The sequence below is a fragment of the Pinus tabuliformis genome, chromosome Q (assembly GCF_031772625.1).
Source record: "Pinus tabuliformis cultivar Carrire ecotype Pingquan chromosome Q, CPIR1, whole genome shotgun sequence".
In the NCBI taxonomy this organism is placed as follows: domain Eukaryota; kingdom Viridiplantae; phylum Streptophyta; class Pinopsida; order Pinales; family Pinaceae; genus Pinus; species Pinus tabuliformis.
The window spans coordinates 1110737950-1110810038 of record NC_142296.1 but is presented as its reverse complement, the minus strand read 5'-3'; positions in this window follow the sequence as shown (position 1 = coordinate 1110810038).

Genomic DNA, 72089 nt, shown 5'->3' with positions numbered 1-72089 from the left:
GTGTGGAATGAGTTGAGAAGGAATTGCATAGGGCATGGAGCATTTTGATGATGTAGTTGATTGGATTAGGTGGGTGGTTTTGATAGACAAGAAAGATGTTGAAAAGCTGGAAAAGAATATGGATGATATGTTTGTGCTACAAGATGTGGGAAAGTATCCATGTAACCATAAGATGAACCATTCCAAAGTTGTAGACAAGATTGGTGGGGGTTATATTGTGATTGCCATGGCTGCCCTAAGACATGAGTATTCCATAATGGATTATGCAAGTAAGAGAATAGAGAGGAAGTGTTTTGAACCATACATGTAGGCCAAGATTTCCATGGTTGTGAAATTGTAGCAACTTCTCCATCTATTTGATATGATGCTTCCATCCTAGATAAAAAAGAACAACTATCTATGGGATGCTCCTTTTGGCAATGAGGGAAGAACACTTCTTCAATTTCTTGATTTTTCTAAACCTACAAAACATCCAATTGTGAATTTAGAGAGCTAATAAAATCAATTTTAAATTGTTCAAATAAATCATCAATTTCAACTCCTATACCTCTTGTTATTGTAGTAGTTTTGGCAAGGAAAGAAGAAACTTCTCTAGAATTCTTATCAGCCTTGGAGATTCCTCTTGAATACCTTATGCATAATCCAAAAACATCATCATATGATAGCTGAAACAAATCACCTTTTCCTATCATATCTAAGAGTTCTAAAAATTCATCTTTGATTCCTTGGAGTAGGAGTGTTTTTAAGATCTCTTTTTTCAAATGTTTATGATTTGATTTTTGAAGGTTGTATCGAAATATCTCCACATAGTCCTCTAAGATTTCATCTTCCCCTTATCTTCATTGACCTTGTAATAGTCTTGGTACTTCTTCAAGAATACATTCTTCATGTCTTCCCATGTTTGGATGCAGTTCCCATCAAGGCTCATGAACCATCAGAGAATTGCTCCTTTTAGAGTAAGAGGAAACACTTTCAACCTTTGATCATTAGTACAATAATCATATCCTCTACAAAGTACTTCTAACTCAAATAAGAATGTATTTGGATCTTCATTTTCCAAACCATGAAAATTCGGTAATGAAGATGGGAGAATGATGTGCATTTGTGTCACTCCTCCTAGATCTTTGATAGGGAATTCAAAATTTGCAATGTGAGTCATTTCTTAACGAAACATAGGATTTTATTCATGTGCTACTTTGGGGATCCTTCTTCAAATGTTCCTATCAATTGGTTAGTGAAATGGGTGGTGCTTACATCACCACTTGAGTGGAATCATAAGATTTTTTTTCTTTTCAAAATTCTAGCTCTAAAATTCCTACTTCTATCAGTGCATGCTATATGACCTATGTCACTGGTTCCCTAGGATGCGAATGTAGGTTCTTACCTTTCCTCTTCAATATCCAGCTCTCATGAAGTCAGGTATGCATCTACAACCAGATATTAGTGTGGTAGTGAAATTTGACTTTCTCCTTGGTAGCATCTTTTTATTTCAAGGAAATCGGAAAAATATATGCATCACAAATACCAACAACTAACACTGGTTCTATATGATTGTGTTATATACTATCAAGCTCATTCAACAAGAAATAAAATGTGAGACTTGAATAATAAAACTAAAATTAAAAAGAAGAAATTAAATGGCAGGAAAAACAATTATGCTAATCACACAACTTAAATCATTGCTAAATTAAACCACACATTGCAGAATTGGAAATTTATTCTATTGCACCAAAAATAATTCAAATGCAAATCTAAAGTAGTAAATTAAATGAAATCTAGAAATTGCAGGAAACAACAAATCTGGAAAATGCAGCAGCCAACAAATTACTTTGAATAAAAGGCAATTTATTAGAGAAGAATGATTGAAATTCAAAGAAACAAGCACATAATTAAACTACTTTAGATGCTCAAGGAAACACCTCATCCAAGGTAGTGGGCTCAACTGCCCAAGACTCAATTCGACCTTGAGAAATAACTCAGATCATATTACAGATAACAAATGTAGAACTCAATGCATAGCTTCCTTGATTAAAACATATGATAAAAATAATTACATAAAATTGAAGTTCTTAGCTTTGCCTCCAATTCAAAAATTGTTCATCTCTTATATCTTCTCATACATCATATCTAATAATTGTCCATCTCCTATCTCCCAATTATCGCTCTATTATCCCTCTCTCTTTGATCTTTGTTTTCATTTAAATACATAGAGAGAAAAGGGAGGTTACAACAAATTTGATTACAAAATTATTTCCATTAAAAGTTTGGATTGATTACATAATATCAATAAATAATATTAAACCTGAAAGATCTTCCCATCATCATTCAATAGGAACAAGTTGAATCTGGTATTGCAATTGAAATAATTTGGAAAACAGTTGCAACAACAAATTTGAGAAAATCACCTTCGGAGAACCTTGCATTTCTCTCAATCCAAGATGAATTTTCTAAAATTTCTAACTCAAAAGCTGGTTTTGTCCATTTTCCACAAAACCCATGTCTCAGATTTTCCAGATGCATCTCCATTTGCCCGAAACGTCCAACGCAAAACTGTCACTTCTTATCCCAACGAATTTCTGAGTTGGAATATTTGATTATGAGCTGGAAATCAAATTTGGAATCTAGAAAAAAGCTTCGAGGCTAAAATCATGAGAGATGTTATAACAAATTCATTAATAAACCATCATTGGAGAAATAATGCATAATAATCTTCAATCTATTAAAAATAAAGGAGAAAAAATAGTATTTATCCATAAGAGCATAAATAACCATAAAATTGAATTATATGATAACTTATGATAAATGGTGTGATAAAGAATGGTAGAAATGGATGAAATAGACATTAAAAAGTGATCATAATAATGAAAAATTAGTGGCCCAACAGTTGCGTTTGCTGATTGAGTTCTTCCACTGCATTAAATATGAGGATGGGTTCCTGAGCGCTTCACCAGCCCTCTATGTGATCCTCCATGCTGAGAATTCAATCTGAGTCCACCTACACACTCCAGTGATACTCACCATTCTTTTTAAAGGCTCACAAGGCTTGAATCTACCAAAAAATGGCTTGTTTTCTTTTTTATTTAAGTTTATAATGCATGCACGAGAGAGCAGAGATGGATTTCTTCCAACATAAAAACATCCCAGCAATTCTTTCTCCTAGAATCGTGGTCCTCATTGCCTTGATCAAGCGATTGATGCAGTTCCCATACATGTCCACCATATAGCCACGTCATGCCAATGTAATCTATCATGTTAGTTCCCCAGGGCCAATCAACTTCCGCCATGTGTCGTATCAGAGGGGAGAGAAAGGGTTCCTTGGTCCTTTGGTTTTTCAATGAATTCCTTTGTAAACTATGTTTTCCACAATCTTGGTGCTTTCAAAAGAATCCATATACAAGGACTTATGAAACCCCAATTTTCTAAAATGCCTTCCTACTTCTGATATTTTGATATGCCATATTCTCCAAGGTTCAAATATTGGGTCCCAATGTTCTCCTATTCAGGTATCAGATCAAAAATTTTCTCAAATGGAATTATAAAGAAGTTACAGAATTATGATATGTCGATATTCTAATGCTTCTGATATCAAGTTCTAATATGTTTCCTTCCTCTAATATTTGAACTTCCAAGGTCCTGGACCTGCTTCCGATATTCGGCCGTCCAAAATTCTGGGTCTGAAATGCAACCTGCCTTGAACTTTAAGATCCTATCTTTGACAGTCACTAATTTTTTATCTAGGAGGCCATTTCTAGACTTACACATACCATTGGAAAGCTATTTCAGAGCACTTTGCAGTGGAGTAGGCTAGCTATAGGATTTGAGCCCATCTATTACCTAAAACATGGTTACAAATCTCTATGCCTCAATGTTAGGCTAGTTGACATCAATGCCAACATACCAAATGGCATAATCAAACAATGTCAACTGGACAATATTTGATTAGAATATTTAGAGAAGAATATGGTTTTAATGTATATTAGAAGAGAGATCAGGGTATCTAGAAAAACCAATGGAGGGGTCTAAGAAAGAACCTAAAAAGATCAACCCAATTTAAGTGACATGAACCATTCAATGTCCCTATTCAATAAGAGAGTGAAATTCAACATAAATCCATATAAAGGTGATATTGACACTTTGAAGTTAAATAATTGGTTTTAGTAGTTATAGGTTTATTTTAATTTTCATTTTGTAGAGGAAGAATAAAAGATTTCATGTTCTTGTTTGAAACTAGAGAGTCATGCCCTGATCTGTTGGGAAAGCCACATAGAGACTCTAAGGTTAGAGGGAGATCCTCTAGTGATTATGTGGGTGGATTTAAAAACACTCATAAAGTAATAGCTTTGTGCTATAAGTTATGTAGAGGATCGATGGATCTGATGGAATTATATCAGGGAGAAATAGGGGCGATGTGTACAATAGTACACCAAAAAAATTAGAAGGATGGCCATAACACAAGGTATCTCCCCAAAGAACCCATACATACTCATCAAGTATTTTGGGGTTGTAAATATGATTTGGATTGGGTTATATATGAGTTTCCATCCATCAAAATTATTTTAGATTGGAAAACGTGGAGGTATCAACTCACATGACTACATTTACTTGTAGGACCCAATTTTGAAAATTAGTGTCTAAAACCTTCTAATTGTAGTTTGAGGAATAAAATATTTTTTTCTGGGTGTAAAACTTTATTTCTTAAGAAAAACAATTATTTTCACTATTTACACACAAATGCCTTCCTAATGGTGTAAAAATCACCCCAATTAGAGTCCGTATTCAAACGTTATGCCATTTGGAAATTGACCCTCCTATTTTGACCACCAAAATTTAAGAGGATGCCATATCAACCCCCATTATTCCTGGAAAAGGGAATAAAGATGTGATCAAGTCAAATAATACCCCAGAAGAGTCCATATTGGAACTCTATTTAAGAGTTGAAGGAGATAATTCTAACCACTGGTAAGTTATTGGGCTACGTTATAACGAGGCCACCAATAGGAAAAATGTGTTCCATTCTATTTGAGGGCATTTTGTTTTTGAAGATGAGAAAGTAGCCAAGAGTGGATACTGAAAGAGAAAATGTAATGTTCTCTTCCACCATCTATATCAAAATAGCTTAGTGGAAGGTGTTAAATCTTTATTTAAATCGACTTCCATGGTCTTATTATGGAAAAAAGGTTATAAAATTTCTTCTTCTCCAAAACTTGTAGAATAGTAACTTTACAATGCACTAGCATACTCATCCAGTTGAGTGATTTTCAAAAAAACAATCTTGGTCAACCAAACACAGTCAATCATGACAAGATTACTAGAGATGATGCCAAACTAGTCAACTCAGCCCAACTAGCTGACTTACCACAAAAATTCGACATAACATGACTAGATAAGATCAGTAAAAAATTACCCAACCAATTGAATTACCTTGACTAGAAAAGATAAGTTGAAATTACCCAACCAATTGAATTAACTTGAATAGACAAGACTAGTTGAAATTACCCAACTATTCAACTTACCTTGACTAGACAAGAATAATTGAAATGACCCAACTAGTCGAATTACCTTGACTAGATAACACCAATCACCAATCGAACCGAATCAACTAGTTTACTTGTCACAACTAGATAAGACCCTAATTTAGGATTTCAACAATGAATATATTCCATTCTCTTTAGTGACCTCTTCCCTATGCCAATCACCTTCTACACATAAGTAACATCCAAGCTACTATCTCATTGGTTAGTAACCCTTAGATGAATTGGATACCCCAATAATCAAGGTCCTCTTGCAATGGCCCCACACTAGATACTGAGTGTTCATCATAGGAATTGAACACCTTTCTAACTATATGCAAGGGAAAACTCATTCGCTTGACTTGAATGTAAACCGACTGCAAAATTTGTGTATTCTTTGGTCAACTCAGGGTGAATCGACATTGGCTTTCCCCACCATTGAATTGTGCCTTAGAATATTTCTTCAAAATGTATAGTAGTGTAACAACCACTCTCTTTACCAAACATCGACTTAACCTTCTCATCAACCAGATTACGAGCTGATGGAATTCGTACACTATAACAACTTAGTTGTCCATATTTTGTACTCACACGGGACCATGTGAACATCTTTGCACTTCATGAATTTATTTGCTTAAAAAAGGACTTTAGGCCCCTTATAACCATCTGAATCCCATATTCATATAACACACCTCATCATAGATAGAAAGGAATAACATATTCATGCATTTACAGTACTAGTACATCTATATATCACATAGAAACCATGTTCATCTTTTTAATGCATCATGTATGTAAGTAAGAAACTTACCTTATTACCTTTAAATGAATGGAAACTAAGAGTGGGACTTCGACTCTCCATTGAACAATAGGACAACTACATTACAACATTTCTTGAAATCTACCACTCATGGGCTCGATTCAGAATTTGAGGAGGTAAGTTCCTAGGAATTCTCTTACCAACATTTAAGCAACTCGGTAAAAGGAAGAGTTTGTTTCTCAAGTGATCTCTTAACAACCACACTATTTAATTGTGCCTTAGAATATTTCCTTAAAATGTATAGTAGTGTAACAACCACCCTCTTGACCAAACTTCAACTTGGCCTTGTCATCAACCAAATTACGAGCTGATGAAATTTGTAAAGCATAACAACTTGGCTGTCCATATTCTGTAGTCACACAAGACCATGTGAACATCTTTGCACTTCATGAAGTTATTAGCTTAACAAAGGACTTTAGGCCCCCTATAACCACGTGAATTACATATTTATATAACACACCGCATCATAGATAGAACGGAATAACATATTCATCAATTTACAGTACTAGTACACGTATATATCACATAGAAACAATTTTCAGCATTTTAAGGCATCATGTATGTAAGTAAGAAACTTATATTATTACCTTTAAATGAATGGCAACTGAGAGTGGGACTTCGGCTCTCCACCCAACAATATGCCAACTGCATTACAATATTCCTTGCAGTCTACCACTCGTGGACTAGATTCACATTTTGAAGAGGTAAGTTCTTAGGAGTTCTCTCACCAACATCTAGTCAAATCGGTAAAAGGAAGATTTTATTTCTCAGGCGATTTATTAAAAACCCCAATTGCAACAGCACAAGGATTCTCAAATCAATGAAATTACTTCCACAAGGGTTTGACCAATGCATAGAGAGTCTCATCTCAGTTTCAGAGAATGATTGTAAGCACAATGAGAGGTTTATCAGCTGGATTAGCTACTACAACTGTCAAGGGCCCACTATATAGGTGGTTTATTAGCCTATTGAGTAAGCACACAGATGGTTTATCATCCCTAAGAAAATAACTTGGTGGTTTGTCAACTCCTTTTAGCAAGAATTTAGGTGTCTCAACCTAACAATAGTCTATCAACCCAACAACTACTAGTGGTGTATAACCCCAAGGCAGGCCATGACTCAGGTGTTTTATCAATAAGCAAGCCTTGATGGGTTTATCAACTCAAAAGTAACTGATTATCAGAACTCTACTAAGCTCTCTTTGGAAAAGAAACACATGACATATGGCCAAGTCTCAGTGAAAAAACACATAGGAAAAACATATGCCTTAGCAAAAACACATAAAATCCACCCATGAGTAGAGAAATTTTTTTTTCATAGGATTTGGCCCTTCCAGGTATACCACAATAGTTTCCAGACTCCACTCTACATCCCTTGATCCCTAATCCCACAAAATGGAAAAAAAACTTATTTTTCCTCCAATTCTCGCGACGATGAATAAATACTGATTCCCACTCATATCCCTCATGATATTTTTTCTTACCCAACTTTTCTCTTACGTGTTGACCGTCTCAACTCAATTCCAAAGAAAAAGTTATCTAACTTATCCTCCACCCAAGAGACCCATCTACCATTAAATGACTACATAACTATGTGATTAAACCAAAAGGGATTTAGGTGATGGAATAAATGCAAGGCTTGGGTTTACAAGCAATATCCACCTCTTGTATACCTATGAATATATATCCCACCTTAGCCATCTAATATGTTATAATTCCACATAATCTACATGAATTAAAATTCATAATTATATTCATAAGAGGTTTAACTACAAGGGCTATCACAATCCTCAAACCCTAAGAGGAACATTGTCCTTGGTGTTCTATACCTAAACATAGAATTTACAAGAGAAATATATACGTTTCCCTTTAAATTCATTTACATTACATTTATAGTTGATTATCTAACAAACAAAATGGGTAATGCTACCGTCATCTATTCAACTATCTCCTAGGTGCTTCATTTGGTCCAAAGTGCCTCCATTGCACCTTAACCTGTTCAATGATTCGATTCCAGAGCACAACCTACCTCCACTCCAGTATGCATAATGGATATGGATAGAATACTCCACTCGATTAGACATATATTATAGACCAATAAATAACAATATTAGCATCATGTACATGCTTTTTAGGTGTAGAAATATGAAAGACATAATGTTCCTTCAACGTGGGTGGAAATAAAAAGCTATAGGCTACTGGGCAGTATCTTTCCAAAATTTTGAATGGCCGACAAAAATGTGGTGCAAACTTGGCACAAGACCTAATTCTTAATGAGATTTTATTTGGTCTAATGTAGAGGTACACATGATATCCCTATTTAAATTCTTTCTGCACTCTACGCTGGTCTGCATAACTCTTTTTCTTGTCATTAGTGTTAGAAATTATTTTATTGCATTAATGGAAAGTGATGTTGTATTCCTATCCTTCGTCATCCCAAAAATTAAATACAAGAAAAAAGGTCATTGGTGAGGGTCATGCCTATGACAGACCTTTAAGGTCTATCACCAATGTTGCATATGGTGACGGTCTTTAAAAAAGCGTTGTTGTAAATGTATATAGTGATGACCCTTTAAGGTTTGTCACCAAAGCCATTTTCAATGACACTTTTGGTGAGGGTCGTTAAAGTCTCATCACTGATTCTCTCTTTGGTGAAACTTCTAGTGACGATCTTTTATTGACCGTCACCAATGATCTTTTTGGTTACTTTTGGTGATGGTCAATAAATGTTCGTCATCGTTGATCATTCTAATGAGTTCTTGATGATGCTTCATGCCTATGATAGACCTTTAAGGTCCATCACCAATGTCGGATATGATGATGGTCTTTAAACAATGATTTTTGTAAGTGTACATAATGTTGGTCCTTTAAGGTTTGTCACCAAAACCATTTTCAATGACACTTTGGTGAGGGTCATTAAAGGCCCTACACTAATTCTCTCTTTGGTAACACTTTCCTTTTGGTGAGGGTCATTAAAGGTCCATCACTAATTCTCTCTTTTGTGACACTTCTAGTGACGATATTTTATTGGCACTCACCATTACTCTTTTTGGTTACTTTTGGTGATGGTCAAAAAATGTTCATCATCATTGATCATTCCAATGAGTTTTTGATGACGCTATGTACCTGCTAATATATTTTTTGTCAAAAGATAATGATTTAAGACCATTTTTGTGGAGTATTTTTCATTATGTGTTCAAGGTCATAGTGGTTATAATATCTAGTCAATTTATTACAAAGTAATTAGTGTGTATCATTTCCCTGAAGTCATAATAATATAGTTTTCCTATGAGTCAACACATGATTCATCTCTATTAGGTTTACTATCTAGAAAATTTCCTTTAAATAAAGTTCCACTAGCGTGTGTAGGAACTATATTATCTAATACATAATCAAGCTCTATCAATTCTAATGAGAGAGACCTAGCACTTCTCAACACTCATGGCACACCTTAACATGATTTGGAATAGTACACTAACATTCCTTGTCACCCCGCATGTCTTGGAACATCTTTGTACATGGAAAATATTTGTACCTAGAACATCTTGCCATGAGTACGATGCCCAAGCACATGTTAGCATGCCCTATCATAGCATAGGACTCCCCTATCATGTGTTGTCATGCCCTGTAGTCCCTAGAATGCCCTGGAACACCTTGGCATAATATTGCATTGACAAACATTAGCACTTGTCACACATTGACACTTGGCATGTATTGGAACATATTATTAGTGTACCTAGCATGCCCCTTTTGAAAACGATAAAGCCCCAACTTATTAACCCTCTTATGTGTACATTTCCTTGCATTTTAGCTTGGTTATTCCTTTTGTTGCCTTGAAACTCCTTGTTGCATATTGGCATACTTTGGCACCTTGCACATCCTAGCATGTCTCAACACCTGGCATGCCTTGGCACTATTTGGCACGTGTTAGCACACCCAACAACTACCTAGCACACTCTAGCAATTCTTGACATTCCTTGATATTCCCTGGCATTCCTTACCCATGCTTAGCATACCTTGTCACTCCCTCCTTAGCATGACATCTAACACTCATTGACACTCCTCGATACACCGTCATATTCATTCACTTCCATGCGTTTTGACCTAGTGTTCCCTTGTGTTATCCTAGTACTCCCTGACACTCCTCAGCATGCATTGGAACTCTCTAGCACACCTTAGCACTCTTCAATATGCTATGCCACTTCATAGCATGCATCACACTCCCTGGCGCACATTAGCACTTGGCACATGTTGGAACTTGGCAAGACTTAGCATGTTGGGAATGTGTTGCGATGACTTGGTATGCTTTGGCATGGTTTAATATTAAAGTTATTTGAGATCAATTATTGGAAACTAGATGAGAATAAACAGAGGAAGATTTGGCACTTAGAATGCATTGAGACTTGGCACTTGGCACCTATTGGCAACTATTTTTGGTCTGCCTAGAATGCCCCTCATGGAAAAGGTAAATTGATGACTTAGTAACCCTATTATGTGGTAATTTCCTTGTAATTTAATGTTTTCCTCCCTTTTATTACCATGACAATCCTTGGCATGCATTGTCACACCCTTGTACATCTTGGCATGCCTTAGCACTTGGCACATCTTAGTTTGTTTGACATGTCTTCATACTATCTGGCACATGTTAACATGCCCTAGCATTCCCTAACACACCTTAGTATTCATGACCTCACAACTAGAATTACATTTTTCCATGACTTGGGAACCTTACATTCACTAGAACAACTTGGCACTCCCTAGTTGTCATGCCCTTTGTTATCATCCACAGTGTCCCGGGCTAATGAAGAGATTGTCGGAGGTAACCAAAAAATAAGCTTTTAGTTTGGTAGCTAGCCCTACCAAACCAGAGAGGGCTCTCTCTATGAAATCATAGTGAAGAGATGACTAGAATGTAAATGATTATAGGGGAGTTAAAAACAACTTCTACAATTAACTTTGGCTCCAACCTCTCTCACAAATGAAGTCAAATTTACATAAAAGCAACTTACAAAGAATGAACACACATTATTTACATTTAATTTTACCCTCACATTCATCTACTTCACCCTTTTTACTTTTACCAAAGTCAAACTAGGAATTACAGTAAATTACACAGTGAAAATTTTACAAAAATCTCAAAAATTTCCAGGTGTGCAGCGAGCTGTTGGAGGCCATTTTTGAGTGCCTTTCTGAATCCAGATTTGAAGCCTTTTCTGGAAATATGGGAGAGTGTATATGTCTTTAGAGTATTTTTGCACTCAAAATGATCCATTTTTGGCTGAGGTATGGCCATTCTGCCAAGGTGTCTCCAGGTGCATCGCGAAATGGAAAAAGAGGGGCAAAAAGGTGATTTTTGGCCTCTTTTTTACAAATTTCTCAAAAACTGAGCCCCAGACTAGGAAAGCGGGAAAATTAGTTTTGATAGGAGTTCATAATATTTCTAAAAATGATGAGTTTCCTTCATTTGGAAACTTGAGGAAGAAGCACAATGTGAGCTCGCTATGCTCTTGGAGAAAAAATTGCGAAAAAATTGCAAGTTTGCACCAATCTGCACCAAAACACAAAATTTTCTCCAAATCCTCCCAAAATTTGTTTAGAGATGCCTGATGAGGTATCTTATGAAATCATTGATGCATCAAAAAGAAAACATAACTTACCCTTCTCCTCTTGGCTGATTAGGGTTTCCTTGAGTTTTTCCTTCAAATGCTTGATTTTGACCTTAACAAGCTGATTCCTTGTGTAATAATGGACGGCCATTTTCTTTTGTAGTGTGTTATCCCTGCTAACCTTGTCAAGGAGCTTCTCAAGGTGGCAATTGACTTTGTCAATTCAAAACTCCCCATCCTCATTTATTTACATGGCAATCCTCTCTTCAAAAGTCAATTCTTCCATTGGTGGCTTTTGTCCTCTTTCCCTCTGAAGTGACTTCCTAGGACCCATTGTCCTTAGTCTCTTCCTTGCCACATGTCCTTCATGTTGCTCAGTGTCCTCATGGTCCACCATTTCCTTGCCTTTCATCTCTTGTTTCTTGGCTTTGAATTTATCATTCTCTCTGACTAGTTGTTTTGTCTTAAGTGGGCCGTTTTCTTACTCAAGGAATGAAATGATGAATTTGGCCCTTTACAAATTTTCCTTGAGCTCCATGATGTGAGAATCCTTCTCTTTGATGACTTGTTGAAGGGTTTGATCCTCATCATGTGCCTCCGAGTCAACCAGGTCAAAGTCATGCTCAATGGTCTCCTCATCATCCAAAGAAGCCTCATGATGTGATGATGATCCATGTTCTGATAATGTAGTAGGCTTAGCACCTTCCTCAATTTGAGGATGAAACATAAGGCTTCTACCTCTCTGATATGTCTTGGTCACCTTAGGCCTAGGTTGCTTGGAAGCCTCATCATGTTTTCTTGATGACCCCACCTCCATGGGTTGTACTGACATGGTTTCATGCTGGCTTGGTGAAGTGGTTATATGAATTTTCAAGGTTGCCTCAATGAGGGAGTCCCATGTCATGTTCTTCTCTTTCAACTGATGGAGTGCTATAACCTTCATCAGGCTATGGTGAAAGAGGCTAGGATAATGCAATTTTCCTTTCAATTGCACCCTTTCAGACATTTTGGTTAGGCTCCTATACAAGTAGTTGGACAAATTTAGAGACTAATTGGTAGTTGTAAAGTGCATGAGCATTCTTATGTGGTATTGATATAGCTTATAAAATCTTCCCTCACATGTGAATAACTTCATGGTAGCCTTCATCAATGGTGCATATCTCTCCAACACATATTTCAATGGTAAAGCATGTGAGCGAGCTCCTTTGTATTGTGATTTCAAGTAGGGTTTGTACTCTTCTATGTCTAGGTTCATGCCTTTGAACCAATTTTCACCGTGGTTTGGTATGACTATAGCTTGAGGGATGGCATCTACTAAAAACATGAAATCATTCCTTGCAATGGTGATCTTGTCTTCCTTCAAGGTGAGGGAAAATATACCTATAAGATGCTCATGGTAACCTACTTCCTGCACTCTTTGACAAAACCCTAAACAATTGACATCTTCAAAGAATTTCATGACAAATGGGGAGGAGGTAATTTCATTGCAATTAGATGTATCAAACCTTAGTATTTTTACACCCTTTTTGAAATTCCTCTTCTTTGATGGTGATGAGTCAAGATCCATACTTAAAACCCTACGTGAAAGGTAAGAAAAAGTAATGAAATTTGCTGCTGTGAGGGAATGGGGTGGTATTATGGACTTAGGAGTTGCCTAAATTTGTAAGGAAATTTAGGATGGTAGGGGATGATGTTAGTGAGTAGGGGAAAAAGGAATTTTGGGAAATTAATGAGGGGAAGGGGTGGAAAGGGCCAAAACACGGGCCTATCGTGGAAAAAGATAGGGTAGATTAGGGTTTAGAGAAAAATGATAGAAAATGAGGGGATAAGGCTTTGTGATGGATGTAAATGGTGTATTAGATACAAAAAGAGGTGTAGGGACAAGGAACCTAGGGTTTAGGGCAACAAGTCATCGTTGGAGGATTAAAACCATGAAAAACATGTAAACCCTAGAAGAAGAATTATTTGATCATTTTCTTGACATATGAGGCAAAGGAGGGAATGAAAATGATTAAACTTACTTGTTATAGAGCTTGGAGGATGAAATGACTGAAGAGAAGCTTTGAAAAAATAATTTTGGTGGTCAAACAATAATTTTGGACAACTCTGCCCCGTGCATAGCAAAGGATTCCTGTGTGTAGTGAAGGCTCTCTATGTGTAGCGAGAGTCAATTTTTGTCGGCAAGGGTTATGGAATCACAATTTTTTGCAAAGGAGAGGGAGTGTTAGAAAATTATATATTACTGAGCAATGGAACACATAAAATATTGCAGAAATATAAACACAGAAAATGCACAAAACAAGAGAGACACAGATATACGTGGTTCACCCAGTTTGGGCTACGTCCACCCCGAACAGCCAGTCCTTCCTTTCTATTTTACAGCAAAATGAAGAGACACAACCTACAACAAATCCACTGTAATATCCTCTGTTTTCTCTCACAGTCTCACCTCTATATTTCTTGGTCACAGAATACACATCTATATCTCAGCCTCAAATACAATGCCCTCATACAAAGAGAGGGGGTTGCCTTCTAGGGGAAAAAACCCTAAACTAAACATAAGTTCTACCGTCAGATTATTCGCCTAATGAACGGCCCAGATTGACGAGAAATTACTATACTTTTATAAGGCAATTTTACATTTGTTTTTAGCTTCGGGGGCGCTGCCCCCGAGCCCCCACTGGGGGACCGCTGGCCCCCGGACCCCCCAGCCAGGGGGGATCACCCCCCCGGACCCCGGTGGGGGAGACAAGTCCCCCTCACACCCCCCCGCATGGAGGGGTGTACAAACTTCCTGGGGTATACATCCAGCTGAAACAAAGACCTCTCAACAATCATGCTCCACACACAACAATCTCCCACTTGGAGAATGATTGTAGAAACTCCATCACTACTTCATTTGCTGGACAATGACTCCTCTATTGACCTGGCTGTTTCTCATCTTCATCGTCATCCTTGAAGACCAATTGAAACTGAGCATATTCTCAGTTTCTCCCTGGTTACAACTTTTGTTAGCATATCTGCAGGATTCTGGCTAGTGTGTATCTTTTCCAACTTCAACTCTCCATCTTCCAACACTGATCGTATGAAATGGTACTTGAGCTATATGTGTTTAGTCCTAGAATGAAATGCTGAGTTCTTTGCAAGATGAATGGCACTTTGGCTATCACTGTATAACGTGCCCATATGGTGCTCCTTACCCAATTCACCCATAAACCTTTTTAGCCAAATCATTTCTTTACTAGCCTCTATAGCAGCAACCTACTCTGCTTCTGTTATTGAAAGTGCAACAACACTTTGGATTTTTGAAACCCAACTGACAGCTATTCCTCCAACAGTAAATACATATCCTGTAGTGCTCCTCCTGTTATCTCTATCACCTACCATATCTGCATCAACATATCCCTGTAGAGAAATGTTTGAACCACCAAAGCATAATGCTTGATTTGTGGTACCTTTAAAATATCTAAGAATCCATTTCACTGCCATCCAATGTTCCTTTCCTGGATTGTTCATGTACCTTCTTACAACTCCCACTGCATGTGAAATATCAGGCCTTGTGCAGACCATTGCATACATTAAGCTTCCAACTGCTGATGCATATGGAACTTTAGACATATAATCCATGTCTTCTTGGGTCTTTGGGCACATTTCCTTGCTAAGTTTGAAATGGCTAGCAAAAGGTGTACTAACTGGTTTTTCATTTTGCATATTAAATCTTTTCAACACCTTTTGTATGTACTCATTCTGAGACAATGTTAATTTGCGATTTTTCCTGTCTCTAGTTATTCTCATACCAAGGATTTGTTTTGCAGCTCCCAAATCCTTCATTGCAAATGAATTTGCCAATTTTCTTTTGAGTACATTTATTTCCTGCATGTTAGATCCTGCAACAAGCATGTCATCCACATACAATAACAATATAATATAGCTGGCATCATTTTTCTTTTTAAGATAAACACAATGATCAGAGTGACATCTAGTATAACCTTGTTCAGACATAAACTTGTCAAATTTTAGATACCATTGCCTTGGAGCCTGTTTTAAGCCATACAAGCTCTTCTTCAACTTGCAGACAATTTTCTCCTTCCCTTTCACCTCATATCCTTGTGGCTGCTGCATATATATCTCTTCCTCCAAATCCCCATGGAGAAAGGTTGTCTTTACATCTAACTGCTCAAGATGAAAATCTTCAGCTGCTACAAGACTTAAAATAGTTCTGATTGAAGTCATTTTAACAACAGGAGAAAATATTTCATCAAAATCAATACCTTTCTTCTGTGCAAACCCCTTCACCACAAGTCTAGCTTTGTACCTCTGTTTTCCTCCATCTTCTTCCTTCAGCCTGTAAACCCATTTATTCTTCAATGTAGTTTTTCCTGCAGGCAACCTGACTAAATCCCAAGTCTGGTTATGCATTAAGGAGTCCATCTCTTCTTCCATGGCTACCTCCCACTTCTTCTTGCTTTCAACCTGCATTGCTTCTTCATAACATTTGGGTTCACCAGAATCAATCAACAATAAATAATATAATGAAGGAGAGTATCGTTCAGGGGGTCTACTTATCCTGGTAGATCTTCTAACACCACTTTCAGGTGTTTGGGGTGCCTGTCGCTATTGTGGTGGTTGTTGTTGTTGATTATTATTATTTTCAAACACCTTTACCTTTTCAGTGATTTCATCAAGAACTGCGTATTCCTTGTTTTATTTTTCCTGTTTCTTTTCCTGCAACTGATTCTTATACAAGACCTTTTCATTGAATATTACATCTCTTCTCCTAATGATTTTGTGATTTTCGTAATCATATAAGCGATAACCAAAATCATTAGCACCATATCCAATAAAGGTACATTTCTTTGACTTTGCCTCAAGCTTTGTTCTATTTTCTTTATCAATATGGACAAAGGCCTCACAACCAAAAGGCTTTAAAAAAGAGTAGTTTACCTTTTTACCTGTTCATGCTTCCTACCGAACACCACCATCCAAGGAACTTGAAGGCCCTCTGTTTATTAGATAAACAGCAGTATCTACAGCATCTGCCCAAAACTGTAAAGGCAATCCTGCATGGAATCTCATGCACCTTGCACGCTCCATGATTGTTCTGTTCATCCTTTCTGACACACCATTTTCTTGTGGTGTTCTTGGAACTATCTTCTCTCTGCGAATTCCATGCTCTGAACAGTACCTATCAAACTCTTTGTTGCAATATTCACCTCCATTGTCTAATGTAAGACACTTCAATTTCTTTCCTGTCTCAATCTCAACCAAAGCTTTCCATTTCTTGAAAGTATCAAATACATCAGATTTATTCTTAATACAATAAATCCAAGTTTTTCTAGTTGCATCGTCAATAAAAGTAACATAATAACGAGAGCCACCGAGAGATGATACCTGAGCAGGTCCCCATACATATGTTTGCACAAGCTCTAATTTTTCATTCTTATTTTCTTTCCCAACTCTCAGAAATCTGACTCTCTTTTGTTTTCCATAAATGCAATTCTCACAGAAGTCCAAATAAAAATTCTTCAAACCCGACAACAAATTCCTTGAGTGAAGAATCTTCATCCCCTTTTCACTCATGTGTCTGAGCCTATGATGCCATAATGCTGCATCTGCTCCTTTGGAAGTTAAAGCATTAACAGAGTTAGAAATACCATTGCATAAATACAATGTACCAACCTTTTCGCCTTTTGTTATTACCAGGGCTCCTTTGGTGACCTTCCAAGCTTTATCTGTGAAAGTTGTCACACAACCTTCACCGCCTAACTGCCCTGTTGAAATCATATTTTTCTTTAGATCTGGAACATGCCTTACCTCCTTTAATAGCCATTGGTTTCCATTCTGTTGTTCTACAAGAACCTTACCCATTCCAACGATTTTACAGGGTTTATCATCACCCAGACGAACTTGTCCAAAATATCCTTGAACATAGTCATGAAAGTATTTCTTATCAGGTGTGGCATGGAATGAAGCCCCTGAATCTACCACCCAGGAATCAGTAATATTTTTGAAAGAAAGAATCAAAGCATCTTGTAACACCTTACCTGTCACATTTGCTTCATGATTGTTTTCTTGCTGTGCATCTCCTTCTTTTCCCTTCCAAGATCTACAGTCTTTCTTTAGGTGTCCTTTCTTTCCAAATTTCCAGCACACTATCCCCGATCTGGACTTGGATCTGCCTTTCCTTGATTTACTGCGATATCCTGAGCTCTTTCCCCTTTCCATTTTTCTTCCTCTAGACTCTGCACTCAAGGCATTTCCCGATGTCTCACCAGAGCTTTTCCGTCGAATAGCACCGACAACATCACCAAACTTTAAAGTACTAGATCCACAAACGGAGTTACTAATGGCCATTACCAAACCATTCCAACTTTCTGGTAATGAGCACAAGAATAATAGAGCTCTAACTTCATCATCCAAGTTTACCCCTACAGAACTTAATTGACTTGTAACTATATTAAAATCATTTAACTGGTTTGCAACAGATCCACCTTCCAACATATTCATATTAAATAACCGTTTCATAAGAAATACCTTGTTTGAGGCCGAGGGTTTTTCATATAGTTTTGACAATGTCTGCATCAAAACCTCTGTCGTGGTTTCCTTCAAAATGTTGAAGGCGACTGACGCAGCAAGGCACAATCGTATTGTTCGAGTGCCTTTCTATCGAGAAGGTTCCATTCTTCGTCTTTCATACCCGTCGGCATCTTTGTTTTTCCGCCCAATGGTAGGTATAGATCTTTCTGATATAGATAATCTTCCATCTGCATCTTCAACAATGAGAAGTTTTGGCCGTTAAATTTCTCGACCCTAAACTTACCATCTTTTGCCATTGCTCCCACTCAAACCAGGAACCCTTCTTTCCTCCGAGTTTATCAGCCAAATAGACCTTCGGCTCTGATACCAGTTGTTAGAAAATTATATATTACGGAGCAATGGAACACATAAAGTATTGCAGAAATATAAACACAGAAAATGCACAAAACAAGAGAGACACAGATATACATGGTTCACCCAGTTTGGGCTACGTCCACCCCGAACAGCCAGTCCTTCCTTTCTATTTTCCAACAAAATGAAGAGACACAACCTACAACAAATCCGCTGTAATATCCTCTATTTTCTCTCACAGTCTCACCTCTATATTTCTTGCTCACAGAATACACATCTATATCTCAGCCTCAAATACAATGCCCTCATACAAAGAGATGGGGTTGCCTTCTAGGGCAAAAAACCCTAAACTAAACATAAGTTCTACCTTGAGATCATCCACCTAATGAATGGCCTAGATTGAATAGAAATTACTATACTTTTACAAGGCAATTTTACATTTGCTTTTAGCTTCGGGGGCACTGCCCCCGAGCCCCCACTAGGGGACCGTTGGCCCCCGGGCCCCCCAGCCAGGGGGGATCGGCCCCCCTGGACCCCTGCGGGGGGGACAAGTCCCCCCTGCACCCCCCTGCATGGAGGGGTGTACAAACTTCCTGGGGTATACATCCAGCTGAAACGAAGACCTCTGAACAATCATGCTCCACACACAACAGGGAGGAGCTCAATGCTAGGATGGTAGAAAAGTGAAAATGAGTTTGAATTAGCTCCTCCATGTGCTTTTGTAATTTTCTTTTGGTGTCTAAGTGATTAATGAGGTAAGATGGCCCACCTCGCCAATTCATTTTCTTTTTTAGTTTTATAGCCTTAGGACCTCTTCTTGTAACTTTACAACCTTAGGAACATTATTACATCTAAAAAAATAAATTACATTTCAAATCAAGTGTTATTGAAAAATTTACCTATTGCTGCTCCTCATTTGCTGGATTTATACATGAAATGACTGATTTTGTGACCTTAACCCTAATGATCAAACGGTGACACTGAGCTGAATGGATACCATGATGATGTGACTGAAGTTATATTAATTATGTTTTGATGATGGTAGATTCAACTAAGTGATGAAATTGATGAGGATATGAAATTCTTGAGAGAGTGGAAATAACCCTAGACACACTAACCAGTGACCAAATTTTTATTTGAAAACTCACTGAGATGACAAAAAATTGACTTGAAACCCTAAGAACACCTTGTAAGGGCATATTTTATCACTGGTGATAGACTGGACTGACTAACACTAACATCCTCACAGATAACCTTACTTTTTTTACGACTTGGGAACCCAACCAATTCATTAGCAAAACAATATTGTGCCCAACCCAGAGTTTCGCTTTCTCTGAAATTGCTTTGTCCACACCTTATCACAGCCATAATATTGCCTCCTACAAGTCCAATTATGAACTTCTTCTAAAACACTTCATCCTTGGGACACCTGGAATTCACTGACACTCCTCGCCACACACTCTTATTTGTTCATTTCCAAGCAGTTTGACCTAGTTCTCCCTTTTGTTCCCCTGACTCTCCCTAACATTCCTCACCATCCATTGACACTGACTGCCATGTGTTAGCACACCTTTTCATTCCTTTCCATGCCCTAACACTCCTTACCTATCATGACCTCACAACTACCCTTACTTTTTTTTAGACTTGGTTGGAACCCAACCAAGTCTTGCCCCGACTACAACAACTTAACCAAGTTATAATTACTACAACTAGACTATAAATTGTTCACCTAAGAACTACCTATAACACATCTTAGGCTACTCATGTCAAATCTCAACTCATCCCACTTAACAAGTTAACAATTCAAGGCTCACGTCCAACCATGGCCATAAAACAAATAAGAAACACAATTTACATCTTGACATGCCATAGCACATGGGACATCTTACAATCCCTTAGCCCTGTGTGGCATTATGTGTTATCATTACCTACTTTTATTGGCACGATTTTCACTCCCTAGCACACCCTAGCACTCTCTGACATGCCCTAGCACTCTAGTATGCCTTGGCACTGCCCAACATATAACCTTGTCACTCCCTCCTTATAACACTTTGCACTCATTGACACTCCCTATCACACACTCTTATCTCTTCATTTCCATGCATTTTGAACTTGTTCTCCCTTGTGTTTTTGTGGCACTCCCTGACATTCACTAGCACACATTAACACACCTTGACACATGGCACATATTAGTATGCTGCCTTGGCACTCTAGTATTCCTTGGCACTACCTAACATATATTGTTGCTCCCTCCTTACCACACCTATAACTCACTAACACTCCCTGTCACACACTCTTATTCATTCATTTACATTTATTTGAAACTAGTGATCCCTTTTGTTTCCTTGGAAATCCATAAAACTCCCTGGCATGCATTGGCACACCCGAGCACTAGGAACATCTTCGCATGTTTCCCTGGACTCTAGCATGCCTTAACACTCCCTACCATACCTCGTTACTCCCTCAACACACTTGTATCTCACTGACACTTCCTGTCACAAACTCTTATTTGTTCATTTTCATGCACTAATTTGACCTAGTGCTCCCTTGTGTTTCCCTTGCACTCCCTAACACATCTTAGCACATGTTGAGACACCCTGGCACTTGGCACATCTTGGCTACATGACACACTAACAATCTAGCATGATTTAGTGAAACCTAGCATACCATGTCACTCTCTCCTTAGCACAATTGGAACTCACTGAAAATCCTGAAACACACACTTATTCATTCATTTCGATGCATTTTGACCTAGTTCTTCCTTATGTTTCTCTGGCACTCCCTAACACTCCTTAGCATGCATTGGCACACCTTGGCTCTTGGCACATATTGGTATGCTTCCGTAGCACTATAGCATGCCTTGGAAGCAATGCATATCATACCTTGTCACTCCCTCTTTAGCACACCTGGAACTCGTTCACTGTAACATTCCAAACTAGGAAAAATAGTGCTATGCAAAGTAGAAAATAAAAATAACACCATAAAATTATATCAAACCATCAGACCACAAAATTTTCTGGCATGTGTTAGCACACCTTTTCATTCCTTAGCACGCCTTGACACTCCTTAGCTATCATGCCTCACAACTACCCTTACATTTTTTGCAAGATGGGAATCATAGGCTTGCCTCCTGTAATTCCTATTATGAACTTCTCCTCGCACACTTCGTCCTTGGGACACCTAGAATTTGTTGACACTCCTTGGCACACACTCTTATTCTTTTATCTCCATGCATTTTGACCTAGTTCTCCCTTGTGATGCCCTGACACTCCCTAACACTCACTATGTATTGACACTGTTTGGCATATGTTAGCATGCATTTTCATTTTTTGTCATGCCCTAGCACTCCTTAGCTGTCATGCACTCACAACTACCGTTACGTTTTTTGGGATTTGGGAACATAACCAAGTCCTTCATTTACTACAACAGCTTAACCAAGTTACAATTACTACAACTCAACTATTCCTTGTTCACCTAAGAACTGACTATAACTCAATTTAGGCTACTCATGTCCAATTTCAACTTATCCCACTTAACAAGTTACAAGTTATCAAGTCAAGGCTCACGTCCAATAATGGCCATAAAACAACTAGAAAACATAGTTTACATCTTGACATACCATAGCGCCTTGCATGTTTAACAATCCCTTGGCACTATGTGGCATGTGTTAACACTACCTGCATTCCTTGTCATGATTTGGCACTACCTAGCGCACCCTACCACTCCTTGACATGCATTGGCATTGCTTAACATATAACCTTGTCACTTCCTCCTTAGCACACCTAAAAATCATTGGCACTCCCTATCACACATTCTTATCTATTCATTTCCATGCATTTTGAACTAGTTCTCCCTTGTGTTTCCATGGCACTCCCTAACACTCCCTAACACACATTGATACTCCCTAACTATCATTCCCTTATAGATAGCCTTACATTTTTTATGACTTGAAAACCCAACCAAGTCATTGACAAAACAATGTTGTGCCCAAGCCAAAGTCTCCCTTTTCTTGAAACTCCTTTGTCTAGCTCCTTGTTGCAACCACATACTAGCCTCTTATCATTCTTATTTTTAAATTCTCTTAGGACACTCAATCCCTGATACACCTGCAACTCAATGACACTCCCTATAACACACTCTTATTCATTCATTTCTATGCATTTTGACCTAGCACTCCCTTTTGTATCCCTAACACTCCCTAGCATGCACTAACAGTCTTTGACATGCCTTCTCACTCCCTAACATGCCCTATCCACTCCATAGCATGCCCTAGAACTCCCTGGAACATATTTCCTATTGGCACTTGGTGGAGCCTAACAATTCTTGGCATGTGTTAGAATGCCCTGGAATGCCTTTCCATGGTTTAAGATAAAATTGATTTGAGATTAATTATTCACAATTAAGAGAGAAGTAATAGAGTAGGATTTGGCACATAAGACACACTAGCACTTGACCCTTGGCATGTATTGGTACTAGTTTTGGTGTGCCTAGCATGCCCCTCTTGAAAAGGTAAGGTCTTGACTTATTAACCCTCTTATGTGTTAATTTCTTTGCAATTTACTTGGTGTTCCCTTTTGTTGCCTTGACACTCTCCGACACACATTCACATACCCTAACACTTGGCACATCTTATCATGCCTTAGCACATGGCATGTCTTGCATGACTTGGAACTATCTAGCACATGTTAGCACACCCTAACTATTCTTGACATGGCCTAGCATTCCCTAGCATGCCTTGGCACTGCCTAGCATGCCTTGTCACTCCCTCCTTGGTATGCCTAGCACTCGCTCACACTCTCCGGCACACCCTCTTATTAATTCATTTCCATTCATTTTGACTTGATGATTTATGTTTGATGGGTACATATATAGAACGAGTTCCTTTAAGAGAATTAAAAAATCATCACACCATTACTCACATAAGTAATTATGAGATTCTACTTGAATGACATTAAGAAACTGCACAAGATATTTTAAGAATGACATTTTTAGGGTTTTTTTGATGGTGTGGGAATTGTAAGAAGTGAGCAGTCGATATTGTGATTTTATTTATCATTAAAGTGCTTATCCTTATGAGAGACTCATCTTGAGAAAATGACACCCTTGTCATGCTTACCCTCAAATTCCTAAGCTTATCAAAATAAAGGCCAACTTGCAAAGTGAGGGAATTCATGCTGGTCTGTGGTGTGCTAAGTCACTGGGTGAGAGTGTTAATGTACTATGAGAGGGACTGAACCATTTAATTTGTGTCATCTATGGATGACATGTTGTAGGTGTGTGTCATGGGACCACATGGCCATTAGAAAGATTATGTAAGATATAGCCCAACATAATCAATGCCCTGAGAGAAATCTATGGAGAGGGATCAAAATAAATTATATTGGTGAGTCCACCAAAAAATATTTACTAGAGAGTGAAATAATGGTGATCAATGCCACACATGGAGTCTTTTGAGATAGGTGTTTCTTTTTCTAAAAATTTGTTTGGAGTGTGACTGAATTGGTGGAATTCTCAAATTCATGACATTGTAAATTATGTAGGAAATTTGTTCTTTTGTTATAGAGGCTAAGGTTTTCAAGGAGAATATAGGGTTTGTAGGGTCTTAGGGGAAAAGAAGCATCAATTTCTAGCTCTTTGATATACCAAAGAGTTTTTGATAATAATATTTGGTCAAATCTTCCATGGCACTAACTAAGGAGGACAAATAGTACCCTTCGTTGTACTACTCAATTCCTTGGTATGCAATACTGATCTCCTCAGATGTTTTTCTTGATGTATTATAACAAGATGGTTGATAGGAATATGTTATGCTAGTTTCAAGTGTTCTTCAGGGTCTTCCACTATCCTTAAGGACATGCAGAAGACAACTCTATCTACAAGTGATGTTTGTTGGGATACTACTTAAAGGCACACCAACAAAGGTTAAAAGGGTGTCCAAACAAGTGATGCTAACAAGATGGATGATATGATTATGTTATGTTGGTTTCAAGTGTTCCTATGGGGCTTCCAATTTTCCTGAGGATATGTGGAATACAACTTCATATACAAGTGTTTTCCGATATGATACTACGTAAAGGGGTACTAATAGATGTTAGAAAGGTGTCCAACCAAGTCATGTCACTTGTATTTTCTATGTGTATTCTTCCCCAACCACTGGTTTACATATTAAAAAACAACATTGTGATATTTATAGACATCAAAACACATCCTTGCTATTTTTCTTTCTCTAAAATAAGAGTGCATGCTGGCACAACAAAGTGATATGATACCACTTGTGGTGTTCCTTATTTGTTGAAATATAATAGTTAGAGAAAAATAGACATAAATATAATTGCAAGAAGTAAACAAAACCAAAATTGGGAGATAAAAATAGTAAGAAAACCTTTATTAATATTCAGAATTGAATGAAATGTTCAATTGTGTCCTAGAGGGGGCAACCCCAAACATAAATACGACTCCAAATACAATAATATTCACATGGAAATTGCTTACATAGCTTCTACTAATATATATATATTATAATTGACCAAAACCCTGACCACTTAGTGGAATTCTCTTAGTGAGGCCTCAACCACTAACTAGTGGACCTTCTTCAATGAGACCACCTACAATTATTGATTTGACACTCTACTACCTCATGATAATTATTCAATAAATATTACCCTAATATGTTAAGTGATATTCTATTCTCCTAATTAGGGGAGTTAGCCTGGGATCCTAGACACATTATAATGAACAAGTCAAATTTACCCAATGAATAAAAAATATATATTCTTTATCTATTCAACAACTATTATGCATATTCTTCATGCTATTTATTACTTTGGCTTATAATCCAAATACCAAGAAAAAAATAGATAGCCAAACATAAGAACATCTGCACACTACATTACACAACATAATATGGTTTTCACTGGAGAGTGCTCATAGGTAGGAAACTCTAGGTCATATTGTGATTTTGTGAATCCAATGATTGGAAATCATTGAGAACAATTTCATTGGTCTTTAAATTGTTGTGGATATTCTCTTAGAATAGTTTGTCATGCTAGTTCTTACATTGTTTTGAAATATTTTATTACGTAGTTTATTATCTTAGATCTTAGATGAAATATTACTAGTGTATCACTCCAAATTATGGATATATTTGAAATCAAAATGGAAGGAACAAGTAAATAAACAAACCATACACACAAATGAATAGAATATATGACTTGGGAAACCTAATACGAGAGAAATCCTAGCTAGAAGGCGAGGCATATGCTCTATTCTCTCTTTTTCAATTATGAAATATAAGTACAAAGAATGGGTCACTCACTATGGAGTGGACATGGACACTGTGGAATGAAATATTAATAGAAAAATATTATTCCTCTTATGTTATGCTCGATATCCCATTCTTTGATTCCATCCTCAACTATGGAATAATAATAATGCCAAAAGAATGGAGCCCCTTCCTTTCCTAGTAACCTAGTATAACACAACCCGTAGTAATTCAACATCAAGGTTAGGGTTTTTTCATGCTTCAATCTTCAATTAGTGTTTCTATTTTGGAAAACCCCCACATGCGTGAGTAATGGGGGTTGGCATGATATCCATTCATTTCCATGGTGGTCAATAAGGTACGTCAACTTGTGAGAGATGTAACTTTCACATACAAAGTTCATTTGAGGTCATTTTCACAGAGTTAGAAAGCTTTCAATGTCTAGAGTAACATCAAAGGGCTGGAGCTATGTAATCAAAATAGGCTTCCAATCAAATCTACAGGACCCCAAATCACTAATGTGGAACCTCACTCCTTAGTAACTCCATATGCATGTATGTATCTTCCATTCTTAGTTATATATCTATTACCAATCAACTCCAAGTAAACCACAATTGTGGGGGAGAACATAGGACACTCCTTCTCAAAGATAAGTTATAAAGTTGGGAAATTAAGTCATTACAAGTCATAGGATAGTAGTAAATATGCTTCAAATTCTAAATATTTTGGCAAAATACATTAACTACAAGATACATTCTAAATCCAACCCAAAGGACATGTTAAGGAATGTGTCAAAGAACATACTTAACAATTTGATAGGTAGGAGGACATAAATAATTTGAAACATTAACCAAGGAAATGATTCTTGAACTTACCTATGCATGGACCAAGTTGTTGGAGATGATCTCCACCTCGTTGAAGATGGTTTTGTATTCATAAAGCCATAGAACACAAGGATCCAATTCTTGTAGAAATGGGTTATGTGTTCCTCTCTATATGATATGCTCATTAGGACCATGGAATCTTAAACTACCAACTTGAAAGTCTAAGTGGAGTACAACACTTAGCTAAATTCCTTGAATGAATTTGGTGTTATCCCATCACTTCACTAATGTTTTAGGGGTCATTGGTTTCTCTATAATCTTAGGCTTTCATTGGTAGCTCATGGTGTCAATCCATTTAGAGAGCTCAAATCTACTTACTCAGTGTGACCTACTTTTGTTATTAACAATAACATTCCTCCATGGATGTCAATAAAGAGGGAGCACATAATATTGGCAATGATTGTTCTACGTATTTGTTTAGAATACCTTGAAAGGCCTTATTCATGAGCAAGTTAGTGAAAGATAAACATTGTAGACTTTTACAATATTGAACAATTGCTACAAACCCTTCAAGTAGAGGTTACTTATCACATGATCTATTTTTTTGGGATCAATAATAAAAAAGAATAAACAAGTGAGAATAGAGTAATTTGGTATATTGTAATAGTAACCAAAGTTACATTTGTCATTTGACAAAAAAAGTTAGTACGTATGTGAGCTTAGGCCAACCCCTTAAAAATAGCCATATGACCTTCCTCTTTTGCAACTCCTTGACTGTAAGGGTCTAATTGAAAAAAACATAGTTCCTTTAAAGATTTGTAGGTTGAGTTAACCACTTCAAGCCCTTGAAATTGAATATAATACAATATTTGCAATTTTTTGCTATATTAAGTCCATTATACACACTCCTCATCTTAGAGTTGGCCAGAGAGGGAGAATACTAGATTGATGCCAACCTTGTAAATGAACAAAATTTCCTACTCATTGGTTGGACTCTCCATCACTAGTTGAAGGAGTATATGTGTCGTGAATCAAAGATGATATCTTAGCATGAGTTATCGACACTTGAACATACTTTCCATGGATCTCATGGAAAAAATATGAAGAGACTCTTTCAATATTAGGAAACATGTGCTCATAATCTACTAAATTTGTAGGTGGTAGCGTTTCAATTTTTCCATTTAATGGAAAATCTCACCCTAAAAGTCAACTTTTGAACATCAATCTTATGTTAAATCACTCCTACATTCTCATTGTTAAGATATTTGTGAGATTTCACATATGACCCTTAAAGTTAGTGCCCTTTAGCACCTCGAATGGTGGAATATGAGGTGTTGCAATAGGAGGTAAGCTCCATTCCCCTTCACCTTTGTCAAGACCTCTAGATGCACCTACAATCTATAACCCTCCTTTGACTCAACACGAAATTTTGTTATTTTTTCACTTCCTTTACATACCCTCCCTATAGGGGCATCCTCATAGGAAGATCTTGTGGTTGAAATATTACAACAATAAAATGGGGCACACCATCTCTTTATAGGGTTTCAAGGGAGGGGTATTGGAAAATAACCATCTTATCCCCTATAGCCCTTAAGACCTTCTCAACACATTAATGAAATGACAGATTGATAACTAGACCCAAAGATAGATCCCAAAGTTCAAGGCCAAACCCAAATAGAAAGAATCACACCATTGATTAAGCATTGATATTGAGTTTTGGTAAAATCAAGGACCTCCTTTCAAGATCTTGACCTTGTTTTTAGCATTCTCAAATGGAAGGTTTAAAACCGAAATTAAAAAGGGGAGGCTTGTACCTTAGCCTTTGCAACCTTTTTCGAAGACGAATCTATCTAATGGATTGAATTGGATATGTGAGGTCTTGATTTCTAGAGTACCCAATCAATGTTTTTTAGGCCAACTCCCTAGCTCCAACTCAAATTTAGTCCTATTGAAGAGGAAACTTGAAAAAACCTATTATTTGGAGATATTTTTCCTTCCTTTTAATTGATTTAAAACAATTCCTAACACCTCTCCTTTCTCATCTTTCTCTTCCTATTTGCAACAAAAATAATCATTAATCGTATATCATAAACACTTTATTTCATATTTCTCTTCCTATTTCCAACCAAAAAAAAATCATTAAACGTATATCATAAACACTTTATATAATTAAACATTGCAATCATTTAAAGAGTATATTTATGGGTGAACCCTTACAACAACCCATTGCAATCTAATATGGTTTTAATATAGTTTTAATAATTCTTAAAAAAATTGATCCCTCTTAACTATTAATAAATTTTATGTTGGTTTCTAATTTCGTAATATACATATTATTCTATTATTGTTAAATGTAATATTAAGAAACAACAACTTTTTTTATATAAAATTATAATATAAATAAAATTAAGTTCCAATTATTAATTTAAAATATTTATTATTATATCTTTAAAATTTAACATTAATTAAATATTAATGTGTTATCGGTGAACCCATGCAACAATCCATTGCAATTTAATATGGTTCTAATTTTCTAACAAACTCTTACCACTCTTGGCTTCCATATCGAATTAGTGTAACCGCTGGGAGGTCAAGCCTGTCAAATATTATTGTTATTTTTATTTCGGCATGGCACGAAATGTACATAATATAAATAAAATTAAGTTCCAATTATTAATTTAAACTATTTATTATTATATCTTTAAAATTTAACATTAATTAAATATTAATGTGTTATTGGTGAACCCATGCAACAATCCATTGCAATTTAATATGGTTCTAATATGGTTTTAATTTTCTAACAAACTCTTACCACTCTTGGCTTCCATATCGAATTAGTGTAACCGCTAGGAGGGCAAGCTTGTCAAATATTATTGTTATTTTTATTTTAGCAATGGCGCGAAATGTACAGGTTGAATTCTGGCGGCTTCATTTGAACGCACTCTCGACTATGGATTTCTCGCTCGACCACTGGGAGAGGGCCTTTCAGTCAGGACCTTACGTAGAGCTAAGGGTTGACCTTTCAGGACCCTATCACTTAGGCTTTGCAAGAAGACATATAGTGCTCGTGCTGGTGCTTTCGGAACTGCATCACATCTATAAATGGAACTTCATATACTCAATCATCTGCATATGCCTTTGTCTGCATATGTCTTTGTGGGGTCTGCCTATGCCCATGTAACCCCTACTTCCTCTTATGCCTTCACGTGGTCAACTGAATCCACGACTGGGAACTCTGCCCATAGCTTTTAAGAACTTTGATAATAATTGAAAGGTATAACTGTAAGAAATGAAGTGATCTGAACCCAAACAAGGCATATCTTATATCTTTCATACACCCAGCATATGGAATCTCCAACGTGAGAGAATTAATCGATGGGTCCTCTCCATCATGTTTTCTACTAGCCTAAAGCCCTTTAACCCACATTATAGGGGCATGCCCGGCCCTAAATTTATAGCAATGTCGAAGACAAAATCGAAACTAAGTGCTTCTGGTGCCTCTGACCTAGCTATGGGTTCTACATATAGAAGCTCCTGAACGAAAGGCTTTCAAACTAACCAAGATGCTCTAGATAAACTCGCTTGGTCAACCGGGTCTGCCTCTGATGTCTTTGCCTTTATTTCTGGTGGGTAAACAGGTTATTATGAAATGTCGGGTTACAAGCTTTCGAGAAGGCTTTTCTCCTGGTGCCTTATCACCAAATAGATCCATATATAGTACTATTGCTGGCTCTCGGTCAAGCTATCGAAGAAGGGATGCTGCCTCTTATGATGCGGGATCAATTGGTCAAATAGGCGCTGCTGCTGGTTCAAGGTCAATGACTGGCTCAAGGTAATCTACGGAGTAAACTAGATCTGCTACTAGCACAATATTTGAATCTCCAATGAATGCTCCCGCCTACAACTAGAACCACCTATGATTACTCTAGAAATGGAAGGGATATCATGGGCTTTGACTCTCGAATTGGAATTGGAAAGGATGGGTGGGGTGCTTTTTAGACTCGATCAACCACATCTGGAACTAATCTATTGCTGGCACAGGGATCTTGATCTTACACTGAATCCGTATATGGAATCGGTGGATCTTAAACAACCGGGTCTTCTACTGATTCAGGATCAAATGCTCTTGCTTTCATTCGGTAAACTGCTTCCTCTCTCTATGCTACCACAACCTCCATTTGCTTTGTTCCAGCTACTGTACTTTTTTTTGCCTTTGCTTCCGTCTCCTCGACACGAGAAACTGAAATGAGTTGTTATTTCCGCCAAATAGCCAATGGGTGCATTTGACGGTGTTACCCTATAACCAATAACTAATGGTCATGAGCCATTACCTTCCAATTTTTCATGTGCACAATGTCTTACTATGACGTAGGGATTTTCTTCATTTTTTTTAATTTCTTCAGGTTTCCTGTTGGGTGGGGCAAGCCCATCAAATATAATTATTATTTTTAATTGGGATAACATGAATTGTACAGGGTTGAATTCTGGTGCCTTTATTTGAAATCAACCAGATAAGGATTTTCTTATTTTCTTTCATTTTCTTCATATTTTCTGTTGGGTGGGTTTGTTAATTTCATGGGAACTCCTCTGGAGCTTCCTTTCAACCACAAAAACAGAAAACGCCTCCACCTCGACAACAATCTATGACTCCTAGCCTACGTACCACTCTTTCTCTTACATCATCTGAAGCTTGTGGATCAACAAACCTATGAGGGAATATTTCCTATCCTGACAATGTGCGTGAGTCTCCCTTGTAGAGTGAAAGCTCACACGAAACATAGCATACTAAGTAGACACACGTGGAGGTGGTAGAGGAAATATTAAAAAGAAACAATGAACTCTGGAGTGATCTCAAATCATTTTCAATATATATATATATTTTGAAACATTTGACATTTATACATTAACAGGTTGGGAAATTAAAATGTTCATTGAGAACTGTCACTAAGAAATACATGGGATATTTAGGCATTCAAATAAATATCTACCATATATAATAAACACAAGGCGAGCCATAGCATTGCGGTCAACCGAATAAACAACATCCAATACTTTTAGCATTCAGCTCCATACATAAAAGGAAGCATTGTGAGGATTTAGACTATCCATGACCACAAGCTGCATATCCTGTGAAGGTTTCCCATGGCGCTTTCACTGGTTTATGAACCAATTATTTGTGTTTATGATCTAGACCAGTACTTTCAGCCAAAGCAACCTTTTCTGTTTCCAAAGGATATGGTCACTTGTAATGTACCTTCCACAAATCAAGCAACTTTTGTCTTGTATCCATTGGGAATTTTCCTCTCTTTTTCTTCTTCATAAATTCTTGCTTGAGACTACTGAAATATCCACTATACTCACTTAGAAGTTGGTCTTTCAAACTTGGTGTTTGGCATCTTCGAGATATGGAGAAAGAGCCCAAAATGTGTTAAGGAAGAGAGGCCAAGTTTTTATCTTTTGGAAAGACGAGTTTTCACTGCAAAGAAAGGGTTGTATTGCTCCAAATCCATTCCTGGTCGAGCTGTTGGAACTAAGGACCAAGTTTGCTAAAGCAAGGGGTTAAAAATCATTCTCATTTTGGTGGGATGATTTATATGAACAAAACAGAGGCCGGGTTTCCCATTAAATATAAAATGAAGTCTGCGTTCCTTTTTAGTAGCCGGCTGAACATATAAATACTTGCTGAAGGTCGATTTGGGTGTAGGAGTTAAGTTCCCGACCTAGTGAAGGCCATGTATCTTATTATTTGTCTTTTGGATGTGTATTCTCTATTGAGCATGGTCTTGTAGATTACAATGGCTGTGGTATAGTTTGCAATGCTGAGAAAAGGAGAGGCTGCTCATTGAAATTTTCTCTTGTTGAAGTGTATAAAGGCTGGTTATTACACAAAGCTCGAGTTTCCTTGCTGTTGTACGTGTTATCAGCCTCTTGGAATATTTTTTCAAGCTATAGTGAGCTGGTAGGAGCTGATATGAAAGCTGGTGGAAGGGCATACATGTAGTTAAGCTTATTCTCTGACTCCAGGTTCCGCTGTGCACTCATTTTCTGAGTATGGTTCTACTGTATATACACTTTAAAGCGCTGAATATTAATATATCCATGATTTGTAAATTGTGGACTAATATTTAATTAAAAGAAATATGTTTTACACTCAGATTTTTGTTGTCCATTTGGTTAGAGTTGTGACACTCACTCCAAATTGTTGTTGTTGTCCTAGTCAGGTTATCAAAGCTAAAGTGAGCTGGTAAGAACTGATATGAAAGTTGGTGGAAGAGCATAGATGCTGTTAAGCTTATTCTATGACTCCAGGTTCCACTGTGCACTCATTTTCTGAGTATGGTTCTGCTGTATATACACTTTAAAGTGCTGAATATTAATATATCCATGCTTTGTAAATTGTGGACTGATATTTAATTAAAAGAAATACATTTTATGCTTAGATTTGTGTTTTCCATTTGGTTAGAGCTGTGACACTCACTTCAAATTGATTTTGTTCTCCCAGCTAGGTTATCAAACCTACAATGAGCTAGTAGGAGTTGATATGAAAGCTGGTGGAAGAGCATAGATGTTGTTAAGCTTATTCTTTGACTCTAGGTTCCACTGTGCACTCATTTTCTGAGTATGGTTATGTTGTATATACACTTTAAAGCATTGAATATTAATATATCCATGCTTTGTAAATTGTGCACTGATATTTAATTAAAAGAAATATGTTTTATGATCAGATTTGTGCTGTCCATTTGGTTAGGGTTGTGACACTGACTCTAAATTGTTGTTTTTGGCCCAGCTCGGTTATCAAAACTACAGTGAGCTGGTAGGAGCTAATATCAAAGTTGATGGAAGAGCATAGATGCTATTAAGCTTATTATCTGATTCCAGGTTCCACTGTGCACTAATTTTTTGAGTATGGTTCTACTGTATATACACTTTGAAGTGTTGAATATTAATATATCCATGCTTTGTAAATTGTGGACTGATATTTAATTAAAAGAAATACGTTTTATGGTCAGATTTGTGTTGTGCATTTAGTTAGAGCTATGAGACTCACTCCAAATTGTTGTTGTTGTCCCCATCCAGGTTATCACTTAGTCGGTGCACGTGTTAAGCATGGTCCCTAGTGGTTTTGCATGACGAGACTCTAGCTCCATTCATATGAAAGAAATAGGTGTTGTTTAGTTTTTTTTTTCAAAAAGTTTGAAAGTAAGAGTGTTTGAATTGTATTTTTATGTTAGAAATAGATTCAGTATCATCAAAAAGTTTTAGGACATCTAAAATTTCAAAATTTCAAATTGTAATTCGATTCCTAAAAATTTCCCTAAAATTTTATCAAAATGGTAATAAAATTTCCATTATTTTCTAAGAAATGATAACACCTCCATAGACTAACGACATTGGTAATCCAGAAAGCCTTTGATGTAACAAGTATAGGGTCTCTAGCAGTGAACCTTACCGAATAAGGCTAACTGTAATGTTTTTAGAGTGAGAGAAAACCCTTCACTAATTTGGTGCAGATAAGGTGCACAGGTACCAGTATCATAGGCATGTTAAGTCCTATGGATGTGGTCTAATGGATAGGAGGGAATGTTTGGTCCTGCAGGTCTTATGGTCCAATCTTGCGCAGAACAATGCATGCCTAAGAATAGAGGGCACAACTTCTCCAATCTAGGATAATAACATTTCAATAATCACGTTGATAGGTTAGACAGGTATATTAAGTTTTGGAATTGGGTTTAGGAAACATGTGCTCATACTCTACTTAATTTGTAGGTGGTAGCACTTCAATGTTTTCCATTTACTAGAAAATCTCACCCAAAAAGTCAACTTTTGAAGAATCAATCCTATGCTAAATCCCTCATACCTTCCCATTGTTAAGATCTTTGTGAGCTTTCACCTACGACCCTTAAATTTAGTTCCCTTTAGCACCTTGAATGGTGGAATAGGAGGTATACTCCATTCCCCTTCACCTTTGTCAAGACCTTTAGATGCATGTACAATCTATAACCTTCCTTTGACTCAACACGAAATTTTGTTATTTTTTCACTTCCTTTACATACCCTCCCTATAGGGGCATCCTCATAGGAAGAGCTTGTGGTTGAAATATTACAACAAAAAAATGGGGTGCACCATCTCTTTATAGGGTTTCAAGGGAGGGGTATTGGAAAATAACCATATTATCCCCTATAGCCCTTAATACCTTCTCAACACATTAATGAAATGATAGATTGATAACTAGACCCAAAGATAGATCCCAAAGTTCAAGGCCAAACCCAAATAGAAAGAATCACACCATTGATTAAGCATTGATATTGAGTTTTGGTAAAATCAAGGACCTCCTTTCAAGATCTTGACCTTGTTTTTAGCATTCTCAAATGGAAGGTTTAAAACCCACATTAAAAAGGGGAGGTTTGCACCTTAGCCTTTGCAACCTTTGTCCAAGACGAATCTATCTAATGGACTAACTTGGATATGTGAGGTCTTGATTTCTAGAGTACCCAATCAATGTTTTTGAGGCGAACTCCCTAGCTCCAACTAAAATTTAGTCCTATTGAAGAGGAAAATTGAAAACTCCTATTATTTGGAGATATTTTTCCTTCCTTTCAATTGATATAGAACAAACCTCAATGCATCTCCTTTCTCATCTCTCTATTCCTATTTCCAACAGAAAAAAATCACTAATCATATATCATAAACACTTTATATAAGTGCAATCATTTAGAGATTGTATTTATTGGTGAACCCATGCAACAATCCATTGCAATCTAATATGGTTCTAATGGTCTCCACAAAACACACCTTAGAAAACTCTTACAACTCTTGGCTTCTATATCGAATTAGTGTAACTATGGGGAGGGCAAGCCTGTCAAATATTATTGTTATTTTTATTTCGGGATGGTGCGAAATGTACAGGTTGAATTTTGGTGCCTTCATTTGAAATCAACCATTACCTTATGATTCTGCATGTGCACGATGTGTGACTAGGGGGTAGGGTTTTTATTCATTTCTTTCATTTTCTTATGGTTTTCTGTTGGGTGGGGGCAAGACCATCAAATATTATTGTTATTCTTATTTGGGGATGGCGTTAAATGTACAGGGTTGAATTATGGTGCCTTCATTTGAAATCAGCTATTACCTTGCCATTTTGCATGTGCACAATGTTTGACTATGAGGTAGGGTTTTTCTTCATTTCTTTAATTTTCTTCAGGTTTTCTATTAGGTGGGGTCATTGATTTCATGGCATTTCCTCTGAGGTAGGGTTTTTTCTTAATTTCTTTTATTTTCTTTAGGTTTTCTGTTGGGTGGGGTCGTTGATATCACAGGACCTCCTCTGGAGCCTCCTTTCAACAACAAAAACAACAAACTCCTCCACCTTGACAACAATCTAGACTCCTAGCCTACGGACCTCTCTTTCCCTTGCATCATCTGAAGCTTTTGGATCAATAGACCTACCAGGGCCTACTTCTTGTCCTGAAAATGTGCGTTAGTCTCCCTCAAAGAGTGAAAGCTCATGGGAAAAATAACATACTGAGCATACACATGTGGAGGTGGTAGCAGAGATATTGAAAGAAAAAATGAACGCTACAGAGATCTCAAATCCTTTAGGTAAACTTTTCAAAATATAAGTTTTTTTAGAAAAAAATTGACATTTATACATTAATAGGTTGGGAAACTAGAACGTTCATTAAGAATTATCATTGAGAAATACATGGGATATTTATACATTCAAATAAATATATGCCATATATAATGAGCACAAGGCAAGCAATAACATGGCGACCAACCAAACATACAACAACCAATACTTTTAGCATTCGGCTTCATACATATAAAAGGAAGCACCGTGAGGATCTTGACTATCCATGACCACAAGTTGCATATCCTCTAAAGGTTTCCAGTGGCACTTTTGCTGGTTTATGAACCAATTATTTATCTGTTTCTAATTTATACCAGTACTTTCAGCCAAAGCAACCTTGTTTGTTTCTGAAGGATATAGTCACTTGTAATGTACATTCCACCACTCAAGCAGCTTCTACCTTGCCTTGCCTCCATCGTGAGTTTTCTTTTGTTTTTCTTCTTCAGAAATTCTTGTTTGAGACTGCTGAAGTATCCACTGTACTTATGAAGATGTTTATCTTTCAAACCTGGTGTTTGGCAGCTTCGAGCTATGGATAAAGAGCCCACAATTTGTTAAGGAAGAGAGGCCAATTTTTTATCTTTTGGAAAGACAATTTTGCACTTAAACGAAAGCGCTGTATTGCTCCAAAGTCATTATTGGTCGAGTTGTTGGAACTAAGGACCGAGTTTACTAAAGCAAGGGGTCAAAGATCATTCTCATTTTGGTGGGATGATTTATATGAATAGAATAGAGGCTTAGTTTCCCATTAAATATAAAATGAGGTCTATGTTCCTTTTAGTAGCTGGCTGAACGTATAAATACTTGCCGAAGATTGATTTGGGTGTAGGAGTTAAGTTCCCGAGCTATTGAAGGCCAAGTATCTTACTATTTGTATGGTGGATGTGTATTCTTTATTGAGTGTGGTCCTGTAGCTTCTAATGGATGTGCTACAGTTTGCAATGCTGAGAAAAGGAGAGGCTACTCACTGACATTTTCTCTTGCTGAAATGTATAAAGGTTGGTTATTACACAAAGCTTGATTTTTCTTGTTGTTGTGCATGTTATCAGCCTCCTGGAATATTTCTTCAAGCTACAGTGAGCTGGTAGGGTGGATATGAAAGCTAGTGGAAGAGCATAGATGCTATTAAGATTATTCTCTGACTCCAAGTTCCACTTTGCACTCATTTTCTAAGTATGGTTCTACTGTATATACACTTTAAAGTGTTGGATATTAATATATCCATGCTTTGTAAATTCTGGACTGATATCTAATTAAAAGAAATATGTTTTATGCTCAGATTTGTGTTGTCCATTTGGTTAGAGTTGTGACACTCACTACACATTGTTTTCGTTGTCCCCAGCTAGGTTATCACTTAGTCAGTGCACGTGTTAAGCATGGTCCCTAGTGGTTTTGCACGACGAGACTCTAGCTCCATTCATATCAAAGAAATATGTGTATAGGTTTTTTTTCAAAAAGGTTGAAAGTAAGAGTGTTTGAATTGTATTTTTCTATTAGAAATAGATTCAGTATCATCAAAAAAATTTAGGACATCCAAAATTCTAAAATTGAAACATTGTTATCCAATTTCTAAAAATTTCTCTAAAAGTTTATCAAAATGGTAATAAAATTTCCATTACTTTATAGACAAAAATAACACCTCTTTAGGCTAATGGTATTGGTTATCTAGAAAAGCTTTGATGTAACAAGTATAGGGTCTCTAGCAGCGAACCTTACTAAATAATACTAAATGTAAAGTTGTTAGAGTGAGAGAAAAAACTTCACTAATTCGGTACAGATAAGGTGCACAGGTACCGGTATCATATGCTTGCTAAGTCCTATGAATGTGATCTAATGGTTAGGAGGGAAAGTTTGGTCTTGTAGGTCTTGTGGTCCAATCTTGGGCAGAACAATGTATGCCTGAGAATAGAGGGTACAACTTCTGCAATCTAAGATAATAACATTTCAAGAATCAGGTTGATAGGTTAGACAAGTATATTGAGTTTCGAAATTGGGTTGGGCTGGAATGATTGGCACCATATACCTTCTAATCACTAGTGATTATTAAATACAACAATCAAAATCCAATGAGAATATAAGAATCAAATTACAAATCAAAACTGCCTATAATAGAATTGTTGAAAAATTAATTAAAAATCCACAAAAAAAATCGATGACTTATTCTTACTAATAATACTACTTATATCAATCTCAAAATTGAATAAATATTTAGAAAATAGTTATGACTTGTAACAAAATCTTATTAACCACACCTTTGTAATAAAATCTAGGAACTAGATTGCTAATCCTACCAAAGTTATAGTAGTACCTATCGTGGGATGGTTCCTTGCCTCCTTAGATGAGGTACTATAAGAGAAAAATGATACTACTTAATTAAATCCACGTGTAAATAAACGAGACATCTACAACATGCCACACAAGTCTTACATGGTAGTAGTACTATTGAATATAGAGTTTCCCCTCATCTCCATGAGAGAGATTGCATGCTTCTTATTTATTGTCCTCTCCTCAGGCTATTCTAAGACAAATTAACTTTTACACAGGTGGTTTTAAGAATATTTAAAATTTAGGCTCATTTCATATTTCTAGTTGTTTGGATGTGTCCCTTTAGCATATTTAGGAAAATCCTTGGTTATAAAATAAAACCTGAATTAGTGATATTTCCTCATGTATCATGATCTCATTCATTTCCAAAGCTCATTTCCCAGTATATGGGTTGGAGGTAGTTGAAGTCATGTTGCCATTGTTATGAAATTGATGATAATAATTACCTCTTAATTCAAAACAAAATCCAACTATGATTGTGTTGACACTTCCCTACAGGTGGCTGCAGTTGTGTTATGTATTTCTCATATCCCAACCATGATTATGCTATGGGATCCCTACGCTGCAATAAAACTGTAAATACTGCCAATCCACAATAAGTATCAAAATTGTCCTTTTTTTACCAAAATAGCCAACAAATAATAATAAAACATAGCTAATTAACACCCTTTTGCTAAATTTACATTTGTACACAAAATTTGGGGATAGTGTAGGAAAATATAGGTAAGAAGGGTATGTTGTGGGTGGCCAAAAGGGTGCAAAAAGGTGTCAAATTGGGGCTTCTCAATAAGTACCTTTTTTTGGCCATGGGAGGGTGGTGAACATAGATCTATATTATATATTGAAAGAGATACAACAAATGAAGATACCTTAAGTATTTTCTACAATTCCATCTCCATGCTCATTGAGCTCATCCTTTTCCATCTTTTCTTGGTTGGAAAAAGAAAGAAAATATCTCCATATTGTGGCAAGAATAATATGGATTCTTAGCTAGGATTATGGTTTCTCTTGTGTTGATGCCCAATACTCAATTCATAGCACAAGATGACAAAAAAACTATTTGATTGCTTTCCACTACCATGAGGATGCTTGATAATAGACTTACTATATCCCATTCTCATTGATATGGCCTCTATTTATAAGAAGATAGTGAAGGCTAAGAGATAGGTTCAAAGAATAGGAAGAAGGAGAAAACAATTCATGCACAAGTTCCATGCTAAATAATGCATGATGGCCAGCCCATCTCTCATTGATCTCCTCAAAATTATCTGAATCTCAAAGATTACAGGGGTGGTCGTAGGTTTGTTATTGACAATTAGTATTCAACCATAGCTTGAGTATTAGCAACATCTAGTCAATCACCCTTTTTCCTAATAAGGGCATAGTTAGTCTTAAAAACTATGTTTTGGAAGTGATTTCTTAAGTGCATCTCATGATTTAAACAAAATCATAGTACTCAGTTCCCTTCAAGGCTTCGGGTGATAAATGCAAGTTTATAAATTATCATTTTATTCTTCTTGGATGGTTTCATTGTTGTTATTAGCTCAAATTTCCTATCCTTCCATGCCATCTACGGTATTCTCTTATTACCATGGGGTTTATTTCATGGTTTTCTCAAACGTCCTTCATTACTACTTAAACTCCTTTCTTAAATGTATATTTCGATTTTATAAAGGGATGCTCCATTTGTAAAGGTACCCATAGGTCAAAAAAACTAGAAAAAGATGCACGTAGTTAGCTTTTACCACCTAAAAATTATGTACTTGTCACATTTGCACAAGTTCACCAAAATACATGTTTTCCACCAACGTCACCTCATTTTCCACCTTCATTACACCTATGGAAACATTTGAAGAAAACTTGGATTTGGAACCATTAGGGGTAATACACTTTTTACCCCTAATAAGTTGTGGCTAGTGTAGAAAGTACTCCCAAAACCTACATTGGCCCATAAAAACCTTAATTTTGATTATTTCTAACCATAATCTTCTAGAAAAGGAAAGTAGAACTTATAAATGGACATTTTAAAACATTAATTTCTATTAGTAGCCTTGACTTGCTCAATTAACCACAACTTTCATGACCACTTCAAGGTGGTTTAACCACTACTTTCTTATAAATAAAGACTTGAGGTCTCTCCATCTATCATCCATCCATATAGAATAGGTACATGCTACCCAAATTATGCCAAAAAATCTCAAATATTCCTTCCTCTTGATGATAGTTTTTGGATCTTCATGCTACTTTTTTTTTCTAAAGCAAGAGTCAGACCTTCTTTATCATTAAATCAGAAAATAATTTACATAGATTACAACCATCCAAGTGGATCCATGGACTGGGAAAAATCTACTACCTAACAACCAAGGGCATCTAGTAAAGGGTAAAAACCTTGCACCCTCCCAGTCAAAATAGCCAAAACCCCTCCAGTGCCTGACCGTACCAAGGCCAACCATTCATCTCACCACAAACCAAATGAAATGTAAATGAACACCTAAATCAACACTGAAATCAGTGTTGAAGCCTATAATCACCATCGTCAAAACACGATGCCCGATCCAACTGTAGGGGAAGATATCGCAGTGCCAAGGAGCCTGATGTTTAACCGTATGGATCCACTGACATGCACAAAGGTTCCTAACTGTAGATCTCCCAATCTTGATCCAATGGATGAGGAAGAAATTGCATTGCTAGAAAGCTCGCCGCCTAACCACATGGACCCACTGACATGCATGATAAATCCTAGCCGTCAATTCTCCATGCTTGATCCGATGGCCCAGGATCATATCGTATGGGCCAAAAGCACTGCTAGTTAGAGTGGGATGAGGGTGGTATTCATACCCACTGTTTGGCCACATGTAGTGACTTGAGTGGGATCACTCCCCGATCTTTAAAACCACTTTCTGCTTGAAAGGTGCCCGATGACCAAAAAACCACTTTGCGGGCGGAATTACATCTCCGTGAAGAGAAACAAGGAAATCGAAAGCCCGAATTTCGGCTTCTCACTCCATCCCCTCTACACCAGAGGATGAACCCCTGTAAAGTATAGTCCCATCCCTCTGGCCAACTACCTAGGCAGCATAATCTGCCCAGCAACCAAAGAAGGGTAAAAATGAGGAAAAAGCAGCAACTCATACCGAAACCAAACTATCTGGCCACAGCCTCCATGGCCTTGTTGCAATACACTATCATATCTTCATCAACTTGGAAACCACACTATTCCTTGATTCTGTTCTAAGACAGCCCTTGCCAACCCATCGCAACATTGCTAATGGTACAATTCACTCCTTGGTTGGCCAATACATCCGCCAATTTGTTAGCCTTCCTTCGAACATGGTTAAACTTACCGTGTGTAGGCACATGAGGTAGAGATGGATCCGTTGAAAGACCTGGATCAACCTCCAATGTTTTGAAACCTTCTCCGGCCCCGTGCCCCAATTGATTCTTTTGACTGAGTTAATGATTACCTTAGAGTCAGCTTTGATAATCACATTTTGCAGATTCTCCTTCACTAGGAGTTCTAAGCATTGCTCCATAGCCATTATTTCTGCCATGTTATTAGTGACTCTACCTAAATGGAAATGGAAGATGGAAATGATATTTCCTGATTCATCCCTTAACACCCCTCCAAATCCAACAATACCTGGTTGCCTTTAGAGGCCCCATCAATGTTATACTTCAGAAAACCCTGGGGGGGTGATGCCAAAAGTCTTGCTCAGTTTCCATTAACCTGACCTTTCTGTCTAGGCCCTGAGGAATAAGCCCCTTCATGCCCAACTGTCTGAGAATTCTCATTTCATCCTCTAAAGGTGGCTTCTTAGGGGGATTTCTCACAGTCGTACTAACCATCTCCCTAAGTTGTCTTTATGTCTACTCAAAAAGACATTGGAAAGGCCTCTTTTCATTTTTAAAGATCCTATTGTTCCTTTCTTTCCAAACATTCCAAATAATGAAGCTAGGCATCAGAGCCCAAGCAGAGCAGAGAATTTCAAAATCAAAAAAATTTCTCCTCCCGTTGTTTAGGGTATTGATAATACTCCCTCTATCCCTGTCTGTCTTTTGGAAGATGGTGGCAAAAGATTCCCACAATTTTGAGGTGAAGATGCAATTGTTGAGGAGGTGTTCCATAGTTTACTCATGGGCCTCACAGAGCTAGTATCTGGAAGGACCCACTACCCCCATTTTTTGAATGTTGTCCAAAGTCAGAATTTTTTTATGGTAAACCAGCCACATGAAGAGTTTAATCTTTATCGAGCCTTGATGCCTCCATAGATTCTGCCAAATTCTATCTGAAGCAAGAGAATCCAGCTCAAGGAGTATTCATTTTTCCTCCTTAAGATTAAAGGTGCCCTCATTTCTGTTGCCCCATCTTAACTTATCATGCCCCCCTATTACTAGAATCTTCCTTTGTTCCAACATTTTCATAAGAGCCTCTCCTTTAGCTTCAAGGGGCTTTCTTCCCTGTAGACAATATTCCTCCAGTTTCTCCATTTTCCTGCATTATTGATTTGATTCGAAAAGTCTTTAACCTTAAATAGCCCTATGATGTTTGTCTCTATATTGAGGTCCTTAAAATCCTCTTTTAACAATATCAGTTCTTGTTGCCATTTGTGTTCCCAAAATAGTGCTAGATCTCCCTCTCTGATTTCCTAGAAACTGTTCTTTTGAACTAAGCCTATATTCTCCCATGCCTTATTCTAGATATATGAGCCCTTTATACTTCCTGACATCCTTATATGATCGTTAATTTTCCAAGTACTAGCATATTTCTCTTTCCAAATGCTAGCCCACTAAGCCTTTGGTTCTTTAACCCAACGCCACCAAAGTTTAGTGCCTAAAGCCCTGCTTAGAACCTCTAGATCATCCAAAGAAATACCTCCATTATTTTTAGGTTTGAAAATCTTTTCCCAAGATACCAAGGCCAATTTATTTCTATTCTCCCCCTTGCCCTAGAGGAAATCTCTTTGAATCGATCTGAATTGTTGTAAGACTCCTTTTGGTGTAGGGAGAGCTAAATGCATGAAAACTGGGATAGATTGAAGAACAACCTTCGTGAGCACCAATCTACCAGGCAAGTTTAAAGATCTGATGGTCCAATTTCTAATTTTATCTTGCATCTTGTTAATCACCAACTCCCATATGCTCTTATGCAAAGGTTTAGCAGTTAGAGGAACACCCAAATATTTTGAAGGAAGGAAATCCCTTTGAAAGCCCATAATTCTGGAAATATTCCTTTGAATAGCAATATTGGTGTTAAAGAAAAGAATTTTGGATTTGGAAAGATTAACCTCCATACCTGAAGCCATGGAAAAGTCACTTAGAAGTTGTTTGTATGCTAGAGCCTCTGTGACCATAGGGATTCCTTGCAGCATAGTATCATCCACAAATTGTTGATGAGTTAAGTGTTGTCCATTCTCAGAAGTTTGCAGACCCTTGATTTTGCCGTTTTTCTTTGCCTTCTTGATGGACCTCCCCAGTCCTTCCATCATGAGAATGAAGAGAAAGGGAGAGAGTGGATCACCCTACCTAAGTCCTCTTGAAGGAATAAAAGTCTTGGAGGGAGAACCATTTACCAAAATAGAAAAACTGGGAGAAGTTACTAGAGCCATGACCCATTTGACCCAGTTATGATCAAACACAAAAGCAATAAGAACCCTCCTAATATAGGTCCAATTCAACTTGTCATAAGCTTTGGCTAGGTCTAGTTGCATGATCATTCTATCCTTCCTGTTGCTAGTCAGTGAGTGCACCACCTCCTGTGCTTGAATAATATTATTGAGAATTTTCTTGCCTTCCACATAACCAGATTTTTCTCCAGACACAAGAGTGGGCAAAAGACGTTTGAGTCTATTGGTTACAACCTTGGATATTATCTTGTAAACCACAACACAATGCTATGGGTCTATACTTATCTGGAGTGAGGGAATTATCCTGTTTAGGGATCAAAGAGATGAAAGAGGTGTTGAGTTCTTTCAGAGTAGTTCTATTCCTCCTACAATCTTCTGCTACATTCAGAATATCCTGTCTAACAATATTCCAGCAAGCTTTGAAGAAATCAACATTGAAACTATCATGGCCTAGTGCTTTACCATTCTGCATTTCCTTGAGGACCCCACTGATCTCCTCTTCAGTCACTGGCGTATTAAGGTTAAAGTTATCCTCCCTGGACACTAGTCTTGGTATATGTCTTGTTAAGTCGTTGATGAAATGCTCTCTGTCCGAAATGGTTTCCTTTGCTATCCCACAAAAGTGTTGGACTAACACAACTTCTATGTCTTCGTGGGAACTGAGAAGTTTCCCTCCATCATCCTTGATCTAAGAGATTCTATTATGAGCTCTATTTTCCAAGGTGGATCTATGGAAGAATCTGGTATTTCGTTCTCCTTCTTTTAGCCATTGCACTCTAGATTTTTGTCTCCAAAATATTTCTTCTTGTTTACAAAATTTCTCCCATTCTTGCTAGAGTTTGGTAGCCTTCTCATTTCTAACTTTGTCAATGCCAACTGTGATAAGGGTTTGTTTTAGTTCCTGCAATTTGTTTTCAACAACTTCTTTTCCTTCAAAAATATTGCCAAATTCATTCTTGTTCCAATCTTTTACCTTGCACTTGATATGTTTTAATCTTTTGTGAATAAGGAACATAGTTGTACCCTGAATGTGTAAATATTCAGACCACCAACCTGAAATGCTGTTGATGAAATCTGGATGGGTGAGCCACATAGTTTCAAATCTAAAAGGTATATTCCTAGGGTGCTTATGCCTTTGACCTCCAATTGGACCAGCCAGTGATCTGATCCTCCAAAGGGGAGAATACTTGCTACCATTTCCTTATTATTGAGCATAAGGTCCTCTGAGATGATGAATCTGTCTAATTTTGATGCAACTAGAGACTCTCCTCCTCTTTTATTGTTCCAAGTAAAGGGACCATTACTGTAAATAATATCAACTAGCTTCATAGAATCCATAAAAGTTTGAAAGGCTAAGGAGTCTTTGTTTAGAGTTCTGGTTCATCCTTTTTTCTCCTATAGTGATTTGATCATGTTGAAATCACCACCCAAAATCTAGGGTATATCTGCATATATTGCTTTGAAATCTACCAGATAATCTATAAACCTAAGTTTATCATCCATTCTTTGAGGGCCATAAACATTCGTGAGCAGATAGATCTCCCTATCCCCCACAGGTTGAATAACCACTGATAAATAATCTCTAGAAGCCTCAGCATCTATTATACCAATATTTTGGGGGTTCCAAAGAGTAAGAATGCCTCCTACTAAGTTTTCTGCCTTGACTTCTGAAAACTCAAAATGATTGAGCCATTTGCTATGTATTTATTTAATTCTCTAAATGGAACATTTAGTTTCCTGGATAAAAATGATATCCGGAGCTTCTTGTTTCATTCCGTTATTAATTAATCTTTATTTCCTTTTACTACCTAGACCCCTGATATTCCAAAACATGAAATTCATCATTAAAGATTTGTGAAGGAGTAACTGGTTAGGTCTTTCATCTTACCTGAATCTATCATAAGCTTTCCACATTCCATCAACAACGCATTCTACTTTTTTCTACCTCTCTTCTTTCCTAGGCATCTAGGTGCTAATCCAGGTGTGTTTTTCAAAGTTTTCACCCCTTCGCTACCCTGTCTTGCAGTGTTACTTTGCCTGTCCATCCCTGTAGTCTGGGTTTTCCATAAGTACAGCTGTTGTACTCTAGTGAACTCCTCTTGAGGTAATGAGTCAACCCCTCCCATGGTTCCTTGTTTCAAGAACCCTTCCAAATCTAGGTTTTCTCTCTCAAGAATCTCCTGTAGTTCATGGTCCTCCATTTCCATCTCACTCTAGGTCATTTCCTGGTCCATATCTCATTCTACATCACTCATCATAGCCTATTTCTATTTATTATTATCATTTGTTTGCTCCCTATCTTCCTCTTTCTCATTTTCCTCTGGACTTCCCTCCATTCTCTGATCTGCTCTTTTTGTCTCTTCTTCTTCTTCGAGCACTTGGTACCTATTCAGACTGACTTGAGGCCCTTCTGCTTGATGTTGCTTAAGTCCCCTTTTGCCCCCCTTTCCTTTATGGCTCACTTTATGAAAGCTTTTAGTATCTTTCATAGTGGTAGCTTTGCTCATATTCTCTATTTTACTGAGATGGCAATCCCTGAAAAGGTGTCCATGCTCATGGCATCTGTGACATCTAAATGGAATATGTTTATTATCAACTATTTGAACCCATTCTTCATCAAAAACCTCCAAAATAACCTCATCCGGTAGGGCTCTAGATAGATCCATTTCCACACAAATTCATGCAAAGGAAGTGTATTTTCCCCTTCTGGTGGCTTCAAAGACCTTGACAAAACGTCCTAATTTATTTCCTATAGCTGTTAACGACTCTGTTTGCCAATAACCAAGAGGAAGGGAGTAAAGTCGTACCCATACCAGAACTAAGGTAAATGTCTCCCGCTCTGGGACAAAGTTCATCATCCACGGCCTCATATAGAGGCCTGTTGCCATGAAGAAGTAGGGCCCCCCTTCAAACACTCTATCTTTATCTTATTTGTGAAGACCACTGTGAAGAATCCCTTTGACCCAAGATGTAGGTCAAAGCTTCCTTTTGGTTTCCAATGATATTTAATCCATGTCTGTAAAGCTTTTTCAGTGGGCCATACTCCCATGAATTTACAGATGATAGGATATGTCCACATGTGGTCCTTGTGTGCCTGCAAAGCAGGATCACTTAGAACTACTCTGGGTCTAACTTCGGTTTTGGGTTTACATGGACCCTTCCATGCCTTGGTATTTGCCCCCTGTTCCTTGTCGTCTTCCTCCTTGTCTTTTGTGCTATTATTCTCCTTTGCTGTATTTCCCTCTTACTCTTCTTCCATACTTTCTTTCCCTACTTCAGTAGTACCTTTGACCTCTCCTATTGGCTTCTTACATCGGCTCGCCACAACATGCTTGTAGGAGAGAGTGGAGCTCCCTCCTTTGTGCCCTTCCATGGAGTTCAACGTCTGCTAGTGACTGAAAACCCTAGTTGTTTGATCGTCAAACTCTCATCAATCAAGCTCTAGGACTTTCAGATCTTCATGCTACTTGCAACCAAGGTAGGAATCAATATAAACCATGGAAGCAAATGATCCTCCCAAGGAGGAGATTGTGGAGCCACTTCTTCATCAAAGTTTTCTTTGTAGGTGAAAGTATGTATGCCTTCTATTAGAAATGAAGTTATAATTTATATTCTCTAAATAGTTATAATAATATTTATGTTTGTAGTTTGTTCATTTAGGTTCCTTTTATATGGATATATTAGGGTTTAAAGTATCGTAAATATTCTTTGGAATATATTCTTCATGTTTTGAGATTCATGCTTGTTTATGTCTAAGTCACTACCCTTATATTAGAGAAATTTTACACCATTGTTATAGTTTACTAACAAAAAATTGGCAACTCCATTAGATCAAAGAAGCATCTATTATTGCTTAGTTGTGGTCATGCATTTACTTTGTTCAGGTAAAAAGGGTATTCCATACAAGATGAACACCTTAAGTAATGCATCACACGACTAGATCAAAGATCACAACAAAATATTTTTTATGTGGTTAAAACCCACTAAGAGGGAAACAATCCAGGATTCCAACCAACATGCCCACTTGAGAAAATTTATTAATGCAAAAGAAAATATTTTACATAAGAGAGTTGTCACAATCAGTCATCAACAATGACCCTCCATGCCCTTTAAATAGAGACCAAGGAACAATTGGGTGCTAATCCACAAGTTAGTAGCCATTTGTATCAACAAGACTATGAGCCATTAGATCATTCTATGTCTATAGCATATCATGACCAACAAACTACAATGCAACTAATGCATACTAAAGATATACATTAAGAAACACACTTTACCTAATAGACACATTAGACTAAGCTGAACTTAATTAACTCCTAATTGTCTAAATATCCTAACACCCCCCCTAAGAGCGACTTGGGATAGGATTGAAGGATCTACAAAGGTGATATAATGGGAGAAGGAAGAACGAAATAGAGCCTATCACCCTACTCTCTTCCTAATGGTGAAAAGTACCAAAACTTTTACTTTTCTTGTCGTTGTTAGGATGATGCTTCTTTGGATGTCTGTTTTTATCTTTCTTTTAGGCCAATGGGGCCTTGTTAGATGTACCTATAATGTTAATCATTCCAATATGTCATTCATGGTTTCCAAAGACCCGTGTTACATTTGCACAGAATTTTAGATATCATTCAGATATCTAAACACCAAACAAAAACATTGAGATTTTTCTTTCACTCAACCTATAACATATTACATCTATCTTCATCAATGCTCTTCTTCCATATGCTATCCACTTATGACATTTCCTTTGCAATATTTGGTGCATTTGCTAGTTATAGGTCATTTATAAGTTATAAATGTCTTTAGAGTTTCACTTCTAATTAAGTATTCAAATGAACATATTGATTCTTTTATACATAACTATTTTTCCCTCCACCCACCTTTCAAAACTTCCATAACCATTAAGTAGTGACCTGCAGCTTCGATGCTGCTTTGCTTGTTTAGTAAAATATTGCCGATACTTTATTTTATTGAAAGTTGTAGAATTTACAATTTATGAAGTTTCAAGGTTTAATTTTTAAAATTATAATTCTTTAAAGGGTGCTAGCTCAATGGAAGAGCACCTGCTTTACAAGCAGGAGGTTGGTGTTTCGATTTCATCGTGCCCTGACATCCATATCGAATGACAACAATTAATTTTTGGTGACAGAGGCTCTTTTGACCATCACCAATGAGCTTTGGTGACATTTTTCAACCCTCACCAAAATATGAAATGGTGACGGTCAATGAACGCCACCATATATACGCATCAATAGTGACGACCCTCAAAGGTCCATAACCATAACTTCTTTTTGTTGATATGAAATGGTGACTGTCATTGTCTGTCATTATAGTCATTATTTGTGACAGACCTTGAATGTAACCACAACACCTATAATTCTACTAATGCGGCTTTTGGTGATGGTCAATGAACATCATCGTATATATGCACCAATAGTGAAGGCGATGAAAGTTCCATCACAATAAATCATTGTTGTTCATATAAAATGGCGTCAGTCACTATCCGTCATTATAATCAATATTCGTGATAGACCTTGAATGTCACCATAACACATATTTTTGGTGACACCACCTTTGGTGACGCTCAATTTTTGGTTACCAAGGCTATGGTCCATCACCATTGCTCATATGAAATGGTGAAAGTCGCTATCCATTATTATAAATCATTATTGGTGATGGATTTTGAATGTCACTACAACACCTATACTTTTAGTGACGCCACCTTTGGTGACGTTCAATTTTTGGTGACGGAAGCTATGGTCCTGTTATAGACATTTTTGGGCACTGCAACCCCAATCATACATGTCCATAAACCAAGGGATCCTGTTGGATACCTATACCAATAGGTTTCATATTTCATGATTGGCAAGAGAAAGTCCAAATATGCTCTGCTTTGAGTTCACAAAGATCCCATATTTCCTAGAGAACAAAAAGGTGTGTAAAGTGTTTCAATGTTGATGACCTTATTTCAAATTGTGATGGATGATCCAACAGTTTAATCTGGATCATGCCATGTGTTCAATTTTGTGCTATAGACTAGAGAAAGAAGTCTGTCCAAACTGCTTAATCTTGGCAGACAACTAGTTTAGGTAGAGAAGAAAAGGATCCCAACAGCCTAATCTGGGACCTTGGAAGAGATAAGGGTAGAAGTAGATAGAAAAAACAAAAGAAAAAGCCAAAGAAAAGAAAAGGCAAGTAAGGGTCTGCAAGTCCAAGTGCACCCTCCAAGAAGAAATAAAATGCTAGGTAAGTAGCTGGGTAGGTAGTTGGGGTTGCAGAAAGGTTATCCCTACTATTGCAAGAATGGTGATGGTAGGTATCAAAGCAAAGTTGATTAAGTGACAAGGGTGTCCTTCTTCATCAATTCTCAGCAGGAAGCATGACTAATTTCCCCATCTCCCCTCCAATTTCATTTCTAACATTCCCCTATCAGCTAAGATTCATGGAAAAGACTAAGGTTCCATGGTGTTTCTTAAATCTTTAAGAAGCCACATTTCTTGTCTAAAGTTCTTTTCATTTTGATCTACTCTTAAAACCAAGTCTGTTTCATATAAACTTAATGGTTCTCTCTCCACTTACCCCCTCCTCCATACTAACACTAACCCTATTATATAAATCCCTTATATCACCCTTTTCCCTAATATTACTAACACCAAGGTGTATAAATCCCAAAATCTTATAAATACTCACCCCTTGGCATTATAGCCAATAAAGTCACAAGTCAGGGATCAAATGAGACCAGGTCATGTTGATAAACCTCTGCCAAATACCCCTTTTCCCTCATGAGCAAGTTCCTCTATCTCTCCCCCCTTTTTGCACATAAAACCTATAGAAAAACCCTAAAAAAACCACCTTACCCGCTTCAAAGGGCAAAAAAGCATTAAAACCTTCTTTCCGTCACATAATCAAGGTCAGGCGCATGTAATTGTTTTTATCAAAATACATTAGAAAAGCGCTCAAAGCAGGTTTATTTGCCTCCGCCCTCATCCGTATATTCCACACATGTCACCTCCCCGGCGACCGTTAGATCAAAGACCTACAGATCCGACGGCCCTGATCGCGTCGGACCCCTTCCGACGTCTGACCGATACCTGTACTAACCTCCCGTCACATCTGCCCCACGTCCGCCGTCTGATCAAAGTTCGTAGATCTAACGATCATCGTGACGTCGGAGCCCATCCGATGACCGATAGATATCTCCCGACGTCCGTATCTGGAGGACGTCATTCCACTGCGACGTGTCCTCACCACCATACGTCGGAGGTACTACTGACCGATACCGCCCCCGTACAGGAGGCGGTGCGATATGAAACCACTGCTGGTTTCCGGATCCCCTTATCCCGCCCACTCACGTCATCATCACGTCAGCAACATGTCAGCGCCCCGTCACCCAGGTATGCTGCCCTGTCAACCCCCTGGCCCTGCCATTGGTCCACATGTCCTACCATGTCACCGCCACCGTGTACCAACCAGATCCCGCCACGTCACCCGATGACGTCAGCATGACGTCACCCGACCTTGACCCCACCAATGACGTCATGTTGACGTCATCACGAATTCGCGCCAAAAGCGTCAAAAGGTCTATTTTAGCCAAAAATTCGCGTTTTTTGTCATTTTGGTGTGTTCGTCGTTATTCTGCTCTGCATGCAAACTACGTCCAATCTTGCACCAGCCGCTGAAAACCGTCTCCCGACCGCCAGAGCGTCTATTCCTTCAACGCCAACAAGCTCTGACCGATCCAATTTTACAGGTATTGCTCGTTTGTGCTCTAAAACTCCATTTTCGCCTACATTTCGCATGTAAATGAGTAGCAGGCCTTAGGAGCAGAAATTCACCGTTGAAAACCACTAAATTGCCATTTAAGTTTAACCAGAAACGTTATTTAGCCTCTGTCAAGCCAATTATTGATAATTAAAAACAAAACTACAACTGGTTCGCGCAATCGTGAGCCCGTTACCTGCAGGGGACAAATATACCGTAAGAGAGTATCCCCTTGACATTTCCGCTACCACAGAGTCATACAGAGGCAGTATTTCAACTGCTGCGGCCTTATTTCCACCTTCCACTTGCTAAACCATCTTTCTCTGCAAACAAACCTTGTTGTTGTTACTCTGCATAGTAACACAGTCTTTGAGCAGACGGAAATCCTAAAACAAGAGTCATGAACCCCCCTGTAGCTCCTATAGCCCTCAATGTGGCTCCCCTGAATGTTCCTAATAGAACATTTAACACCAGAGCATTGGCAGACTTGGACTACAAGATAACAGAGGAAATGTTGAGCAGAAGCAGGTTCCATCTGCAAATATTAAATGAGATAAAGATCAAACATGAGAGGGGGACATACATCCTGGGAATTTGGGATTCATTCCTCCCAATATTCAAGCTTCCTCAGGTTAATCAATTCCCTGAGCTTGTGCACATAGTTGCTGAACACTATGATGCATCCCAGAGGGCAGTGCTAGATGCTGAAGGTTCAATTCTGTTCCTCATTACCCCTGAAGAAATCAGGGAGATGTTGCAATTCCAGACAGATCAAAAGTTGGTCCCTCTGTCACTAGCTGATTTAATAGTACAGGGAGCCAGAACCACAGAGGCCCAAATCACTAAGATCAACCAGCTCTTCATCAAGGTTGACACTTTGCAAATTCCTCCCATCAACTGCATTTACCTCAACCAATTGGGCCAAGACCTGGTTGACATGATCAGTCCCATCTTGGGATATGATTCAATAGAACATATAGATGAAACAGTTATACAAATGATGCTGATGTTTTCCCCAGGAAGGAAACCAATCCACTATGATTATGCCACATACATATCAGACAAGATGCATGATCAGTTGATGAATTTGTCAAGAGAAAGGGTGTTTAGATACACCTCTTACCTATATCATCTGCTCCTTTACTTCCAGCATGATAAGTTCTCTTTCCCAAAGAAAAGAGTAGATGCACAGGGCAATCTGAGATCAGTTGTATACTGGACATCTGTTTTTCATGTAAGGAGCCATTCTCCATACACCTACTGTGAATTTATTGATCTTTTCATCCATCCAGCCTTGACTCTACTGTTGGGTTCACCTCCTCCCAGATTGACAGATGAGATGAAAAGACTCCTTCAGCTATCAAAAGTATACAGTATTGGGGATTGGTATCTCTACCAACACCACACCGTCATCAGAATATATGGGTGTGAGTTGCCCCCATTTAGACTACCCAAATTTGTGCCCATGAGGCTATTTGCCTTAGAATACTTCAGACAGTTTGGCTTTGTGGATATGTTCCACTTCTCAGGCAGAGGCAAGAAGGCACAGCTGAAAATCAAGAGCCAACTTGGCCATTTCATTTACAATGAAAGGGATGAAGGGTGGAAGGAAGCAGATGCAACACTGGGGGGATTTGGTCTCAAGTACAGTTTCGTATGGAAACCCTATGACCCCAACAACTTCATCACAATGAGGAGACTCAAATACAAACTGTCTGCTTATGGTCATTATAGCCTCCCTCAAATAGAAAAATATGCCAACCAAAGCAAGTGGAAAAGAGGAACTTTAGAAGAAAATGTGACTCAAGAAGAGCTTAATCAAAGAGCTCTAAACAACCAAAAGAAGATGGCTGACCTTGAGTTTTATGCACAGGTCCCCTCACTGCCAAACACACAAATTGGAGCAGCAGCCTCCTCTTCAACCACCCCACAGCAAACTACAAGAGTTGCTGGAAAAGTATCAGAAAAAGGAAAGGAAAAGGAAATGGAGGCAGAGAAAGAGATGGAGCAGGAGCAACAGCAGGAACAGCAACAAAAACAACAGCATCAAGCAGAAGGGCTGCAGCCAGGGCAGGAAGAAGAATCAGGACAGCAAGAGCAACAACAGCAAAAAGAGCAAGGGCAGGAGCAGCTTGACCAACAAAAGAAAACAGTGGAGACCCCTCAGACCACCGAAACAACATTGCCTCCAAGACAAGATACCACATTTGATGCCTCGGTCCTCCAAACCCCGCAAAAGGAGGATACATTTGTCTTTAGGAAAAGGGAAAGAGAAACTCCCCTCACATCCTCCATAGATCAGGGAGAGAAAAGGCAAAGACTTAATGATTTCCCAGAGGATGATGTAGCAATAAGAGATGCATTGGGCATGAGCCCACCCAGTCAAGAAGTTTCAACAAGTTCCTTCCAGCAGGAACAGGACAGGACCATGGGAGGGGAGGTCAGCTCCTCCAGCCAGCAGAAAGAAGGACAAGTGAGCATAAAGCAGCAGTTTATAGACATTAAGAGGAGGAGTGACCCGATCAAGGTGCAATTGTATAATCACTTACTAAATATGGCTCCTTCCAATCAGCAGAGACTTATGTCTGCTTTTGATGTAAGTGAGGGCAAACTGACAATGAGTCACTTCATGCCTACGGCACTCAAACCACAGTCTTCTGCTGACTACCTCAGGACCAACCTAGAGGTCCTTGCCAAAGACATACACCCCATGGACAAAATTGAGCTGCATAAACAAACGGGAGAAATGGTGTATGCTTCATTGGCCGATAAGACTTTGGACAACTATAAATTAACAAGCAGTCTGAATGCCACAGCTTCCCAACTAGAGCTAGAGAGGGCCTCTTCTCAGGCCAAAGACAACAGGATCAAAACCTTGGAGGAAATCATTATAGAAATTGGGCACAATCCCAATGACATCAAAGGGATACAAGAGATCTTGAAAATTAGAGATGCTGATATGGCTGCACTAAGAAAGAAGATCAAAATTCCAGCCACTATCCATCCACAGACTGATGAGGTAGCAAAGCAAAGGTATGAGCAGGATTCCACTGCCCTGCTAATTTCCATTTACAAAGAGCTTATCAAGGCACAAGAAAAACTGGGGCAATATGAAGCTGCACAAGTAGCTGCCCAAACACTATCACAACAAGTACAAGAAGGACAGACATCTCAGCCTCCTCCACAGGTCATAAATCTTGAGGAGACTGTTCCTACTACTGTACCTCCACCTCAGCAGGCTGAACAACCAGCCACATCTACTGCAGAAGCACCCATCAGCACAGATCAGAGCCTAGACATGCAAAAGCTAAAAAATGAAATACAAGCTTTAGAAGCTCAAATGATGCAGCTGAATGAAACAAAGGAGCAGCTAGCTAAGGTAAATGAAAGGCATGACAAAACAAAAAGAGAAGTGGGAGAGAAGGCCAGGGGAATCAAAGCCCTTAAAGACAAAATCAAGGAGCTTGAGAACGAGCTAAAGCTAGATAAAATCATAGCTGAAATCAGAGCAATGATATGGTCCAATATTGGTAAATCCATCAACAACCAATGGCCATACATTGAGACAATCCATGAGCAACTAGAGCTCATTCCAAAGGCACAGAGGGAAATCAGAACATCAAGGGCCTTATTGGGGAATATGCCTGAAATTGCTACAAGAATGATCAATGTGCTCAATCACAAGACAAGTTCTCAGTTGGCCATCATGGGAATTGCAAACAGAACTGAGACTATCCAAATGATCAAGAGGGTTCTTACTCTTAGAAATCTGGTGCAGACATTGGACAGAAGAACCCAGGATATGCAAACAGAGGTAAACAGGTTCATGGAGAGATTCCAAGTATTGGAGAGTAAAGGACTCCCTAGCTTACTGAACAGCGGAGGGAGATTATTCACCCATGAACAATATGCCAAGAGAGTGAATGTTTTTGCCTCATCACAGGTAAATGAGAAGGCCAGCAGTTCAGAAGACACAGGGCCTATTACAGGACAGATCTTCTATAGTAAAATAGAAAATCTACTTTTTGTAATGAATGAAATAAATCACTTATTTGATATAGCCCCGAATTTTTTCAAGTATACAGAAGCTGAGGAAACAATGGAGGCCATCCTCAGGCATCAGCTCCCTACACAGGAATGGTGGACAGATGCCATCCAGAGAATTTTGTAAACATTAAGCCATACATCAATTCCTGTTTCTTCTACAGATTTTGATGAAAAGAACAGTCAGCAAAGTCAGCAGGCATCATAAATTCAAAGCTGAGCCAACTCAGCAGATGAAGCGGCCAACAAAGCAGAAAAAGGAGAACCACAGCTGGCAAAGCTGAGAAATCATTACGCAGGCAAAAGTAAATGCGTACCTACAGGATTAATGCAGAGTAATGCAACCGACTCAGTGACTCCTTAAAAGTCAAACAATCCTCTGACAGATATAAATGGCATTTACGCTGCATTTAACATTGTAATAACTTTTCGCCTACTTTCTGAACACTACTGAAGATATTTTCTCTCTCTCAGATGACTCAATACCTGAGATATTTTGTATACATATTTCTATATAAACCCCTTCGCATAATGTAGCAAGGGTTGTTGGAAATTTCTCCTGAACGGTTTCTTATGCTGTAATTGTTTTCTGAAAGTCAATAAAGGAAAGCAATGGAATTTCGTGGATGCTATGATGTGTTGAGGATGTTCTGTGCCTGTTTATGACTGCTGGATCCCTGCGTATCTTACCATGCAATAAGTCTCTGTAACTCTCTCCATGTTCATTTTGTTTTGTCATAATTCCATATACGCTATCTGATTTCCAGTATTGAGCAGCAGAGAAAAAGAATAACTCCCAGGATTTGCTCACTGAGCACCCTGAGTTCAGTCTGTGTTGCTTATAAATGTTTTCTTCAGGTGTAATCTATATAAAGTGTGATTCTTAATCTGCTGCACTTTCAGAATACATCTTTCACATAGGTCACTGTCACAGGAATTCATAACTTTGCTCCTGTGCTCTGTGTTCATTTTCATTTCACCAACATAACAGAAAATTCTTAACAGATTTCTGCTGGTTGACACACATCATCACTCAAAATATTGAACTTGTCTGCTAAGTACACAATAGGCCTTGCAGTTATAACACTACTCAACATTTAAGATCATCTCACAACATCTAGACTCCATTGCCCAATGGAAAATCATCTTCAAAGTATTACATCATAAGAACTGAAAGAGACCCTTCAACCAAAACACAAACAAAAACCTGAGCATCATAGCTAGCCTAAAACACAACTATAGCAAAGATAAATCATAAAGAGAGAGCCCTCTCTGGTTGCAGTTAGGCTAGGAACTGTAACCCAAAGATTGGTTAGTGGTTACCCCGGCCGTATTCCCTTGGGAGTCATAGGGAACAACCTGGGTGTTAACAGATCCTAAGCCCTAAAAGTGTTGCTTCACGCCCTAAAGGAACAAGGTCAGCTGATTACATCATCTCCCAGAAGTTCTCCACAGAAAACTACTCAGAAATGGTCAAAACTGGACCATACTAATTGCTCAGTGCTGAGGGTGAGATGCATCACACCTATTACACATGGGGGGTGCAGTGCATACTAAAATGTCCTTCTATAGGGTGCGATGGACAAGAGTAGACAAATGGCGAAGGCAGTTTGCTAAGTGGATGATCTTGGAATCTTCCAGAAACTTCCCCATGACACTTGTCTCTCTGAATTCACCCAAGGATGAGTAAGAGATCATCAATCTCCAAGTGGAAGTAGGAACTATCAGAGATAGGACACTAATAAAAATCCCAGAAGCTGACTCACTCCCTTGTAATCATCTATATATGGATCCCTCATCCCAGAGATCCAGAGGTTGGAATTTTGTATCTTGTAAGGAAGTGTTGTTGGTTTCTTGTTGGAATATGGTGATCTAAGCTTTTGATGACATGAAAGAAGGGCTTTCATGCTGGAGGATGATGCTGGGTCAGAACAATTGGTTGTAATCCTCTTTGTTATTCTTGATATTACTAAAGCTATTCAAGTTTTCCTCCACATTCTTGTATGTTTGATGATATATGCATTTGTGTGGTTAATATACATCTGGTCCTATATTGTTTATGATTGTAGATCTCTGTTCTTTGATAGTATTATGCTGCTTTGATTCCACAAGTGCTCTTTGAAGCTAGGTAGACAAAGGAGAAGCGGTAAGGATCTGTCAGAAGGGAGAGGAATCGAGCAAGGAACCAAGCGCAAGACTAAGGTTGGTGTCCTTCATTCCACTCTTATCTACTTTTCATAAAGGAAAACGAAAGTAGTTTTAGTTTGTTTGTTTCTAAGATAGGTACCAGTCTTAGTGGGACTAGCAACTCTGAGTGGACAATAGATTTCCTGATAACAAAATGGTGACTCCCCTGGGGAGCGAATAGATTGTTTGTTTGTCTATATTTGTTTGTTTTATAAAACTTACAGATGGAGCCTGAAGTCAAGCCAACTAGCCTTCGAACTTCATTTGCTATGCAAGTGCAAAGTAGATCAATGCTACTTCAGTCTATCCCTAGGTTTTGTTTATAAACTAAACAATTGATTTGCAAACTTTCTAATTGCCCTAGTGGTGGCTCTAGTAACCTCATTAGATCAGCCCCTATGATTTCTATTTACTGTACATCACTTGCCCGGCCTAAATCCCTGAACTGAGCTACAAACTGTGACCCAGAACCCAGTTGAAGTCTCATCCCTGGACCATCGCACCTTTTACTCTTGGGAATCTGGATGCATCGCACTTCTCGTGTGCAGTAGGTGTGCTACATCACACTTTCCCTGTGTTACAGGTGCGCTGATCAGACAAGACCTCTTCTGCTCTCAGATTTTGGTTTTTGTGTTCACTCTCTTCAGCTCTATTCAGGAGTTTTGCTGTTTGTGATCAGTATACCACTGTCAAAACCCCCTTCCTTTCCATCATTCCACCTCCATTGTGAAAAGAACTGTGAATGTTTTTATGTATTTTCCGCCATTTTCCGTTCTCTTTTAAAAAGTAGTAGCATAGTCGGACTGTCGTCTTTTGATTTGAAAGTGTCGCAAGTGTCGTTTTCAGTCATAGAAATGAATTCTATTGTTCTTGATGGTCGATTATATAGTTAATATTGTATTTGATTTGAATTAGTGGTTTTCAAGTGTCAAAAGCAGTTTTCAATTCAAAATAGTAAAGTGTCATCGTTATCTTCCTTCCGTTTTTGAAGAGAAATTTGTTAGTACTATCACTTTGAAAAGATAATTCAGATTTGTACTTAGCATTCTTCTTGTCATTCACACATTAAGAGTGCTGAAAACAAATACATGCATGTGCATTTGTATTTAGACTGCTTATTGGTTTGATTTAGGACAGTGGATCTAGTGTGTGCTCTCTGCTCTATGTTGAAATAATATCATCTCTGTTTCTTTAGTAGCTAGGATTTTCATTGAAAAAAGAAGATTAAATGATTGTTTATCATCTTAGATTGCATTTTAGGAATTGTACATCTACATCACGTGGTGAACCTGAAAGGCAAATTTCTTAAGAAAGATCAACTGTAAAATAAATTTAATGAACCTAAAAACACTTTGGAACCTAACGCACAACATCTAGAAGTCTAGGCTGGAGACATATTCCAGTGTCGTAAAGCCTGGTAACTGTCCTTCTCACTGTTGGTTGGGTGATTCCTCCTCTTTGAGATGACAAGTGCCAGTACGGACTTGTGCTCCCACGTACCGTTGAGTATATATTGGGAGACCACAATAGGCTATATCCTTTATCCATAGGAAGCCGTGTCTTCCACCCTATCGATCGTAATGCATTGAACACAACATTCAGGAAGATTGACTACCGTACCATAAAAAGTATTCTGCAGTTTTGCGATTGGTTTGGTAATCCCTCTATCTAGATTTCCAGAGTAGTCTCTTTTGTTCCTTTTCAGACTCAAAGGAAAAGGTCCATCTCAGCACTTGTCACTTCAGGCTCATTAAAAATCGAAGGCGACTAGAGTCATCTTTTGTTTTTTCTCGACTCTTAAAAATTGAAAAAACAAGTTGTGTCAAAGCGTCTAAAATTCATTTAATTCGAAAACATTTTCCCCTTTATTTTTAGTTGATCGAGTAATCCGCAATCGTGGAAGAAAGTCAATTGAAACCCCATCGTTCGCGGAGACTTACGAGTCAACCGTCTTTGTCCCCAGAATCAAAACTATTCCGGACAAAGCGAACTCGTTTAACCGGCTCAAAGTCCCCTGGTCGGGTTGGAACAAGTGTTCTGACACCCTCAGAGACTCCGGTTACTCCAAAAATTTCTGGTACCCCTACCTTTACAGAAGAAGTTCCGCAGCCACGAGAGGATAGTAGAACTGATCCTAGTGTGAGGGTAAAGACATCTATACCTGAACTGGCTCCATCCATAGCTGATTCAGAAGGTGTTGTTCCCCAAACATCAGTCACTACAAAATCTATACCTTCTTCGGCACTAGAAACATCTTACGGACCTGACGGTCTACCTCTTCCACCCGGTTTGATTGCTATAGAAGATATTGTGGAGGATCCTCCATCTAGTACTCCATCGCAATTTGGAGTAGGGTCACTCTCTATCATTCTTCATTAGAAATTAGTCTACCGTTATTGGAAGTTCCTGTAGAATTGCTAGGAAACCTTTTGAATAGACTAGATATGTCTGAACAACTGTCGACATCTAGGACTATGTCATCTGACATAGAAGCGGCAGAACTTCCTACTGCTACTCCGACAATGTTCTCTGGTGTACCATTTGTCACAACTAGCTCTCAATCACTCGATGCATCCATCCAGGGACTGTTTCGACGGTATGGTCTATTCCCGTTTGTTCATCCAGAATAATATCTGGAATCTCTTATGTTGAGTCTCAGCAAATTGATCCTTCGCAATGTCAATTTGGGCAGTCCAGTCCTCAAAGGAAAATAATTCCCTTAAGCACCGGATTACCGCCGTATGGAGGGCAATATGCCCTTTCATTGTCGCCTCTGGGAGGTCAAACATACGAGAGTTTTCAACATAATTCAGGTTATGCTCTAATTACATCCAGTGGTTGGATACCAATACTGCCTCAACAACCAAGAGTTGTATACTTAATGCAACAGAGTATGCCTATGTCAAATATCCCCACTACACCGGCTATTGTGATGGTGTCTCAAGTACAAGCATTACCTATTGTATGCCAACCTCAAGTCTCTTAGGTCGCAATCTAACAGCCCCTTGTCCCTGCAACGCCACCACAATCATCGGTTAGTGGCTCCTTAACTGGAGTGACCCAGGCTCAAACGGGTACCATTACCCCTCATCTCACTCAAACAACTAGTATTGGGTAATAGCACATGGTCTCACAACCATGGCTGGTGCAATATCAACAACCACAATTCCAACAAGTTTACCAAGGATGTGAGCACCAAGTCTTTGCAAGTAATGGGCAGCCGTATATTCAAAATGGACAACATCAACCATTTCATAATGGTTATGCCCATCAACCTTATCAAAGTTATCATCATCAAATTCACTATGCTGGTATGCAAAGACCCACTACTTAGGAAATCCCATCTTATCCTAGGTATGCTTCGCCGAACCTGAATCAACAGTGGCCCTTCGTGGCAACTTTAGAGTTACCAGATCTAAACTGGCTAACAAACGATCCAATCACTTACGCCCCTTGGTGGCCAGCGATTCCTCATAAAATTTTGTTTGATATTCCTAAATTTAATGGAAATCCGGGTGAAGACCCGTCGAATCATGTGATGACCTTTCACCTGTTGTGTTCATCTAACACTCTAAATGATGATTCGATCAAGCTTCGCCTTTTTCAGCGAACGTTAATGGGTCCGGCAGCAAAATAGTATATCGAATTTCCTAGAGCTTCATTTGATAACTTCAGTACCCTAGCCGCAACCTTTTTAACCCATTTTCAGTTACCCATAAGGTACGAAATGGGAATAGAGCTTCTTACCAATTTCAAGCAAACGATAGCCACTCACATATCTGATCATATTCATGAGTGGCAATGTCATTGTAGAATGGTAAAAACATATGTTCCTGATCAGCTGTTGGCTGAATGGTTTATTAAGTCATTGTTACCTTCTATTACAGAAGATGTGGCAAAGGGAGGAGTCATCACTGAAGAGCAAGTAATTGCTTGTGCGCAATATTTAGACTTAATCTATACTCAGTCTGGCACGCTCTACAATAAAATCCCTGATGCTCCTAGACCAGAATTTTCCATTCCTCCATCTACTAAATCAAACAAAGACTCTCATGCCGGGGATGGCGTGATAGGAACGACCAGCATGAGAACCGTAAAGGCTAAGTCGAAGAAAGCCCATACGGTTTCAGGTCAAAATGAAAATGAAGAACTTCTCGCCTCAGAAGTAAATTCCGTATCGAGTGACAAAGGCAAAGAAACCAAGCAACTAGGAGGCAAGAAGAAAAAGAAAGGGAAAAAGAAGAAACAGGAGGAGTCGTCCCCTGAAAGATCTTCTGGAAACCCTTCTGGAGATAGGAAACCAAATCGTCCATGCCTTATATGTGATGAGGACCATTGGACAAGAGAGTGTCCATATAAAGCTGAGCTTAGAAAATTCTTCAAGAATTCAAAAACCTCGGTGGTATTGACTGATCCATTTCCAAATCGAGGAACAAATCAGGTTGCTAGTGACAGTGCTTCCCCATCCCAAGTGCTAATGTTGTCGGTTTTGAAGCAGCAAAACGATGCTTTGATATCGACAAGGAATAAAGATTACGGGAATCCACAGCTATCAGACAACAAGGCCAATGATCAACCCAATAGTTTGACAACAAATTCAATCGAAGTTGTGCCACCCATCATTCCTGAACTAATGATAAAGCTGCCAAAGGGAGTAGTACACAAATTGACATTTAATCCTCGTACCAGAGCAGCACAACATTATAATATAGTGGAGGATCTGGCCCAATCGCCATCTACTATGTCAACACATGATGTACTACAAAATTACCCCTCTCAAAAGCAGGCTTTATTATCAGCGATAGGTGGGATTGACCCAAAGAATTCCAATCTTGTGTCCTTTAACCACAAAGGATATGACCCTCAGTTACCAGCTCAACTAGCTTTCCTTATTCAAGTGAAAACCCTCAACAAAACTGTTCATCAAACAATTATTGATGAGGGGGCATCTACATGTATTATGTCGATGAGTTGCTGGAAAACTTTAGGATCTCCACCCTTGTCATGATCGTCGATGATATTAAAAGAATTTGATGGATGAACATACACCCCATATGGGATATTGAGTAACTTGCAATTCGAATTGGGGGGAAAAACGGTAGAAATTGATGTTGAAGTGATCGATGGAAACCTCGATTACAACATCCTACTAGGAAGTCCCTGGATATATGCTATGGCTGCCGTTTTTTTGACGTACTTCAGGAAGGTTGCATTTCCCTTCCAAGGAGGAATTACGGTTGTCGACCAACAAACTTTTCTCCCTAATAGTTCACAAGTTACGGGAAGCATTCCGATGATCCATGGAAGTCCTCATTCGCTTCAAAATATCGGAGTAGGCCTACTAAAATACCCCACATTAATGGGAACTTTTTCCCTACCGCCTCCAAACAATCTGGCAGAAGTGGCCACAGTGGGAACCTGCAATATGATATCTTCTATATCTAAGATATTCGGAAGATTCCTGAACATTTTGTCAGCATGGATCATGGCCATTTTAGAAATGTTGTAGCAATCAATTTCCTTGGCCTCGGGGGCAAACCCAAATCAACACACATCGAGCGTTTGGATAGATAGGTCTAAGGAATATGACACCCCTTTAGATCCTTGGTCGCAAGTACATGCTATAGACGAAGGGATTGTTCGATCAATGATGATTGATGGGCCGCCATGGGAAGATTACCACCATCGTTCCCATCTTTCGGATTGTAAGGAAGATAGTTCCAATGACCTTAATCATCCTTCAGTTTTTGATTTTCTATCAAATACTGTAAATACGGTGAATTCCGAGGATGGTTATTATCTTGTGTCAACCTCGTTAAAAAATGAAACAAGGAGTCATGAGCATAGTTCTTTTACTGTGTCAAACTCATTAAAAAAAAATGAAACAAATCCCTTTCCAAGTCGAGTTTTTCAAAAGATCTCGGAGGTAAACCTTCATTCCAACCAACCAATGAATGCAATGAAGCTTGGGGGGCATGCACCTCGATTTGCGTTATTATGATGGGGGCATGCAAACTTATCATGAGCAATGTTTCTGCAAAGTTCCAGATTGTTAAAAAATAAACCTAGCCACGAGCAGTTTTTATGTGAAGTTCGAGCTTGTTAAAAATTAAACCTTAGCAATGAGCAAATGTTTCCTCCAGAGTTTAAGCTCATTAAAAAATGAACCAATTTCCAGTAAATAACCATTGTGAATGCATTATCATCAGCTTTTGAGCCCTATTCATGTTCTCATCATCACCTCCACTCTGCTTTAGCCGATCATTCACCTCCATTTGATTGTTTACCCCTTTCTGAGGAACAGTTGTGAAGAGTGATCCTGTTAGCCATCCTTGTGACACTGCCGTAAATGGAAAATTCCAAACCTTACCTGGAATCAGCTGCTACTTGAAATTATCACTCGTTCCTCAAAAGACGAGTCTCCTTTAAGCTCTTTTCATCTGACTCGTAAGATATGAAAAGATTGCTGAGAAATTGGCCTCTCCAGCTCATTAAAGCTACCGGAAGTGCTATCCCTCCTCTAGATTTTAATCTTTTTGGACCTAAGGGATTATTACACAAAAAGATCGAGCGCTTGTTTTGTTCAGCTCATTAAAATTACTGAAAATTCATCCCGTTTGTATTATTTTATACTTTTTCAGACTTAAGGGATTATATGATGAAAAAGGATTATTGGAGTTTCCTTTACGTCCCTTTCAGACTCTCTAAAATTGAAAAGGGCCGAGTTATCTTTGTTGTTAAACTCGTTAAAAATAAATAGCGACAAACTTGTCCATACAGACAAGAACGAGTTTCACTGTCTCTAGGGTCGTTAAAACATAGCGATGGGTTTTCCTAAAGGGAAAATTATAGAACAAGCATATGTTATCCTCCTCAAGCTTGATAAATATAAATAGGTACTGGTCAGCAATGACTGGGGAAAAATTGGGAAGAAAACTTGAAGAAACTTTATTGGTAGCAAGTCGCTCTTGAACATGACACTTTCACTCCACATCCGAGTCGGGTTGGTTTATTCCATTCACTGGTCATATCACCATTGGTCCATCGCACCATCCATATCTGGGGTTAACGCTACCAATGCATGTCATTGTCGCTGGTATGTTCAAGAGAAGTCGCTCGGAGAATTCACCTGTGTCTCATCCGCTACAATACATTCATGCTCCATTCTTTCATGACCGCCACCCTGAACCCTGTATCATCAGATCATTTTCACCTCCAAAATCATTTACTCTGTTCTGTGTCATAGATGTGGGATTCATTAAGGCCCTCCTACGATGGGTCGCTTCTTGTCGACATCATCTCATTATCGAAGAAGTCGACTTAGGAACAACCCTTTCAGTACTTTGAAGCTTGCATGCCTCAATGGCAAGTTTCTCACTTCCGACGATAGGTTTACATCAATGGACTTTGATCGAAAGATTTTGCATGGTGTTCGACGCTAAGTCCCTTTTCACACCATGCGAATTGTATTGTAGTACCTTGAGGGTCAGCATCATTATCGGTGATTCCTCTCACACTTGTTAACAACTTACATCATTGGCTAGTAATCAGGCGATGTCTTTCCATGTTCAACTCCAGAACATCTTTCACATGGATCGAATTGTACTCCGAGTGAAGATTGGAAGAGTTTGAAGACCCCAGATCTAGTTTCATCCATCCAGGTTGCGATATACTCAGGAAAATAAAGAAATCAAATGTCCATCATTGCTACATAAATGATCATCCGAATCAAAGGATGATGGCTCTATCAGAATCATCAGTCTGCCAAACAAACAGTTGTCTATCTTATGTACATGAAAATGAATTTATAAAGCTAACCACGGGAATGCCCGCCTTAGCTACATCATGAAAAATATTATGAATATAATGTACTGTATTGTATCTTATTACAGGTCGCCTTCCAGCTCGAAAAAACTTTGGATCCTCATGATAAAGCATTTCACCCGACATCAAAAGATTAACGACCTCATGCTTTAGGGGGAAAATATTATAGACATTTTTGGGAACTGCAAACCCAATCATACATGTCCATAAACCAAGGGCTTCTAAGCCCTAAAAGTTTTGCTTCACACCCTAAAGGAACAAGGTCAGTTGATTACATCATCTCCCAGAAGTTCTCCACAGAAAACTACTCAGAAATGGTCAAAACTGGACCATACTAATTGCTCAGTGCTGAGGGTGAGATGCATCGCACCTATTACACATGGGGGGTATGATGCGTACTAAAAAGTCCTTCTATAGGGTGCGATGGATGAGAGTAGACAAATGGCGGAGGCAGTTTGCTAAGTGGATGATCTTGGAATCTTCCAGAAACTTCCCCAGGACACTTGTCTCTCTAAATTCGCCCAGGGATGAGTAAGAGATTGTCAATCTCAAAGTGGAAGCAAGAACTATCAGAGAGAGTTCACTAATCAAAATCCCAGAAGTTGACTCACCCCCTTGTAATCATTTATATATGGATCCCTCATCCTAGCGATCCAGAGGCTGGAATTTTGTATCTTGTAAGGAAGTGCTATTGGTTTCTTGTTGGAATATCATAGTGTTGGGTGATCTAAGCTTTTCATGAGGTGAAAGAAGGGCTTTCATGCTGGAGGATGACGCTAGGTCAGAAAAATTGGTTGTAATCCTCTTTGCTATTCTTGATATTAATAAAGCTATTCAATTTTTCCTCCACATTCTTGTATGTTTGATGATATATGCATTTGTGTGGTCAATATACATCTGGTCCTATATTGTTTATGATTGTAGATCTCTGTTCTTCGATAGTATTATGCTGCTTTGATTCCACAGGTGCTCTTTGAAGCTGGGTAGACGAAGGAGAAGCGACAAGGATCTGTGAGAAGGGAGAGGAATTGAGCAAGGAACCAAGCGCAAGACTGAGGTTGGTGTCCTTCATTCCACTCTTATCTACTTTTCATAAAGGAAAACGAAAGTAGTTTTAGTTTGTTTTTTTCTAAGATAGCTACCAGTCTTAGTGGGACTAGCAGCTCTGAGTGGACACTAGATTTCTAGATAACAGTTTCCATCATTGCTCATATGAAATGGTGATAGTTGCTATCCATCATTATAAATCATTATTGGTGATTGACTTTGAATGTCACCACAACACCTATACTTTTGGTGACGCCACCTATGGTGATGTTTAGTTTTTGGTGACAAAGGCCCTTTTGACTGTCACCAATGAGCTTATGGTGACATTTTTCACCCCTCACCAATGACCTTTTTTCTTGTAGTGATTATTGTCATTAATCATTTAAGAAGATGGAAGAAAATACTCTCTTGAAAGATCAAAACTTGTTCCATTCCCTTCAAAAACCCTAATTTAAGATGATATCACATGTTTCACATTGACAACCTATGACATAGATGATTTTCGTCATTTTCATAACTTCCAAAGAACAATAGTTTCGTAGCTTGCTTCCCTATTGGGTGTGGCACTATTTTAGTGAAGGTAGAAATAAAAAATAGTGGGAAGCTTCTAGAAGATAAACCTTGTGGATGGCATTTAATATTATCATTCTGGATCTAGCTCGCATCCCTAATTTGTATAGATTCTAAACTTCTTCCCTTATCCTCCCTAAAGACTTATAAATAGAGCCATATTTGATAGAGGGATCTTGGTTGATTTCAAAAAGTATTTAGATCTATCACTCTCCTTTGAATATTTGCTAAACTATCATACTTAGGATCTCAAGGATTTTGAAGGAAAGGTCCTGAAATGAGGAATAGATATAAGGGGACTCTACAAGATCAATGGCATTAGTTTGTAAACACTTCCTTTGTGATTAATACTCTTATATGTTTCGTTCCCACAAGTATTGTCTATGCATTTTTTTTTGGTATAAATCTCCCTGATCATATATATATATAAGTCTGGTCAAATTATTTTTGGATTAGATGTGCCTTTATGTTTGTTTTTTTTGTTAAAATTCTTCTTTATGAGTACTGAGAACAAGGATGGAAGTTACACCAATTCAAGCAACTAGTGAGGACAAACATCAATAAAAGGTATGGGCTCATCTTACTATTGTTTTCATTTATAGTTTGGTTGGAATAGGATTAGGGAAAGCTACATGTTCCTATTTTTTGTTCTAGATCAACGTGTCAGATGTAGGGGGACCATTCTTGTCCACAAGAAGGATTTGTCTAAAAACAAAAATGGTGACTCAGCCGGGGAATGATATTTAGGATGTTTTCTCCAAGATTTATTTCTTGTATCCTTGTTTTTCGTTGTTTATTTTCTTTCTGAGTCACCAACGATTCAAATTTGACTCTTAAACCTCAGATCTACCTACATTTTTTATTTTATCTCATTATTTGCGCTTGTTGCACCTTGATTTAGTAACTAGAGTAAAATTGTCACACTTAGGAAGTTTTAAAACTGTGGCACATCTTACTTGTGGCACTGTGCTATACTTCCAACTTGTGCCATTTCCTGAAAAATCAGATTTCGCTAGGATTTTTTTCCAAATTCATCTTGGATCTGTGTTTTGTTTCATTTTTTAGTCTGTTTGTTGGTTCTTGATAGTCATAGTTCGTATATCAAATCTTCTCTTGTATGCCAATTTTCCTTTTTTTGGCTTTTGTGTAAAATTTCTATTATTTGCCTCTTTGACCTAGTTGGTCTTCATTTTATTTTGAAATGTTTATAATCTCTTAGGCTTGGAATTTTTATTTACATCTCAAAGTGTCTTTCTTTATTGCATTTGATCAATTATTTCAAAGTCTTTTTTTGGATTGTTTTGTGAAAAAGAAAATTTATTCATTCTCTTTAAAAAAATCCTATTATAGAAAAGAAATAAAATTATATTGATTGAATTGGTTTTGTTTCTTAGAGTGAGCTCACTGCATTCTTTCTGTTCTTTAATTTCTTCTTTGAAAAGAAAAATTGTTAAATTCTTGCATTTTTAAGAGGGCATATTTTTGGTTGTGAAACGAAGCAATTTAAGTAGTGGAAAATCTTGGTTTTAATTGAATTTGACAAAATTTGGGAAATTTTGCATCTGGGAAAATTAAAATGGATTCTCCTTATCATATCATATATTTCATCAAAATAAAAGTGTATTACATTTTGTTTCATTAAGATTTAGAGTCAGGTCAAAATACCATCTCATCCACTCCATATGCCTATTTTTGTAAATAGAAACCATTGAAATTAACACTTAATAAAGTTGATTTGATATTTTTTCATTTCTCTAGTAGCATATCTACATTAGCTTAAGTTTAGGGCCTTGGAATAGTTGGTGAGATTAAACTCTCCAAGGATACAAAACAAAGTTAGAATCTTGAGCTAGGGATTGGAAATCCATTTGCAAAAGTGTGTTGTATAGGAAGCCCTTCCCACACAAGGGTTAAGCATGAGTTCAGATAGGGGCCAACAAAGTTATTAACCCTACTTCATTCATCTTGGTGGCATTGATCTGGAGGTTTTACAAATGATGTTTTATAACACTTAAGGATCACCTGAAAGGAGTACATCTAGTTTTGAGGAATCTCTCAAGGGGAGTTTAGGCTTAATTACCCTGCCCTTGTGTGTATATCTAGTTATCAACTATTCTACTAGGTCAAGTTGTTGTAGGTGGTAATATTAGTGGCTATAATCATAGGGCTCTTACACAAGGTTATAGTGAAAGGGAAAATATTTGTTGTATTTGGGACAGACGTTGGTCAAGCTCACTAGTGCCTTCCTCGAGGGTGCTCCACTATATGTGGGGTTTCTTGCACCAAAATTGGATTGTTAAGTAGGTCATGAAAGTAACTAGTTCCACTGGCTCTTCCATCCCTTTGGATTGCATTATTTCTACTTTAGATTTGCTAGCATGTTCTCTTTGGTTTCCTTTTTAATGGACCATAGACATGTTTTTAATTGATTATATAGATTCACCGTGGCAGAATATCAACCTCGTAGACCATGTAGGATGCAAGGTTTACCCCCTGAACTACCTGAAGTTGCATAGCCAAAAATTATAGAAGAACCTAAAGTTGTACAACTTGAAATTATAGAACTTGAGACATCACAACCTGAAGCTACGGAACCTGAAACTATTGGAACCAAAACATCAAAACTAGATATTGACGAACCTAAAACTTTGGAACCGTAGGTTGTCCTATATGAAACTTTGGAATTACGAATTATTGAACTTGTAACTTCTGAATTTGATTTCTATCCTTCAACAAATTTAGTGTCTAGTCATTTATCAGTTAGTCCTCAAGAGTTTGTCTCTTAAGGAGAATAATTTGTAACATACCTTCGAAGATCCAATATTGCGACGATGTTTCGATGAATGTGTTCATGATTCCTATAACATATTATCATAACTTTCCTCAAACATGTAACTTTCAACGCATAACCCAATATTATCATCATCATTGTTTCCATTCAACATGTCATCAACCCTTGTGATTGTTGTCACATTGATCGTTTTCCAACTGAGAGATATGGAACTCTATGTGATTCATGGATGCATCATTGGTTTGATGACACCTTGTCTTGGTTGTCTTGGGCATAAGGTGGAGGAAGAGGTTACAATTTAATTTGTTTCTTCAATGTTGTATTGAGATCATTATTCTCAGTGATAAACTACAAATTGTTGGTGGCTGGGTAGTCTTTCCTCCTTGTGATACACAATTAAATCCTTGTGATTCTTATGATTTTTTAAAGTCGCATAACAACTCATTCTGTCTAAATATAAATTATGGACTCTTAAGCATGCCCAGATGGAGGGTAAGGGAGAGGTGGAGGGAGGGCTTGCATCGGTCCCTAACAAACCCTTACCTGTAGGCATAAAATTTAATATTTGTCTAGCTATGTTGAAGGCATGGAAATAATTTATTGAGGGTAAGTAGATGACCATTAACGAGATACTTACAATAGATAACCCCCCCCCGCCCAAAAAAAACAGGTGTAATGATATTTCTTTTACTAAATGTGAGATTGGTGAGCGTACCTAAAAAGCTAAGTGAAAATCGTGTTCGCTATATCATAGTTTATCAACAAATATGGATAGATCGTTTTGCAATTGGTAGTTCCTATAAAGTGTGTTTCCTCTTCAAAGGGAATATATCTTTCCCATATTCTTCTATAGATCATTGGTGGTTGAAAAAATTACTATTATTCTGATATCTCGATTGGTCTACACTAGCATTTGCAGTGAAAAGTTCTTCTCTTCCAAACACTCTCATATTAATTTCTAAGTGGGAGTGGGAAGATTATACATCCATTGTATGCTAGCAGCTTAAAAAAACCATCAAGTCTCCCTAATTTGGAGTAGATTTATGTAGTATACATTTGTATGATCTATCAATTGTTCCATCTTATATGGGCAAGGGAAAATGTATACTTTGGTTGATGTTTAGTGAATGTGTAATCATCAAACCATATCACCATGATCCCTTTCTCCTTCAAGCATGGGTTCCTCCAATAAAATTTTGGGTTTAATAAGAGGAGTGGCCACTTTATACATCTAGTAGAGTTGCATAAATGAACCACGAGTGGAAAGTACTTGTATAAATGTAATATCTTAATACAGTATAATAGTTGTTCAATGAACCTCATTATAGATGTCCTCTAATATACGTTGGGTTGTACACTTCCACTTCCTTTTTT